This window comes from Phyllostomus discolor, chromosome 7 (genome assembly GCF_004126475.2).
Source record: "Phyllostomus discolor isolate MPI-MPIP mPhyDis1 chromosome 7, mPhyDis1.pri.v3, whole genome shotgun sequence".
NCBI classification, from domain to species: domain Eukaryota; kingdom Metazoa; phylum Chordata; class Mammalia; order Chiroptera; family Phyllostomidae; genus Phyllostomus; species Phyllostomus discolor.
In genome coordinates this window covers 88539908-88611996 of record NC_040909.2, presented here as the reverse complement: position 1 = coordinate 88611996, position 72089 = coordinate 88539908, and the positions used below count along the sequence as shown (strand labels likewise).

The 72089-nt window shown below is 39.4% G+C and overlaps 1 protein-coding gene, 2 long non-coding RNA genes and 1 pseudogene across 6 annotated transcripts; all 4 read right to left on the bottom strand.

Annotated features, from left to right (window-relative positions):
• Positions 1-12630: 12630 nt before the first annotated feature.
• On the bottom strand, positions 12631-50136 carry RIPK2 (receptor interacting serine/threonine kinase 2). Of its 4 annotated transcripts, none has more exons than XM_036031101.1 (12): positions 49758-50135; positions 41100-41253; positions 38626-38781; positions 31276-31433; positions 30488-30537; positions 29566-29727; positions 24144-24229; positions 21602-21691; positions 20521-20614; positions 18790-18939; positions 17849-18225; positions 12631-14119 (listed from the first exon to the last, which is right to left on the bottom strand). In XM_036031101.1, exons 1-11 carry the CDS (start codon positions 49928-49930, stop codon positions 17888-17890), a joined length of 1611 nt encoding a protein of 536 aa, XP_035886994.1. In that variant the 5' UTR covers positions 49931-50135; the 3' UTR covers positions 12631-14119; positions 17849-17887. The 4 variants fall into 4 exon arrangements, with proteins under 4 accessions (XP_035886994.1, XP_035886995.1, XP_035886996.1 ...); XM_036031102.1 differs by lacking the exon at positions 12631-14119 and having other exon boundaries at positions 18790-18840; positions 18922-18939; positions 49758-50136; XM_036031103.1 differs by lacking the exons at positions 12631-14119; positions 21602-21691.
• LOC118501703 lies at positions 19698-20017 on the bottom strand. The gene is made up of 2 exons (XR_004904341.1): positions 19929-20017; positions 19698-19765 (listed from the first exon to the last, which is right to left on the bottom strand). It is a non-coding gene; the product is annotated as an uncharacterized LOC118501703 (long non-coding RNA).
• On the bottom strand, positions 42790-46417 carry LOC114501795 (annotated as a pseudogene).
• Positions 50137-64352: 14216 nt separating the features above from the next.
• Positions 64353-70657, bottom strand: LOC118501702. The gene is made up of 4 exons (XR_004904340.1): positions 70647-70657; positions 69279-69282; positions 66339-66342; positions 64353-65692 (listed from the first exon to the last, which is right to left on the bottom strand). It is a non-coding gene; the product is annotated as an uncharacterized LOC118501702 (long non-coding RNA).
• Between the last annotated feature and the right edge of the window lie 1432 nt (positions 70658-72089).

Below are 72089 nucleotides of genomic sequence, written 5' to 3'. Positions count from 1 at the left end.
CAGACTTTCAACTACAGATGAATAAGGTCTGACGATCTGATGTAAAACATGGTGACTGTAGTTGACAACACTGTATATGTAATTGCACATTGCTAAGAGAGTAGAAGTTAAATGTTCACACACACATGAAAGAAAAGTATGTGAAAAAAAGAAAAATTAAGGTTTGACAGCTTATGTGACACAATTGTTCTTCCTGTGGTTGTACAGGAAAATGTACAGTGTGGTACAGTGTATGAGGTTACTCAATTTTATCTTAATAACTCATAAAAGAAGACAAGGTACATGGGATGGAGTTGAATTTCTGATTGGTAAAGGGCAGGAAAATAAATCCATATTCTACTCACTTTATTTATGTCCTTTCTGAACAATAAGAACATTTGGTCATTTAAGCCACATTTTCATTCCAAGTACCTCATAAATTAGTGAAGAACCAAGATAAAGTTTTCATGGTGCAAATACATTAGATATGCCACTTGATTTTTAGAAATTCCAGAAAGTAAAGATATAAGCACTTATACTTTTCTCTCTGTTCAAACAATTGAATAGTTATGTTGCTATGATTGGTAACTGACAGAAATATCCAAACTTCCTTCTCCTGAGAAAAATCCAGGCCTGCCCTTCCTGGCCCCTGCTCCTTCTAGTTTGAGAATGCCATTAGCAGAACCAGTTAGTTTTGTGTCAACAGGAAAGGTCTCCAATGAGCAGGAGTGGGTTTCTCTGCTGAGGTTTGACCTGAGAAAAATAGAATCTTCCCAGAACATGGGGTCCAGTTGCTCAATCCTGTCTTAATAAAACAGTAATCATGGAATCTGGACTTAGGGGGAGGGGTGGGAAAAGGAGGATTATGGTTTGGTACAGGAAATAGAAAAGGAAGGGAGGGAGAGAGGGAGAGAAAAGGTGGTTAAGATGTTCTTCATGGAACACTGTTTTGGTAAGAGAAGGATGTTAACAATTTGAAGAGCAATTGTCAAGTTCTTTCTTTAAGAATCTAAGTCTTCCCAGACCTGCAGGATGGGGCACTGACCTCATTTCCTTGCTGGAGCTTCAGCTTAGTCTCAGTCCTGCTGCCTGCACTGGGAAAAGTCAGACGCCTTTAGTGGTTGCTAAATACCGCATTTCACTCTCAAGAGGCCTAGATGCAGTCTATACTTGATTTTCCTTTGGCACAAGTGTTAAATTATCTTAATAAGGGTGTGTTCATAAATCGCCCATCACCCATGACCATGAAAAGTATTCAAAAGAGAACTGAAAAAACATCAAACTTTTCAAAACAGATTTCTCTTTTCCACTGGAAATCAACATCTCCTTCTTACTATGTAGATTTTTTTCTTATGAAGACTAAGTTGTTAAAAATGACATCATTCTACTTTCAAAATTTCTTGATAGAATTCCAGAATCATGATTAACTTAAACAATTTTAAATAACATAGATTTATCAAAAGTGTACAGGGTCCAGCACAAATAATGCCCCTTTTTATCATAAATTGTTTTATTATAAAATCTTAAGCATGTAATTCTGTAAGATAACAATATAGCATGCAAGCACACCATATGACATTTTAAGTGAAATGTTTAAATTGCTGTTCATCTTGTGCGAAGCATTCACATACCTTATCAACCACTCTCAAGCAGATGTTACTTCTGCTAGACACTGTATATGCAGGAAGAGAAGAAGTAATCTTCAGGATCTTCCATTTATTCTTCTTTGGATAGTCATCATCTATTTACTATATTTCAGTATAACTTTATTTAACCAGTTTTCTCCTTTCTTGTTCCTGGTGACCTTACCCTTTCATTATTTTAAGTGATGTCTATATGCCCTATATTCATTGATGCCTCTCAGTTTTTCTTATTTCTCTGATTACAGACTTGATTGGACTTGTCATCACAATCCTAAACTTAATGTCCCCCAAACTGAACTCTTGGTGTTTTTCATCTGCAACCTGGTTGTTCCCAGTTTCATTTATCTCAGAAAATTGATACCATCACTGAACCACATTTTAAAGCTAAAACCGTGGGGCTTATCCTGATGTCTCTTTCTACCCTACCCCTGTATTTCCGGAGCCAATATGTGGACAAGTCTTGTTCTTTCTCCAAAATATATATTGACTTGGCCACTTGTCTCCACTGCCACTGCCAAGACCCTGGTCCAAGCCACATAGCTTCCCACCTGGATGGTTATGTCAGTTATAGGATTCAAGGGATCAGACTCAGATCATGTACATTTTTTACTAAGCATAATGGAGTGTTTTAAGTGAAAGGGTGTTACATGTTTAAGCTGGCATGGTACTTGGCAAAGAGGTGCTGTATTTGAAGCATGATAGTGCAGTTGGGTAGAAAACATTGTCTTGAAAATTCACCTTTGGAGGAAGAATTGAAACACTAGTGATTTCTTGAATGGACACGAGTGGTAGAGAGGGAAGCAGGTTGTCGCTGTGTGTGGCAGTGCAGAATGGAAGGCTGGCTGGAATGGTGACTTTCCTGTGGAACTGTCGAGGGCCAGGGGTACTGTGATGAGTCAGGTCAGGAGAAATGACTGGCTCTGGAGCCACTGCTGTTTAGATGACTGAACAGGTGGGAAAGGGGGTAGCAATTCCCTCTAGTGGGGAATGTCCCAAGCCATTCTCCCAAATGGCTTTTAATGGGGATAGTATGTGTAGGTGTATACAGCGTACATACATAGTTCATCAATCAATGTCAAAAACACTATAGTCATACAAAAACAGGTATTGAAGGAATACAGATCTGTCATAAGTCAGGGTCTGTTAGTCATGCTGATGCCAGAGGGTCTTTTAAGATGTGTTTCATGAGATAAGGAGTTTTCTCCTTATGCCTTGAACTTAAACATCCAATTTATATCACCAGGGCTATACAAAATAAAGCAGAGCAAGCTTCAAAGGATAAAATGTATTTATCGGGCCTGATTTCCATGGGAACCCGCAGTGTTAGAGTTGGGTAATGTCTGCCACCAGCGTTTTTACCTGGTTTTCCAGGGAGACTTACAGGGCTTGCTCTCGCAGGGCTATAGTCTCGAAAACCACACAGAATGGTCCCCAACAGGGGAGGTTAGGGTTCATGGGGTGCTTCCATTTTGTATATTGCATGTAACGGTGATTTTTTTTATTTTCACCTTATTACCTTAGAAAGTTGGGAGGATAAAAAAAGAAATATGCTGTAATGGAAAAAGGAAGGAGAAAGAGAGAAATGGATGGAGAGGGAAGAGACTATTTAATGAAACATGAGACCTTTGAGCAAGTTTAGTGTTGCTGGACAGAGCCTGCAGAGGCCCAGGCTCTGGGGAGGCGGGCACTGGCAGGCTAGGGGTACTCAGAAACACAGGGCTATTCCTAGAGGGAGGGGCTACTTCTGCTAGCACAGGAAAAGAGCAAGAAGACAACAGCACATTGTCAATTCAGTTGCAGGAATTAGGAGTTCTCACCCAGTAAGATGGAGAATCACTTATCCTTTGTTGTGTGGTATATTTTGTTTATCAAATAACATTACAGTTTCACAGTTTATGCTGTTTTAAGTTAGCATATCTCAAAGTCTGACCCTGAGACTCCCTGTGGCCCTGTCAGGAAGTCCATGAGGTCAAACATATTTTCACTACAATTTTAAAATATTGTTGCATTTCTGACTCCCTCTCCCAGGTGAACAGCAGAGTTTTCCAGGAGCTTTCGTGACTTCTGGTTCTGCAACAGGCTGCATGTATATATGAGAACTCAGCTCACATTATATATCCCTCTTAAACATTTAATATCATTTGCAAACATGTAACTAATATCAATATTATAGATTTTATTTCACTTTAGAATATATAGTTATTTTTCATAAAGATATATTAATGTGGGTATAATTATTTTTACATGAATTAATAAGTGTTTTAAACATTTTCTCAGTTTAATTTCTACTGTGGTAGATATGGGTAGTTACTGCTCACATAAACAAAAGCTCTGTGGTACCTCTATAATTTTTAGGCATTAACAGTAAATGTCATGTGGCTTAATCTTTACACATACCTGTGATTGTTACCTTAGAGAAGATTCTTGGATATTGAATTGCTGGGTCAGAAATATGTAGAAGCCTAAGGAGACAAGATAGTGACCTGTGATGTGGTACCCTGGGGCATAAAAAGGACATTAGGTAAAAACTTAGGAAATCTGAATCAACTGTGTACTTTAATGATAATGTATCAATATTGGTTCAACAGTTACAACAAAGACACAAATTATACTAATGCAAGACTAATGTTAGTAATTCTAATGTTAGTAATAGGAGAAACTGAGTACAGGGTATATGGGAATTCTATGTGCTGGCTTCTCAGTTCTAGAAATCATCTAGAATGTTCTAAAAAAATTGTTTTTAAAAAAGGGAGTGTATTTGTGTCCTAAGGGCTAATAATATCAAACTACCATAAACTTGGTGGTTTAGGAACAGACCAGAAATTTATTCTGTCACAGTTCTGGAGGCTAGAAGTCCAAACTCTTGTTGTCCCCAGACCATGGTCCCTCCAGAGGCTCCAGGGGAAGGTCCTCTCTACCTCTCCAGCTTCTAGGAGCTCATAGCATCCCTGGGTTTATGGCTGCATCATTCCAATCACTGCCTCCATCTTCTTGTGGCTTCTCTCTGTCTGTGTCTTTTTCTGTGTCTCTTATAAGGACTCTAGTCATTGGATGTAAGACTACCCAATTAATCCAGGGTGGCTTTAGCTTGACTTCATTAATTTTTATTTATTTATTTATTTATTTATTTATTTTATTTTAATCATTGTTCAAGTACAGTTTTCTCCCTTTTACTCCCAATCCAGCCGACTTCATTAATTTAATGATATCTGCAAAGATCTTTTTTTCCAAGTAAGGTCATATTCACAGGCTCCAGAGGTTAGGATATCAGCATAACTTGTTTTAAGGCCACTATTTGACATATTTCATGGAGCAATACTACTACTACTACTTTCTACTACTAAGCATACTAGTCAAAAACTGGAGAATCATGCAAAAATAATGATTCTGTTTTTAGAAGACACAGTCTGGGTCCTTCTTTCTGACTATACTTGACCCAGCCATGCTCTCTACCTTAGGGGACCACTCGGAGATTGAGATGGCACAGCTGTGTGATCTGCATGTGAAGGACCTGGGAAGGGGGGTCAGCGGTTGAGAAAGACTGAAAAGACTCACATGTATGTCCTATTTCCTGGTGTGCCTGTGCGCCAAGTCCTTGAGCATTGCAGAGCACACAGGGCTTCAGTAACTTTTGTTTAGTGAGTCATTGATCTCTTTATGCCTATTTAGCATACACATCTCTACATCCATCTGTCATTTTTAACTGTTGATGTGTGTGTATCTTTCTCTACAACTGGAAAGAGGTGACTGGAGAGCACAGGTCCATGTTGTGATTTTCTCTGTGCTGCATTGTCTCAACACAGAGACTTCTACACAAGGGGCCCAGCAAAGATGGGTTAACCCTCTTGTCAACCCATGGCTGATTAGCCAGGAGATGTGCTCATAGTCATTTTCCCCCTTTTGGTTAGGGCCACAATTCTTTTAGTGTAAAAGAATACAATGTTAGGTTTCATTGTAGCACCTACCAAGTGTTGTCAGGGACTTGGCAAATGAAAGAGGAAGAATCTGTTCAGTAATATAAAGGGTTCAAGAGTTGACTGAGGATGTCAGGGTGATTATGGCATCATTGTTGGACTTAGCAGTGTGCTTCCTAGACTGCAAATGGTAGCTGGATAACCTATGGAAGGTCATTTATCCCCAGTAACCTCCTAACCTCAGTTTCCTCATCTGTATGGTGGGATAATGATAGTACTATTCTCAGAATTAATGACATTTGCAGAGGCATTTGGCAGGATAACAGGTAAGCATTCAGAGATGTTAGCTACTGCATTATTATTGACCAGTTACAGAAATCATCTCATTGCTCATGGCTGTCATTTAGGTTTCTGGTTTGGTGCCCTTGCATGATATCCAGATGACTCCAGATCAGTGTCCGAAAGGCTTCTGATATACATTACATCCAGAATAGGTATCTTGTTCCACTTCACCAAACCAATCATTAATTCAACCCCAACCCACCCAAACCAAACCAAACTAAAACTTCATGTCTTTCCCATCCACTAAGTTACTCAGGTCCAAACCTAGAAATACGGTAATTATTAGTCCTTCCCTTCCGTCAGATCTCATCCATTACCATATTATGTTGGTTCTAAGCCTGAAATGCATATTGAATCTGTTTGTCTGACCATCTAAACTGTACCACTCTGTCCAGGCCTCCAAGTCTCTTCCAAGTGAAGTCCCCTTCTTGCCTCTTGCCTGCTCCACAATCTACTACCAGTGTCATTAATTACTCCTTAGAACTCTTTGGCAAATTCCTTCCATGTTTAGAATAAGATCAACTGCTTCTTAGAGCTAAATGCACTTCCAGTTCTGGGCTTCACTTATCTCTTCCACCTTTTCTCACCACCTTCCCCAGGGCTTCCAGCCATAATGCCCCAGCCCTTCTTTGAGCCTGCAAATGGCTGCCCCTACCCCTCATATTCCATAATATTTAAATAAGGGTCACAAGCTGAGAGGTGTTTCCTACCATTCCAAGAAAATTTATTCTCTCTACTACACATAAATTCTCTCATGAGACCTTGTTCATTTCATTTTTAGCTCTTTCTATAATCTGCAATTATCTTCCTTTTTGTTGTTTGGTAGATAATTTACTCATCCATGAAAAGGTAATTTCCTTTAGGATAGGGTCCTTCTTGGAATGATATTATATGAAAGAAAAGTTATGTGTACATTGTGAAATGAGTAGCCCAGCTTCCAGGCTTTCAAAAATGTGCAATTTGGTGTAAGGACAAGTACAAAATGCAAATTAAAGCAAGGAGGCTTCCTTCTCCCTGTTAAAGATGTTTTACTCCCATCCATTTTTACTCAGTACATTTACTTTTGAAAAGTTTTAATGGTAAGTACCTCTAATTTATTTGGAATGTACACAAATTCTTCTGGAGACTAGGTAGGCCCTTGGTTATACTTATATCCCAGTTGTGTCTCTCTCAAGGACCTGTGGACCATCTCTTTGAAATGCAATCACCAAGAAAGAGAGCCCCCATCTCCCAGTATCCATGGAAGGTCTGAGCCTAACTTGGTGGGAAGCTGTCTGTCTCTTAAATATATGAGTTTATTTTTCCTTTGAATAAAGTCAGTTGGTCAATATGGATGGTTACTCCAATTACTAAGTGTACCTAAGATGAACTGTGTGTGACCAGTGGTGCTGTCCAGTCCTCTGATTTGAGGACTGGCTACTGTTTATCTTGAGAAGTGGAGTGCAGTGGATTGTGTTTGCTTGGCTACACACAAAAAGGCGACATTTCTGTCTTTGCAAATTGCTTGTGATGCACATCACATTGCGGTTGAACACTTATTCAGGAACTAACTTTCTTTACTACCTTTGTGGAGAGAATTTCTGGGTTAAGAAGATATTTTGTTTTTGATTATATTTCCTACAGCAGTAGAAATTGTTTAAATATTTTAATTGTTAAATTCTTAATATAGTAATGTTAATATTTGGCAAATAAAATATCTAGTTAATTGATTTTTAAAAGTTCTAATTGTCCTTAGTTGTCACATAGCATCTTGAGGGCAACTGTCTATGCTGTAATCAATTTCTTTGCTTTTGGCATTTTTTTGATGGGAAACAGTTGTGCAGCTCTAAAATGACCAACTATTTTACCTGTAATGTCATTAGCAAAAACTGTACTTGAACAGTAAAAAAAATTTAAAAATGGCTCTCTTCAAAGAGTGTGTTTACTAGTAAAGAAACTGGTAAGGCTGTGTGTTGGGAACTGCCCTGACTGGTATCAGAAGCTGAAACCCCCGCCTAGGCTAAGGCTAAGGCTAAGGCTAAGGGAACGTCCTTGGAACCGTAAGCCAGCAAGGAGACAAAAGCTTATCTTCCTGGCAGGAATGCTGCTTCTGCTGCTTTATTCATAACTGAACCCCCAAAAGCTTGGTCGGTTAGCCAAAGACGGGTAAGATTCCCCATGGGGGGAATGACCTAAGCCAGGCATGATCACTTTGGGAGGCCTCCCAAAAGAAGGACTTTGGGGGCTGCAGCAAAAGAGGGTGACGGACCCTCACTCCTAGGCTTTGACATAGCCTGAGTTCTCATTGTCTGGGAGAAAATCTCCTTATTGCCTTAGTTCCCGTGCTAAGCCTGAAACAATGACAGGGTGGTGCAGCTCTGTGCTGAAAAGGGCAGATTCCCTGGGTGATCAGGCCTAAGAAAGAACATGTAAATTACTGTGAAACCTTCTTTGTTTAGAATGCTCTCAGTTGAATGAGAGGAGTCCAAGGAGGAAGTTTGTTTCTCAAAGTCTTACAGCTCTTTGACCCCGACTCAATAGACCAGCAGAGTTCCTTGTTTTCTGTAGTTCCTTACTTCCCCCTGATAAGTACTGTACTTTACCTGAATTATTATGCAAAATGAGCCCAATAAAAGCAGGTATGGACGGTAAATCAGGGCGCCCCCCACTAGGGGGGGTGGCCATTCTGTCCCTACTTCCCCACAGAAACTAGTCTTGTCTCTGTGCATGTTTGTTTCTCGCGTGTTTTTCGGCGAGCCATCCACAGTGTTCCGTGGTCACTGCTGGCCGGTGACCCACGCGCAACAGCTGTGTGTGTATGACATGTCCACATTTGATTTTATCATAGAGATCTGTTAGATAGTGGGTTTCCTCTTTTAACTCAGTGTCATTTTCCTTCCTCAATGACTGTTGTGGGAATGATAATATGACCACTAATGGAGAAAAACAGAAGTGATCTTAAAAGTTTTATGTTGATTAGAGATTAAGAAATTGCATACTTCAGAGAGACATCAATTTAGGGATAAATTAACTGGATAATATCCTAGAACTTGGAACTCAGTGCCTTGAGGGGAGGATGGGGTTTTTCTTGATTCCCTTAGGTCCCTGGCTGAGTCTGAATATCAGACTGACAAAGACAGATGAACAAGAGTAAAGCATACCCATTTTGTTAAATTTTTACATGGACATAGGAGCCTTCACAGGAGAATGAGGACCTAAAGAAATGACCAGAGCAGGAAAAATAGACAAGATAGAGCAGAGGTGTCAAATTCATTTTCATGGGGGGGCAACATGAGCCTCGTAGTTCCCTTCAAAGGGCCAAAGTAATTTTAGGACTGTATAAATGTAACCACTCCTTAACTGTTAAGGAGCTGAAATTGCATTCTGCCCATTGAAGGCAACTGTGAGGCTGATGTGGTCCCTGGTGAAAATGAATTTGACACCCCTGAGATAGAGGGATTTTGAGTGAGGAATAGTACATGGTAGAGAAGTAACTGGGAAGATGAGGGTAAGTTTAACAGTCTTGGTACAAATTTCTTGGTGTCCAGCTCCCTATCCAGTGAGAAGTGTCTGCCTTTTTCCTGGTGCAGGGAGATCACCTTTCACCATAAGTTTTGTGACTCATTTTTGGGAAGAAGGGCCAGAGGGCCAGAAGGTCAGAGCGACTTTCCTGCTTCTCCATTTTCTGAAACTCCTTCAGGTTAAGATATTCAAGGAGCTACCATGCCTTGTGCTGCTGGAGGAGAGGCTACTTCCTGGGACAGACAGACAAGCACCTGCAACAGAGCATGTTTCCTCCCCAAGAATTCCATTTACTTCTAAAACTATGTCAGCAATTTAAGATGAAATATTTTTTCCTTAAAATTCTTTTCCCCAATAAGCCTGTGTGCATCATGAGTTATTTTGCTTACAATTCTCAGGAACAAGATACATATTTGTTTCTAAATTAAATCTGGCTCAGGCTTTTACCTGAAGGGGTTCGTGGGAAATCTGAATCTAGTGTTGCTTCTGGGTACTGAGGGCTGTGCCCATCCTGGCAGATGGGATGGGAAGAGCGCTCATGGTCCAAGGACCACACCTTAACTTGCAGTTACTCACTGCCTGTCTGGCTGTTTGCTTTTCTGCCTCAGGCAGAGCTGCCTGGCACTGATTCTTCCTGAAGGGTATTCACATCTGTCCTGTCCCTCCTCATACCTCTGGAGTGCCCTGCTTGCTAGGTCCAGTCTTTACAACTCAGGAGAACATCCCAAACCACCGACCATCCTCCTTACCAGTGGAGTCACTTCTCAATCAGGGCTGCTTTGGGACTTTTGTGGGCTCCTGCCCACACAACATAAAATAGACAATATGATGTTTTAAACTACATTCTTAAGACTATTACAGTCCTAGCTATATTTGCTGCTGTTATATTCATTTATTCCTTGTGATTTTAAAAGAAATTACGAGTTAAAATATCTTCCTGGGCCCTGTGCTTTCGGTGCTTAGATTAGTGGGCCATAAGCCCCCCGCTGTGTCCACCTCCTTCCCTCAGGGCAGGTTCAGCTTTTTGCCCACTGGAGCCTAAAATTCTAAATCTATGAATTCTCCTGGGAGTAAAAGAAATTGAGAATTTTGAGTCCTCTTAACCTTCTTGGGAGGCATAGATGAAATATCTCTCATTTGTGATAAGGCTATATCCCCCAAACTAGAGATAGTTAATTTTCAAACTTTGTTTTCTTGTCCCTTTAAACTGTTCACCATCTACCAAGGACAGAGGTGAAAATGAAGGTGGTAGTCACTCTACCAGCTGAGCCTTTTTTAGTGAGCTCATCCTCCTTCAGTTGCTGGGAGAGACTCAGAGCAGATGTGGAAGAACTCAGCACTGTTACCCAGGAAGAGGAGGGACTTAGGCTAGAAATGACAAGTACCTGCAGCCACGTCCTTTTTGGCTTCCTGTTTGGTCTCTAAATATCCTCAAAAGGAATCAACCAAAGTTTAGGAAGGTAGAGCTTTTGATTGGTTGTCTCCTGTAGCTATTGCCCTAGGTCAGGAGTCAAATGAGAAGGTATTATAAAAAAAAATTGGAGATTTGGCTGCCTGCCACCCCAAAAGCCAAACTCGTGAGGCGGGCGTTGGTACAAAAAGAAAGGGGTTTATTCAGGTGCTACACTACCTGAGAAAATGGTGGATTCCTGTCTCAAAGACCATCTCAATCTTCCAGCTCAAGCTCGAGATTTATATAGAGATAGGGAGGTGAGACTTTTAAAAAATATTATTATCTTTCTAGCTTTTGGCATACTCAGGGCCCTATCCATTCATATTTCTAGTTTTCTGCCATGTCAGTTTAAGAACCTCTCCCTGCTGCCATCTTGGTCAATAGGATGACTCCCCTGACACTCTGGAAAGACAGTCTACCAGTAACAAAGGGGGATGGTTTTTAAGAATGGACAGTTTCTGGTTTACTTTGAGAATCATAGTTCCAAATTCTTCCAGATTTATTGTTGTTTCTATTGCATAGTCACTTCTAATTTTAAAGATACACCCACTGAAATCTCTCTAAGGGTATTATTTTACCTAATTTTAAGGTTGTTTTCTGTTTAATCTTTAATTTTCTAAGGTTTTTTCTCTTCAGATGTTGAACTTGGGTATTCTTTATACAATTGGTATACTTAAATCATGAGATTTTGGTGGGCACACTGCCTTGCATCCAGATTTCATAGACAGAGCCTGAACAATACCATATTGTTTCTATGTAAGGAGAGGGGGGTCATGTCCCTTTAATATTTTAATATAATCATTGTAAAACAGAAGTGTGCTTACATTGAAATACACATTTTACATGAAAAACAAGCCAATGCTTTAAAAACTAATCCTGGAAATTGGAATTACATATTCTTTTATGATGAATATGTCCATACATTAACTTTGTCCTTGTCCCAGCACCATTCAGCATTTTAATTAGTGACCTGAATGAAATTACTATTTGCAATTTTATAATTTGTGAATGGTGAGCTGTGAGATTCCAGATTTAGGAATCATATACTGAATGACTGGAATGAATTAGGGATGAAGTTAGAAAATTTAATTTAAGAGAGCTGAAGGCAAAGTGTTATATGTGGGCCTAAAAGGCCAATTCAATTCTGAGTACAAAAAAGGAAAAAGAGAGGAGGGTCTTAAATACAAAGCCTTGTAGTTCAGATTCCATTCAATAAGCAATGAGATTTCTGCTGCTTCTTGAGCCTAGGCACAATGTGATAAATATGCTGATGGAGAGAGAGATTGTTAGAGTAGGATGCAGTGTGAAAAAAGGAAAAAATGATCCTGGAAGCTTTTTCAGTGACTAACTTAGGAGTTGATGAGCCCAGGCCTGGGATAGTGGCAGTGGGAGTGAAAACCATAAATGTTGAGACATGGATGGAATGTTATCATGATTAGTATCCTCACACCATCACTCATCTTTGCAACCTAGGAATCAGCATCATACTAGTGCTTAGGGCAAACAGCAGCCAGGATGATTTCTAGAACATGTCTGTCCTTTCCCATAATCATTCCTTCCCCTTGCCAAAGGAGAAGTACTTTTCTCATGCCAAAGATGCTGTGATTTTCATATGGTGCTTATCTGTGGGCAAAGGACAGAAAATAATTAGGAATATACAGTCTCTGCCATGTGTTTGTCTGATACTTTTAAAAATAACACATTTTAGAGATCCGACCTTGTTTCTGCCATGCTTTTAGCTTTTGTCTCTTTGGTGTTTCTGCATTAGTTTTGTCATTTGTGCACTTGGTTCTTCTGCCTTCTTGTAGAAATTTTTAAAGCAAGACAGTTCTATCAACAACACATCTGTCTCCTGTTAAATGGGTATCTAAGATGTTATTTTTCTGGCAGCTTATCTGATGGTGCTGAGATCAGAGGCCCTGTGATTTTCAGCAGTAAGAGGTTTGATTCCAATACGACATACTGTAGGGGCTCCAGCTTCAGCAGATTCTCCCCAGTGGCACAGTGCCAACAAAGCCCTCTTTGTCTGACTCCCTCAGCATCTGTTACCATCAGAAACAGTACACACACACACACATATCCTGAAAAGCAGGTTAGGAGAGTTAAACTGATCACTTGGAATCCATGGACAGAGGACATATAAAAAAAAGGAGAGAAGGCAAAAATGGTACAGTAAGAGTATTTTAGCTGACAGTGACATATCAATTCAACAATGATAGGTGATGATGATAAATGGGCTTTTAGTATATTAGTTATACAGGAGGAGATATCCTACTGTGTTGGTGAGACCTAACTAGACTGGAGCATTGTGTCAGTGACAGGTACCATTCTGTACAGGAATACAGATCAATCCTCTTTAACCACTGAAGGAAAGGGGATTATTTTGAAGCATAAAAAAGAAGTTACCAGGAACAGGATAGTTACCTGGAAATACATAAAGAGCTGTCATATACGCATGCATGAGATTTATTGTTTACTCTGTCCCAAGGTTTGGATTCAGGACTGGTGGATACAAACTATAGGAAGTCAATTTCTAAACCAGCCTAGGAAAGATTACCTGACAGAACTGTCTGGGGATGAGGGCACTCTGAATGGGCAGTAGATCCCTGTCATCAGTGGAAGTTTTTGCTTAACATCTGTAATGTAGAGGAATTTGATGCATACACAATGCATAACTGTTCCTTTCAACCTAGAGAGTCATTAATTCTATGACATCAAATTTTAAATGATTAAGAACAAAATTCGTAGTAAGAGTAGAGGCAGTTAGAATAATTTTCCAGGAAATGGATTAGAAGAGATATATAGGAGAAGTAAAGGAGTTTTGTTTTTGAAGGAAATCTTGATTGAGGAAGAAATCATCCATTGGAGAGAGAGAGAGAGAAAAATGCAAGAAATGGTTGGGGAATCAGGCTCTGTGAGGGATAGGAGGTGCAATTTTAGAGGAGAAATAAATTTCTCAAACTAATGAGATGCTTGTGAGGATGGCTAAATGTGAATGTTTACTGATTCTCCTGTTCTCCCAACTGGTCATAAAACTTTTCTGCATAAATTAGGAAACCAGGTATTTCACTGAGGGTGTAAGGGTGGGCGGAGGATGACTGACAAGGAAGGAAATGTAAAGCAGCCCCACTGCTTGGCACTCCTCCTGGACCCCAGTCTTGTTGGTAGAACCTTTAGCAGTCAGTCTTTTTGTCTTGCTGTCATCATTCAAGTGTCTGTCCCTCTGAACTTCTCCCTTAAAGAAGATTCAAGCCTACTGGCCTGATTATTGTGGTTAAGTGATCTTTCTAAAAAACAAAACATAACCAAACTTGTTTTAGGAATTTAACTTGCATGCAAAATAATGTGAAATATTTTAATCAAACCTTGGTTCTGAGCCTGTACATTCTGAAGACAACGGCGAGACATAAGGAAAACAGATTTGTGAACTAAAGAGAAATTATTTTATGCACAATTATAGTACTTTTTAAAACAAGAGGTCTGGAATTTTTGCATGCATAATGAATGGTCTGGAAGGTTTGTTACAAGAGCTTCCTGGGCCTCAAACCAGAGCCAGGTTCAGAAGGTCTGAGGTGGCACCACAGGTTTGCATTTCTAACATGCTCCAGTGCTGCCACACCATGGCAGCAGCTCTGTGGACTGCACTTCTGGAAGCACCATCCTAAAATACAGTGTGAAGAGTGCAATCCTCAGTGTTATCTAATAGTTCCTAGTTAAAACAGATCATTATAGATTATTTGGTCCCTTTCCAGAGTGAATGAACCTTAATCTGTCATTCTGTTACAGGGTGCAGCCAAGAGGGGGGATCCCAAATAGGCATTTGAAATGGGGTCCAGAACTTAAGGTGTCCAGGAGATTTTAAGGTGTCTTCACCCCTTCCCCCACAGGTGTGAGTTGGGGGAAGGGGCACACAGAGCAAGAACATGCAGGGCAGCTTTGCAGCTAATCCATGGCATGGTCATTTAGCATACCTATAGCCTTTGGCTGGTCACTTAGATATGCTAAATAGCTATGGCCATGCTCAAGGCCAGGGGGATGGAAAGGGATCTCCCCCCAAGATGTGACTGGGGGGCAGGTCTCTTGAGTTACAGTGCCTGCGTGGGAGCTGGGAGAAGATTGGCTCCATGACATGGGGGACACCTGCCTAGACCCACGATGGCGACCAGAAAAGCTGGAGAAGACAGCAGATTGAGGGCAAGTGTGCCCAAGGGTAGGAGGAGTCGGAAATGGGGCTGCAGAAGATTGGCGCGGAGGATTTAAACCCAGACACGGCAGCCACTGAGAGAGAACCACGCGGCCTGGGTAGAGTGGGGACTCTCCCTTCCCGCAGCCCTGAGAGGGAGAGAACCACACATCTTTAGCAGAGTGGAGACTCCCGCAACCCTGAGAGGGAGAACCACGCGACCTGGACAGAGTGGGGACCCCCACAGCTTTAGAAGGGGAACCACCACCTGGTTTTAGCAGAGATCCCGGTGACTCAGCTGAGGGTGCCGGGAACCCAGGGAGGTTTCCCAGTCGAGATGGAGGACTAACTGGGAAGAAGCAGAGGACTGCCTGAGCCATGGACTTCTATTTCCTTTCCTGAGATACGGTACTCTGGACTGGGCAAAGGGGGAAGGAAGGAAGGACTCTGTGGGTGTTTTAGGGACTTTAGGATTTTTGATAAAGACATTAGGTCACTACTTGAAGTCTGTATAGCATTAAATAAACATTTCCTTTCCTTTTCACAAATCTCTGGCATTGAGAGACATCTTTCCTAGGGCGGCAGACATAACAGACCTGGGGCCTTCTTTCAATAATAGTATATCGTCCCAGCCCCCGCCCTTGTTTGTTCTGTAACAATTCTCCTAGTACCACTATGATTATTATCACATTCAGGTACAACCTATATAATTTCATACTTCAAATTGTCTTTATTTGGATACTATAAAATGAAGCTTTATTAAAAATAGAAAACTAGTACTAATTGTTACATGTAGAAGGTCATTTTCAAACAAAATACAATTTAAAACAATGAAAAAATTCTTGCAAAGTTCTGAACCTGAAGTCTATTCTTTTTGTTAACAAGGGGGCCTAAAATGTGACAGCAGTTGTGACATTCTCCTTTACTTAATTAGAAGGCTTGAGCAGGAACCGAAAAAAACTTCCTTACCATAGGACCCAAATGTCATTTATCACTCTATGTGCCACCCAGTGTGGCCCACTGAACTACCACCTCTGCACCAGGCCTACTTGTTTTCTGGCCAGTTATACTCAGCATACCCTGCCACACTTTCCCTATACATCACTGTTATTGAACGTGGGCTGCAATGAAAACTGGCTGCTGGGATGGCAACAGTTCTACTAGGGATGAGGGCTGCTTGCATATTCACTTGGATCTTCAATATTTCACCATAAGTTGCTACTCATGGATGACTATTCTGTCTCCCCATATTAAATTATGGGGAAGAGTAGCTGATATGCATATATCATATGCATACAGACTGGTTGGAAGGCTGAGTTTTTAGATCTAGGCAGAATGGAAAACAAGGGGCAGTGGTCACTTTACCAATCAGATTACCACATCATCAAACCAGTATAAAGGCCTATTAGAAACCGTCAAGATTTAAAATAAATAAAATTTTAGAATATGTAAAAAAGAAAGGGGAAACTTCTCAAATTAAATTTTTATCCTAACACTTCAAAAAATAATAGTTATAATAACAGATAACCCAATACTTAATTAGTTTCCATTTTCCATATTAATTTCCATATTTCTCAGAGCCATAGTAATATGGCACTACAGGTTAAGGTCAACCTCCAAAATGGAAATTAAAATACATATTTTATAATCTGAATATGTTTAATTGCCTCAATGCCATCCAGTCATTTCTACTCTTACTCATTTTTTCATACTGTTGGTGTAGTGCTTATTGAAAGTTTGTACTTTCAAATTTGTCCTGTATCATACTTTTTGCTGACATTGCTAATATGATAAATATTTTCAGAAAAGGGCTATTATTCCTTGTACATTTTTACTTTGACATAACCAAGAAAGAACTCACATTGTATCTTAAAGAAAAGAAAAAGCTGCTTTGATATTATGCAGTTAAAAAGAATGCATCAGAGCTCTGTGTGGTACAGAGATGATGTTACTTAGCATAGAAAGCGAGCTGCAGGATAAAGCTATAACAACAATAGTATGAGGAAAGGCTCTTTTCCAAATGAGCAGGAAGGGGACAGAAGGAAACACATCATGCTGTTCACTCTGTGATTGGTTGAGGTCAGAAATGGAGGTAGAAACACATGTGGAAAGATGAACAAAAATGTATAGAAAAAGTATACATTTTTCTATATATACTTGGAATTGTTTTACTTCTGAAACAATTTTTAAAAGAATCATTCAATAAATAACACTTAAAATGTAATCTGGGGAGTTTAATACACACCCCTTGGGAGAGGATATGAACCTGGATGGCAGGGCTGTGCTCTCTCTGATGCATAAAACCAAACTGCATCTCAGATGAGTAATAAATAATCCACAGAGTGAATGTGAAGATGATTTCCATGAGAAATGACTGATAACTACAGATATCATTAGGTACAAAAAGCGTATAATTATTTTTTAAAAAATGTCATTTATTTATTTTTAGAGAAGGAAGGGAGGGAGAGAGAGAGAGAGAAACACACATCAACTTGTGGTTGCTGGGGGCTGTGGCCTGCAACCCAGGCATGTGCCCTGACTGGGAATCGAACCTGCGATGCTTTGGTTCACAGCCTGCGCTCAGTCCCCTGAGCTATGCCAGCCAGGAAAAGCATATAATTACTACATTTAAAAATAGCTTCAATTAATCAGAGATGAAAGTTGAACTATGTAGCAAAATGCAAATTTTCTACTACATTAATTAAAAAAATACTGTACTGTCATGTAGGAAACTAATATTTACCTGAAGGAGAAACTTCATTAAAGCTACCAATACTCACATGGATTTCATAACAACAGTCTGATCAGGGCAACATAAATAAATATAAAATACCTTTTAATAAACTGAATTTTCTTCTTGAAAAAGAGTCACCTATAAGCTTTTGTTTTGAAATAAATTTAAAGATGGTGCCTGAGAAGCTGGCAGTATTTCCGGGTATGGCTGAAGACCCATCTGCTTGTTGTCCTTCAGCTTTTGTACTATAACTTTGGCGAATTCCTCTCCTTGGATGTCAGTGGTGTCCAGTAACTGTCTGACTTTTGCAGTCCTTGTGGGTTTGGTGCTGATAAGTTCATAGTCCTCCTTCATGATCAGGTCCCTCGACAGAAGGGCATCCAGTGACTGGTTAAGGCAGGCTTCGGTCATCTGGCTCACAACATCCTCCCTTTTACTCTGGATCCACTGCTGGGCCACTCCAGGCTGTGACCATTCTTTACAGAGCAGGGGTAACAATTAAAAGGTAAGGACAGATATGTAGTGAGGAGTAAAATGAGATGAAAAAAGAAATGATAAGGCATAAAACCTAATTTACTATGATTGTGCTAATATGGAAAACTAGTATTTTGGGGGGATGCTGTTGTTTTAGGAAGCATTAAGATATTTGAGTTATCTCTTCCCATCCTGTCCCAGAAAAAAAGCACTGCCTTTTTATATGCTGTAAATCACAGGGGCAACACCATTTTTCAGGTTTTTTAAAAAATATATAAAAGATACCAGTATATTTGTTAAATAAATGGAAATAACTTTGCTTTTAGTAAGGTATCAGGTCACATCTCCTCTTAGCCTCCCTCCCTAGAGTGATGCTCATGGTATACCATTGAGCCTGTGGTTACATATCAGCCCTCTTGCATTCTGGGATTGGAAGCACTTTACAACTTAAGAATGTATATGTTTATCATATTAAGGAAATCAAGACAAAACACTGTATGGCACATCTACTGAGCATGTGGTTGTAAGGTGAATGGTATCGCAAGTGCCTCATAGTAGATATTTACCTGATTTTCCCTTGGCTGAGGGTGGATTTATTGCTAAAGAGCACAGGGCAGTCTTGTGGTCACAGAATGTGGCCCTTTGAGCTACACACATGTTGTCGCAGCTGTGATTTACTGGGAGGTGAGGCGGGGTAGAGAAGTCCTGGGTTTTTCCTGAAAAAACAACATCTTCATTGGGGTAGAATATTCCTTACCTATTCCCATTAGATCAAGTATCAACATTTGGTCATACAGACGAGGTCATATTTGGTCATATTTACTCAAATATCTGTAATTTTTCATTGCTGTTAAAGCTGGCTCATAAACCTAATTCTACAAGTACATATTTGTTAGAACATATAAAAAGGTTTATACTGAATGTTTCTACCGTACTTCTGTTTGTGCTTGTTGCTCCTATGTAAATTAAAAATCATGGAAATTCACTTCTTTACACCATCTCCTCTTTCTTCTTCCATGTCATCTTCCTCCTCCTGCAGTTTAAATGTGTCCTCTAATTCTGTGCATGACGTATGTCTCTACACTCTCCTTTGGTAATCCAATTCAGCCTCAGGGCCTCACCTGTCACCTCTCTTCCCAAGTCTACGTAATTAAATTTTCTGACTTCACAGAACCTCAGTCTCAGATTTTTAAGTAGCCCACTGGACATCACCCTTATATACATTGCTGAGTACCTCAGATTAAAAAAACATAAAAAAGTTAATTATCCATCTTAACTTTAAAATCTATTTCAGTTGTTAACACCAGTATTCTCCCAGTCACAGCTTTATTTCTCTCTGTTCCCTCCTACAAGTGAAAAGTTATCAAGTCCTATTAGAGTGTCCATACACCTGGCACACCTTCCTCTCTTCCTGTACTCTGATCAGGCAACCTAGTCTCAGCTGTGCTGCAGCAATAGACCAAGAGTCTACTCACTGATCTCTGCACCTTGTCTCCTTTTCCTTCCAAAATATCCTACAGACTCTGGCCAGGATGAATCTTCCTAAAACAAAAGATTTCATCATGTCATACCCTTGTTCAAAAATTTGCACTCGTTGCTCCCTACCCAAGGGAAAGCCCAGACAGTGCGGCCTGGTGTTGGATGCCACCCTACTGACCTTTGCTCCTCTCCTTCATTCCCTCTTCAGATAATCCCGACTACTCACTGTTCTGTTTTCTTGCTGCTGAGCCTCTATGCTGTTCCTGTGCCTGGAATGCCCATCCTTTAAAACTATAGGTCCAATCTTCAGTCAGAAATAGCTCTTCATGATGACCACATGGTATAGCAGAGTGACATGAAAACATTTATCAAAGACCTGGCTTCGAGTCTTGGATTTGTCAGCTACTAACCATGTGATCCAGAAGTCTTGATCTTAAAAATCTGTAAAATGAGGAAAGTCTCCCTCACAAGGTTGTTGTGAAAGTACTTATTAAAATGCTACTCTCCCACTGAAACACCAGTTTTGTGTCCACCTCCCTGTTACCTCACTTTCTATCTCACACTGTCGATACTTAGACATTGCTCCTTTTTCTTGCAAGAGATTTTTAAATTTTTTCTACAATGTCTAACATCATGTCTTTGATACTTAAGTGTATCTGTTGAACATCCCTAAAACATCTTTATTCTCTGTCCCTTTGTAAAAATGAGATAATGCAAATAAAAGACATGTGTCATACAAACCATGATGGTTTGCCAAGAATATCATCTTGAAAAAAAGGAAAATTTACAAATCATACTGACTAAAAAAAATTACATACTATATAAAAAATCATTGTCTTGAGGAGCTGACAGGGACCTTGAGGTTCCGGGGGAAGCACTATGTTTATGAAGCTGAGAGGATCCACATGATTCCTAAAGTAAATGGGATAAACAGTTTAGGTTAATGAAAAGCCATTTGAAAAGTTATACAGCTTTAATTTCTAAATAGTTCTTGTGTTTGGTTTATTATAAGCAACGAATTAAGATCATTATAGATATTCACCTTATAAAAGTAAAGACACATATCAAATAAACAAAAAACTTGATTTTATCAACTCACATAGGGGGTACAATAACTAACGCATTATAAATCATTAGTTTTTCAGTATTTGCTATTTGATCTCAGAGGCTTTGTACAGTTGATGGGAAATTTGAAAGCTGTAACTCTGGTTACCTGCTGATTCAGAGCAAATGCTCACTCTCAATGTGTCTGATTCCTTCCACATGAAGGGGTACATGGAGAAGCAGGGGAGAGCTCCACCTACTTCTAGCTCCATCATGGAGTTATGAACTCACCTTCTACAAGGTTCAGCCCTCTGGCTCTCTGGTTCTTTTTCTGTGATCTCTGTACTATCTAAAAATGTGCATGTGTGGGCTCAGAGATCCAATGAGATACTGTATGTAAAGGTGATTCAGAGACCATGTAGAGTGCTTTATGGTTCATTTTTGAAGCTATTTTCTGAATCTGTAAAGTGAATGAACACACATATTCTTAAATGAAATGACCAATATGAGGCAAGCCTGCATGAATGTGCCTGAAGAAATCTTTCTTTGTGGATAGGTATGCAAATAGCATTTTTCTTTTATTAATCACCATAACAGGAAAGGGCAGGCAGGCATAACTGTAGAAGCAGAACTGTAGTCAGTGGAGCACTACAGTCAGTGCCAAACAAGGCAGAACTGTGCTCTGTGGGGGCAACTCAAAGGAGAAGTGCTGCAGTTCCAGTGGGGACTTCCCAGACTACCTGACAGACCCTGTAACCTCCCAGGCTAGCTTCCTGAATACAAAAGAAGGAGTTAGAGTAAATGACTTTGCATATTCTTCTCACAGTTTGAGTTTATAAACAGTTTTTTTTTTACCTCTTGTGGACTATGATTTAGAGATATGTTCAGAGATGATTCTGATTTCTTCTTGTCACATAAGTGAACAGTACTTGAAGCACTCTGCAACTGGAATGAATATATATATATATGTATTTTAATTGGAGATGATTAAGAAATTGAGTAAAACACTCAAACAAAGCAACTCACACACTAAATGGTGATCTTTGTTTTCAGAAATTTCTTTATGAAAAATCTTATTAAATTTGTATTCTACTTTTGGCTCTGCTGTTTGCTAGCTATGTGTGGTATTATGTCACTCACTTTCATGTACCTCATTATCTCACCTATACAATGGAGATAATATTCTTGCCCTACCAGTTTTACCAGAACTGATATAAGGATTTTTTAAAATTAAAAAATAACTACAACCACTCCAAGTGAAAACAACACAGCAAGTTAAAAATAATGATGAAAGTAATGCTATTATTAAATGATATTTAGGTATTTGAGAATATATATTTAATACTTTAATTACTTTATTTAAAAACTCAACATTTCTTTTCTTTTAAGTTTTTATTTATTTATTTTTAGAGAGAGGGGAAGGGAAGAATAGAGAAGGAGAGAAACATCAATTTTGTGTGGTTGCCTTTTGCATGCCCCCTACTGGGGGCCTGGCCCGCAGTCCAGGGATATGCCCTGACTGGGAATCAAACCCACAACCCTTTGGTTCACAGTTCAGCACTCAATCCACTGAGCTACACCAGCCAGGGGTAAAAAGTAAAAATTTCTTTTAAAATTAACAGTTTTAAATATAGATCCTAATGTGAAAGTTGTTTGGGGACAAAAAGGAACTGGAATGGTTCTCTTCTATTTTAAAACCAAGAGAACAGACCTTTCTATTAACCTCTGCTTAGAAGAGAAAGTTATGAAGAAAGAAAAGGGAACTGAAAAGTAAAGCAAAAAGAAATGTTATTGAAAGTTTTTATCTACTGAGTAGAAAAATTGGAATGTTCTGGAAAAGACTGTACCTACTCAGAAGTAGGAAGTCAGTGGAAATTTATCAAAATAATTAACATAGTTCACCTTTAGTTCCTTAAAAAACTCAGGCACTAACTAGTACTATCACTGTCAATTTTTAGTTCAGTTAAGGGTAGCTGTTTCCTTTATGTGTGTCCCTTCCAAACCAAAAGCTATATCAATCCACCTGGCAACTTGCAAGAGGCCAACAGCAATGTCAGTTAGTGATAAGTAAACAATTTAAGAGTTTGGATCATAACTAATGATTTTTATTGTCACATTTCAAATGCAATATAATGAAACTCAGTAAGTGCTAAATTATGCTCCATCCCTAAAGGACTATAGTTGCTTTTTAAACATCTTTTGATAATGTTAATAAAACCCTGCAGTATTAGGTCTGTTCAGTTCCTCTGACTGGCAAGAGCCAGCATAAGTGAGTAAGGCACCTGTTTTAGATCCATATCAACTACTACTGTGTTCTATGCAATATCAAGTGAGGACAACTAAAAAAAAAAACAGTTTAAAAATACACATTTTGGCCTCAATTTTTAGTAAAAATCCCACAGCATAACTTAAATCTCAGAAAAGCCTGAGAATACTGGACAAAGAAAAGTGAGAGAACCCAGACATCTATTGCTTTGAATGTACTAAAACTTTAGGGAAATAAATGTAGATTTAACTAATCTCTAGTTGATTTAGGGAATTCATTGTAAACACTGGCAGTTATTATATATTGCATTTAAATTTAATATATAGGAGTTCAAACATCTTTGAAATTTGGAGGTGGCCAATTTGAATGAAATGGAGGAGCTTTTAGGTGACAGAAGAATAATATTTATAGTCTCTAATAAACTCTCCCACCCTATAGGGAACCTATTCGTGTGGCATAGCAAATTTAGCCCAGCCCCTGATTTGGAAAACCAGTGGGAGTGAGTGGGCACACAGGAGCCAATCCCATGGATTGGTTTACCCGTGGGGAATCAGGCCTGCATTGTACCTAGGCTGCTGAGGCTTGCTTTCTGCTAAAACTCCCTCATCCTGAATTGAGGCAGCACGTTTATTGCGTATCTTTAAAGTAACTTCCTAAAATCTGTGCTAAACCCCCCAAGGATGGAGTGTAACCAGTTCAACCACTTTTTCCTTTGCATTTGCAAATATTCTTTTTCTCTGAAGTAATTAGCAACTTCCTCTCCTTTGTTATTTGTAAAAGGTAAACACCTAAAGTGAACCTGTACATAGTAAATGAGGACCATCCTTGATGTAATGTACCCAGAAAAACAATAAAAGTCTGTTCAGGCAGGCGTCGGGGCTCTCTCTCACTCAGAGAGTGGCCATGCCATCCCTTTTTCTCCATAGGACTTCTGTAGTCTGTGTGAATTTGTTTCTTGCAGCCACAACACATGGACCCCACTGGCCGGGTCTGCATCACCACCCCAATACTGTAGCCCATACGTGTAAAAAGTATACAGGTAAGAACTATAAACTAAACTAAAAATTTTCATGACTAATATGTAATTGTTTAAAGTCTGAATTCCAGCACTTCATTTAGCAATGGATTTACCTTTGTTTTCTTTAGTTGCATAACAGCTTCAAGAAAACTTATCTCTTCAAATGTTCTGAGAACTGGTTCAAGTTCTATTAAACATTCTAAATAAGAAAAATAACATCAGAGTTCAGATTGTATATAAGCATTAAGTTGAATAGTACAAATACTAATATTTAATTGATAAGACCTTAAGTCAGTTTTTCCCCAAACTGATGACAATCAACTGTCTTAACAGCCTTTGTTATGGGCCTAGAGACATCATATCTACATCATACAGGAAAATAAACTCAAAGTGGATTAAAGACTTAAATATGAGACCTGAAATCACAAAACTCCTAGAAGAAAACAGGCAATAAACTCTTTGGTATCAGTCTTAGTGATATTTTCTTAGTATGTCTCCTCAAACAAGGACAACAAAAGCAGAACCAAACAGGTGGGAAAACAACAAAGTAAAAAGCTTCTGCACAGCAAAGAAAGCCATCAGCAAAACAAAAAGGCAACCTATTGAATGTGGAAAGTTATTTGTAAATGATACATCCAATCAGGGGTTAATATCCAAAAAATATCAGGAACTCATACCACAAACAATCCAATTGAAAAAATGGTCAGAATGGCTCAATAGACACTTCTCCACAGAGTATATACAGATGGCCAATAGACATATGAAAAGATGCTAGATGTCACTAATAGTAAGATGCAAATTAAAACCACAATGAGGTATCACCTCACACTGCGAGAATGGCTACCATCAATAAATCAACAAACAACAAGTGCTGGGAAGGGTGTGGAGAAAAGGGAACTTGGTGTAATGTTGGTGGGAATGCAGATTGGTATAGCCACTGTGGAAAACAGTATGAAGTTTCCACAAAAAGTTAAAGATGGAACTGCCTTATGGCCCAGCAATTCCACTTCTAAAACTGTATCTAAAGAAAACAAAAACACCAATTTGAAAAGATATGTGCACACTTATAGTCACAGCAACATTATTTACAATGGCTAAGATATGGAAGCAACCTAAGTGTCCATCAGTAGATGAATGGATAAAGATGTGGTACATATACAATGGAATATTACTCAACCACATAAAGAATGAAATCCTGCCATTACAGATAACATGGATGGATACAGAGTATATTATATTAAGTGAAATAAGTAAGACAGAGAAAAGACAAATACCATGTGACTTAATTTATATGTGGAATCTAAAAACAAAACAAAATACATTTCTGGCCAAGATGGACATGTAAGTAGATACACTGTGCTTCCTCATACAACCAAAAGGACAAGAACAAATTTTAAAACAAAAAACCAACCAGAACTGCCAGAAAATTGAACTGTATGGAAGTTCAACAACCAAGGACTTAAAGCTTCAAAATCTCTGACTCAAAAAACCTGAGGGTTGAGGGGGTGGAAGAAACAACCAGCTTCACAGGAGAGTTTGTTGGAGAGAACCACAGGGTCCTAGAACATACACAAAATCACCCTCCAAGGACTCAGCATCAGAAGGTCCCGATTTGCTTGTGGGTAGCAGCAGGAGTGACTGAAAGCCCTGGCTGAGAGCAGAGTAAGCAGCGTTGTTTCCTCTTGGATGCCTCCCACACATACAGCATCACAAAGCAGCAATGTGGGTTGCCCTTACTACATAACAGATGCACTGAGACAAAAAAATATGGCCCAAATGAAAGAACAGATCAAAGCTCCAAAAAAATATAAATAAGTGACAAAGAGATAGCCAACCTACCAGATACAGAGTTTAGAACACTGGTAATCAGGATACTCACAGAATTGGTTGAGTATGGTCAAAAAATAGAGAAAAAAGTGAAGGTTATGAAAAGTGAAATAAAGGAAAATGTACAGGGACCCAACAGAGAAAGGAAGGAAACTGGGACTCAAATCAATGGTTTGGACCAGAAAGAAGAAATAGACATGCAACCAGAACAAAATGAAGAAGCAAGAATTAAAAAAATAAAAATGAGGAGAGGCTTAGGAACCTCCGGAACAACTTTAAATGTTCCAACATCCAAATCTTAGGGGTGCCAGAAGGAGAAAAGGAAGAGCAAGAAATTGAAAACTTATTTGAAAACATAATGAAGGAGAACTGTCCTAATCTGGCAAAGGAAATAGACTTCCAGGAAGTCCAGGAAGCTCAGAGAGTCCCAAAGAAGTTGGACCCAAGGAAGCACACACCAAGGCATATCATAATTACATTACCCAAGATTAAAGATAAGGAAAGAATCTTAAAAGCAACAAGAGAAAAGGAAGCAGTTACCTATAAGGAGTTCCCAGAAGACTACCAGCTGATTTCTCAAAAGAGACCTTATAGGCAAGAAGGGGCTGGAAAGAAGCATTCAAAGTCATGAAAACCAAGGACCTATATCCAATATTACTCTATCCAGCAAAGCTATCATTTAGAATGATAGGGCAGATAAAGTGATTCCCAGGTAAGGGCAAGTTAAAAGAGTTCATCATTGCCAAGCCCTTATTATATGAAATGTTAAAGGGACTTATCTAAGAAAAAGAAAATAAAAAATATAAACAGTGAAATGACAAAAAAGTCAGAAATATTAGTAACTGAACCTAAAAAAACAAACTAAGCAAGCTAAAACAGAAGTAGAACCATACAAATGGAGATCACATGGAGGTTTATCAGCAGGGGAGTGGGAGGGGGGAAAAAGGTACAGGGAATAAGCAGTGTAAATGGTAGATAGAAAATAGAGGGAGGTTAAGAATAGTCTAGGAGATGTAGCAGCCAAAGAACTTATATGTATGACCCATGGACATGAACTAAAGGGGACAGATGTGGGTGGGAAGTGGTACGCAGGGCAGAGGGGAATAAAGGGGGAAAATGGGACAACTATAATAGCATAATCAAGTAAATATATTTTCAAAAAATAAAAACTGAAAACAGAAACAGACCCATAGACATGGAGGACAAACTGATGGTTATGAAAGGGGAAGGGAGTAGGGGGATGTAAAAAGAAGATAGACATATGGATCAATGGAACAGAAACAGAATAGAGAGTTTAAAATTAAACCCTTACATTTATGGTCAACTGCTTTTTAGGACAAAATTACAAAGGCAATTTAATGGGGAAAAGTAGAGTCATTTCAACAAATGGTGCTAGGACAGTTGGATAGACACAGGGGAACAGATAAATTTAGAATCTTAACCCTCATACCGTATGTAGAATTAACCTGAAATGGATCATGCAGGTAAATGTTAACATAGGAGAAAATCTTCATGACCTTGTTAGGCAAATAATTCTTATATATGACATAAAAAAAACAGGATTCATAAAAACCTGATCATTGAACTTTAAAATATTGAAAACTTTTACACTTCAAAAGACACTATTAAGAAAAATGAGACTTCTGGCCAAGATGGAGGCATAGGTAGATACACTGTGCCTCCTTACACAACCAAAAGAAGGACAACAACAATTTAAAAATAAAAAACAACCAGAACTGAGGGAAAATCGAACTGTATGGAAGTCTGACAACCAAAGAGTTAAAGAAGACACAGTCATCCAAGTAGGAGGGGCAGAGATGGGCAGCTGGGTGGAGAGGACTCGCGGCAAGAAGGTGGCTGGCGCCCTCTGCCCCACCTCTGGAGTCCCTCACCATACCTTAAGAACAGCTGGTATGTCAGAATGGAACAGCATATATATTTAAGAAGCAGTGTTTAGGGCCCAGTTTGAGCCATTGATTTAAAGAGAAACCAGGAAGTTCCACTGTGGTCAAGATGGAGTAATAGGGGCAAATTTACTCCCTTGCCTGAAGAAATCCAAAAAGCCAGAGAAATATACAAAACAGTGAGTGGTTTTTAAGACAGTGGCCATCAGGCAACAAAGGACAGTGATCTGAGAAATAAGAAACATGCAGTGAGCCCTAGGATTGCCAGGCTTCCTGCCTTGAGAGAAGGATGTGCATGAGGATGTGCCTGGGGACACTGAGTTCAGGAGACTGTCAACCAAGGCAGACTGTGTTAACAGGACAAAGTATAGGAGAGAAGTACTCTGGAGTTGTAGAGTGTAGAGGATTCTCAAGTACTCAGAGTCCTGACTAATGCAGGTGGAGAAGTCAGGAGGCCAGATGCTCCAGTCTTCAGGCAATAGCAGGGAAAACCCAGGAGTTGTGCAGAGGAAGTAGTATTGTCTAATGCATGATCAGCAGAAGAGCTAGAACTTTAAGGAAATGGAGAAGAAACTATTTGGAAGTGGCACTGGGGACAAAGGAGGTAGTAACCTCCCACACAGTTCTGGGAAATAAGAGATAAAATGTGAACCCATTATTTTAGCAAATTTTGATTTTTTTAATATAACACTGATGAGTCCTGAATATAAGTTTTGAGTGGAAAATATATTTCATTTTTTAGTTGGAATGAATATTCCCAGTCTGTGGCTTGTCTTTTCATTTTTAATACATCTTTGGAATGCAAACAATTTCAGTTTCTGTGAAGTCCAAATATCAATTCTTTTATGGATTTTGTATTGGATGTCATATTCTAGAACTCTTCTAATCCAAGGACATGAAATTTTCCCCTATGTCTTCATTTAGGTGATGATCTATTTTTCCCCCTGAAGTAAATCTTAATTTTGTCTAATTTTTCTGCCTCCAGGATTACCCTGCCAATTAGGAAAGTCTCCTGGCTAGTCTCTGCCTTCATTCCACACAGCAGCAAGAGTGACTTCTAAACTCACATTAGATCAGCTCATTTTCTATGAGACATGCTTCCATGGTGTCCCACTGTACTGGGAACAAATATCTAGCCTTTTCATGATAGTAGCAGCCTCTCCTTCTCTCTGCGCATCATTCCCTTTCCAGCTCACTGTATTCCAGCCACTCAGGCCTCTTTTGTTTTTCTCAAATACAAACTTTCCTCTTCCAGCTGAATGCTTGCCCTGGCTGTTTTCTCTGTCTGAAATACCTGCCTTTAGCTGTAGAAGGCTGCCTTCTTTCAAGCTGTGAATTTCACTTTAAACATTTGTTCCTAAGTAAAAGGGTTTCCTTCCCCTTCCATTGTTACCTTGCTTATTTCCTTATAGGACTCCTGTAATTTACAGCTTGTTTATTTATTTGTTTTTTTCTCTGCTTTCTCAACTAGGATGTGAGATACAGGAATTTAGCAACTTAGACTGTCTTGGTCACTACTCTGCTCCCAGTGCTCACCTCATAGGCATGGCACAGGGGAAGGGTTCGGTAGATATCTGTTGCATACAAGAATGGAATTATTACCCCTATTAGATTTCTTTTCTATTAGGAATCTCAATTCTGCTCTAGAAGCGGTTACCTTTTTATTAATACTATGAATAACAGGAGTAAAGAGAATAAAAACAACTTTGAGCTTGTCATCTAATTTGTGTTTCAAGGAGTATTTTATTCAGAGTATATTCACTATTTTTTAATTTGGAAGGTCCAGAGGAAAGTATTTACTCACTTAGGAAGGATGGCCTTTCATCTGGGTTTTGTGCCCATCCACTTTCTATGAGCGAAATCATCAGTGTTCGATGAGGTATATCAAATGGCAGGCTTTCTTCACTAGTGTCGGGTCGATGTCCTTGTGACACACTATACATTATCTGCAAAGGATTGGTGACTTCTGTCAACAAATAAATGTCATTCATTAGAAATATTTTATGATCCAATTATGTTAAATGCACTCCACACCCAACCAAGTGAAAATGAGGAAATCTTGAAATCTTGGGACTAATTCACTGCCCCTGTTCTGTAAAGGAAATATGTATACCCAGCCATCACAAGGCTTGTCTGCCTCCATGGGTGGAGTTTACATCGTCACCTCATTGGCACTGGGCTCTACCATGTGATTGGATTTGGGCAAGCTGAGCTGAACTTACTAGACCCAGGAAGGGCCACAGCAACTAATATCCAATGTAATTGAGAAATAAATGTTTGTTTTGTAAGCTACTGAGATTCTGAGGTGTCTGCTACACAGCAAGCTGACTTATACAAACATCAAAATAAAGAAATATTTTCAGAAAATTTAAACATTCTTTAATATTTGCTGGTCTTTGTACTGGGACCACTAATTAAATTTTCATATGAAGAGTTTGATAGTTGGAATGCATCTTAGAAATAGGAATTCAAAATTCTCATTTCACAGAGAAAAATGAAGACAAGAAAGTAGCTTGATGACAGAACTAATTACTGTCAAAACAAGAATTAGAATCTAATTTTTCTGATTTGAATCTAGTACATTTTTCGGTGCACAGTGGATTCGTGGTAAGTTATGTTTTATAGTGTATTTTCTACAAAATGAATGGTAGGCAGACTTAAAATAAAATGAGCTTTAGAGAATTCTACATGTGGCCCACCAACATGATGTTTCCCAGAACACTTACCCTCAAAAGGCTGTTTTCTGGATAAGACTTCCCATGTGATAACTGCATAGCTGTTTTAAGATAAAAATATATAGGCAGTATATTATAAACTAGCTATGCATAGTAAACTATAATACTAAATTTAAAAGCTGACTATGGAGATATCCTTTTCTGAAAATGACAAAGTAGTGAATTGTATTGAGAATTAAGTGTTTAGAACCAAGATGATGAATAATCAGTTTGTTTTAAAAGGGAATTAATCTTAAATTGAAAAATTTGGCAATTACTGTAATAAAAATGAAGTTACATGCAAAAATAACTTGTGGATAATTCAGTAATCATTCTTAAACACCTACATAAGCTATACCCTCTAATTATATGATTTCATTATTCACACAAAATAGAGAGCAGTAAGAAAACTGTCCTATGTAGCCCTATTTATTGACTTTGTTCTGGTCTAAGTACTGTCTTCTTCAGTAGTGTTAAGTGATAACCAGACTGTCCCTATCTGTGTCCCTCTCCCCACCCCACTGCCCACATCAAAGTTACACATGAATAAACCCTGAAGTATTATATTATAAATTGACAGGACAAAAAGATGTGTTTTAAAATGTTTTTAAGGACATAAAAGTGGCTTAAAGCAAAGCATGTTTAATTTCAGAAATACCAGCCACTGTGGGCTTGATTTTATTTTCCCCATACTTAGGAGAGAAGAAGAAAAATCACACTTTAAAATGTACTTTCAAAATTCTGATGGATTAATCTTGTTTTTAGACAAGTTAACTCAGAGCATAACTAATGCACTATACCTATATATGTCATGCTTGACACTGGCCCTTGATTTTTGTCCAGGCTCATAGTTTTCAGGTGGCATATAGATAATGGTCCCTCCTTCTGGTGCAGATTTGCTATTTCGTGATTGTGACAAGGACATCATGCGCCATTTTGACAAACCAAAGTCTGCAATCTGTGAGGGAAAAGAGTGACTGAATTTAAAGATTTTCTCTTCAAACAAATCCAAGAATCAATTGCCTTTCTTCACATGTATTCAATATGAGACCAGAGGAAATATTATAGATGTTAATATTTTATTTCTACATATTCCATAAGTTTCTTGGATTACATAGTACTGAGCCCAATAACTCTAGAAGCAGTACATACTGGCTTGAAGTTTAGCAAACTATTACAAATTTCAAAAGGGAGACTTTTGAAAAAGGAAAGAGGATTATTTTTTCCTTATAATCTAGATAAGTGTATACACTAAACACTTTACTGTTTGTGATAAATAGCTTCATAGCATGTGATTTTCAAATTCACCTATAACTCACAGATCTGCTAAACTAATATGTCATTTGATTGTCACTGGCATTTTTACAACTCATTTATATAAGTTGTAAACAGGCTTACATGCTGTTACATATATATATATATTTAACACAACAGGTTTATATGCTGTTATTTATAATGTTCTAAAAATAGCATCCTTAAATTCTGAAGTAAGCACGATGCAAATATCATATAGTTCATTATTATATGATTTATGACTACTCTTAAAAGTATCATCTGTTGGCAACAGTAGAGTTAGCATGTAAAGCATATTTATGTCCATGACAATGACTACCTAAAGAATTATCAATGACAAACACTCCATGCTTTTTATATGTCCTTTATAATTTTATATTGCTTGTAAATCTTGTCTATATGTTATACAATATCTTATAACTAAATATTTAAAAGGTACCTTATTTTTCTAAATGGAAGAAAAAATGTAAGAACAGAAATAATATTCAGTTGACAAAAGAGTATGGGAAAACTTTGAAGGTACTTAATTTAAATTACTTACATCTCTACACTGCAGAATTTCAGAGTCAACATAGTGGATTGAGTGTCATCCAGGACACTGCTTGTGTTTCAGCTATTTAATGCTTATATTTTTACTAGTTTTAAGAGAATAAATTGTTTAATGTGTAGATGAATATGAGGTAAAAATATGGCCCCACTCTAAAAAGGAAGGGGGTAGATTGTATGAATCTTTCATAAGTTATTATAACAAAAGGGTTAGTCTAAGGAAAAATATTAGAAAAGGTGGAGAGAAAACATGGTGCCAAGCTGGATAGAATTAAAAGGCACATGCTGAGAACATGGGTTCTGGAGCTGAGACTGTTTAGATTTGTAATCTATTCTAATTGTACCCCTAATTAGGTGTGTGACCCTGAGAAAGTTTTAAAGTTTCTCTGTTATTGGGAGCCATATTGCCTGGTTTCAGGGACAGTAGCCTCATTAATGGACAATAAGGGTCCCCATGGCTAGTGCCGAGTGAAAAGGCCTTGGGAACATGAGCCACTAAGAAGACAGAACATTTCCTCCTGGCAGGAGCTCAGCCCCTGCCTTCCTCACTTCTGCCTGCTTGGCCCTGGGCAGATGCCTGGTTAGCCAATGATGGGTAAGAGCCCTCAAAGGAGGGGTGACCTAAGACAGGCACAGTTGTGACAGGCCATCAGGGAAGGACTTAGGGGTCTTCAGAGAAGGGACATAAAGACCCTCACCCCTTGGCTTTGTCATAGCCTGAGTCCTCAGTCTGTAAAAGTCTCCTAGTCTCTTGGCTGCTTGGCTCTCCCCACCTGACTCAGCCTGGGAAGTATGCCAGAGGCAGCTTCAACCTTGTATTGGAACTTATATTGGAACAGATGGCTCCCGCTGGCAGATCTGGCTAGAGAAATAATATACATTGTTTCCTTTGAGGTTTGCTTTGCCCTGTTGCTATGAAACAGACATTTGAGCTAAAGCCAACCCTGACCACAGACAATCCCTGTGTTTCTTCAACTATTATCTGTCAAAGATGTCAGTTTTTCATGACTGCAGCTTTTTGGACACTGGTTGATGAGCTTTATGTGCATACTATGTATCTCTGTGTGAGCTGAACTCAATAAATATACAGGAAAGAAGGTGTTCAGGACCTTTCTCCTTTGAGGGACTGGTCACCTTTCCTCCTCAAGCAGATTACCTGTTGGGCATTTTTATTCTCATACTCGATGACTCAGGGGACCTCTGCTGGTGGAGCACCCCATCACTCTGTGCCTCAGATTACCTATCTGCAAACTGAGAGTAATAACAGTTTCTATAGTGTAGGGTTGTACTGCGAAAATTAAATGAGCTGAATTAGTATTGCTAATGTTTTGGTTACAGGAATACGTGTCTCCCTAAAGGTTGACCTTATTCATACAATACTGTCAAGCGCAGAACCAAGTTTTAGGCTCTGAGTCGCTCTGAGTGGTATTAAGGTTCCAAGGAGCATATATCCCACTTAATTCCATTTGGCTTTGCAGAGTCTACTCTTCCCTCACCCTCTGAAGGCAAAACCGGTATTCCAGGAATACACCTACCAGGACTGTAAACATTACCATGGCAACTAATTTTATTTTTGTCCCAGAGTGAAAAACTTAAAAAAAAAAAAATAGGGATGTGGTCTCATTTATACTCAATCCCTTATTTACAAACTATTGGGATCAGTATTGATTTGGGTACAATGTTGGAGAAAACAGCCTGAGTTTGCTTCCTATGTGCTCCTTTTACTTCAGGTAAGAGCCTCATCTTTGAGTTTTCCAACCTGGCCTAGAACCCTTAGTCAGGATTCCCTCTTATCAGCTAATTTAGTTTGTCTTCCACATGGAGCCACACATCTCCCCTTCCTCTGTCCCAAACAGTATCATACATGAAATACATAGTTCATTACACCTGGGTTTTCAACAGAAGGAAGACAGGATGAATGTGATGAAAATAATAAGAACTCCACAATTTCTTGAGGGTCTTGATAAATCAGTCATTCACCAATGCAGACAGAATAGGAACTTTCCCTTTCTATACAAGACCTTTAAATATATTTCAAAGCTAAAAGTTTTCTTTTTAATTAAAAAGATGACAAAAATTAGAGGAAATTAAAATACTCTATTCAAAAATTTATCCATAATCCTACCACTCCATTAGAATAGCTGCATACTTTCATTTATATATACTGTTCATCGTGAAAGTATAAACAAGCCAGGAAGAACCACTTGTAAGTATTCTGGTTTCCACACAGGACTGACATAATAGCAGAGAAATATAAATACTTTCTTTTAAATTCTATTCATATCAAATAAAGACCAAGGATACCCTACTGATTAATGAAGAAGAGAAAGGATGATTGCCCATTACTTTGCTTCTATTTTCTCTGGACTAAGACTCAGAAAGTAAAGCCCAAGGAGGTTGAAAGGTTTATAAAGTGCAAGTCTTAGGTTATTTTATATATGTTTCAGGTTACTGAACACTTGCAAATACCTCCTGGGTGCTCTCAGTGTTCTTTGTGGCATAGCAGATGAGAAAAGTGAATGTCATTCTGATTTTTAAAAGTGAAAAATATTATTGATTTCACAAATCTACATACTAGCAAGAGACTATCCTTAATTTCTGGTTTAAAAATTTAGAAAATTTTTATAATTAATGAAAAAGCCAGCAAGAATTATATTGAAAAAATTTATATTAGACCAGTTGTCAATTTCATGAAAAAAAAATTATATTAGACCAGTTGTCAATTTCAGACCTCATATACTATGTCAGAAGCACTGGACACAGTGCCTGGTAGATCACAGTTACTCTACAAATATTCACTGAGTATAAGAATGACTGACTTCATTTCCTTTTTTGACCATATCACTACAGTTGAGTAAGTGTAAGAACAGTGTGTATATTACAAAACATTTTGAGGTACTTTAATAATAACATACTTGACTACAAAGCTAGTAGGCCTATCTGGTACATATAGAAGATCAACAGATTATTGAATAGCATGAATATGGCACATGCTGAGTATATGGCAGTTAATAAAATAGACTAAATTTCTGTTTTCTTGGAGCTTACATTCTAATTGGGGGAGATGGTCAATAAACATATTAATAAAAATGTTATGTCAGATGGTGAAAATAGTAGGGAGAAGCATAAATTGAGGCATAATGTTAGAGAGGAACTGGCTGGGTGGTCTAGGGACAGTCATCTAGAAACGAGGATTGAAGATATAGAAGGAGTGAGTCATGAGGATGTCTGGGAAAACAGCCAAGCAAGGACTTTCATAATATTCTTATGGACAAAATAAGGACATCTGGGCTTTTTAAAAAATTCTTTTAGGAGTACTCCAAACAAACAATGATTATCTTCCAACAGTGCTGATGACACGGACTTGAGGGAAGTGTTTAGTATCATGTAGTGCAGCTCTGACCTGAGCTCTGCATGGTTAATAATTGAGTCATGACTCAAATACATGAAAAAATGCCTAATTAAATTTTAGGATGATACAAAGCTGGGAAAGAACTTACAACCCATGGAATACAGAAATAACATTCAAAAAAGTCTTAAAGGGTGAAGTGAATTGCTCTAGACTAACAAGATAAAACTGCCAATGTCCAAAAAGTTTTCTGCAAAGCACATGATAAGATGATGAGGCTTAAGCAACAATACATAAAAAAAAGAACATCTCAGGACTTTTTCTTGACACTAAGCCCAATCTGAGTGTTGTCGTGTGGCTGTTCCCCAAAAGGTGATGAATTATTAAGAAACTATTAAGAAAAGTATTTAGGATTAGAGGGTAAATGACAGTTCCATTCAATTCTACAGTGGTCAGACCACATGGAGAACATTTTGTTCAGTTCTGAGGATCAAAATTTAAGAGAGATTGAAACAAAGATTCATATACATAGTATCTGGGATTAAAACCCATGTCATAAGGAAACTGGTTGGCAAGGAGAAGGCTGTTACACAAGAATGTGAGGGGCAGGCTGTAGCCATTCTCAAATATCGAAAGAGCTGTCCTGTAGAAGCAGAATTGAACTGACTCAATTTATTACACAGAGAAGGTGTTTTGGGTGATCACATCAGAAAATGTCATGGTTATTCAAATATGGATGTTGAGACTCCCCTGTCATAGGATAACTGCCTTGGGAGGCTGGAGATTGTTGTAATGCGGACCCAGGGGACTAAGTGATTGCTAAGGAACTTCCACCTGTAGGGTTCCCTAAACTGATATCCTATATTAGTTTCTCTTTCTAGCAATACTGAAGCAGCAGCTTGCTTCCCTTTCCTCTCCCATTTTATTTTAGGAAGAGGAAGTGCCTTCAGTAAAGGTTTATTTTTTTCACTTAATTTTTCTCAAAATTTTTTGTATTACTTTTTCTATTGTTCTAACTTCCCTACTAATTATTTCTTAGAACATTTTTGATATTTATAATAATCTTCAATTATGTACTTTATTGTGAAAATATAGCAAAATAATATGTAGAAATAAAGTGAGTTACACTTAGTGTTAATTACTCAGCAACTACCTCTTATTTGCTGTCATTAGTTAGATGCAGGGTAATTGAAATCACTCCTATCTACTGCCTTAAGATACTTAAATCTTTTACTTTACACAATATTAATTCAAAATAAAAAAATTAGTTCAAAAGCATAAAATTACAAAACTTTTTGAAGATAACATAACATAGAAAAAAACCCTTCAATACCTATGGCTTAATGAAGAGTCCTTAGACATGACAGCAAAAGCATCATCATAAGAGAAAAAATGGTTAAGTTGGATTTCATCAAAATCAACAGTTTTGCTTTGTGAAAGACCCTGTTCAAAGGATGAAAAGAACAAGCTATGGATCAGGAGAAAAATATTTGCAAACTACATATCTGATGGAGGACTTGTATCAAGAAAATATATAAACTCTCAAAATTCAACAGTAACCCCCCAAAATTCAATGTGGAAACAGCTTAAGACATAATGAATACTGAAAGGATATATAGATGATACATCTATAACCATTCATCATTAGCCATTAGGAAGATGCAAATTAAGACCATGATGACATACTTGCATACATTTACTAGAAGAACTAAAATAAAAACTGTGGTAATACCAAATGCTGGTGAGGATGTGAAAAAGCGGGGTCTATGACACATTGCTGGTGGAATATAAAATGGTACAGACTCTCTGGAACACAGTTGGATAGTTCCTTAAAAACGAAGAATGCCCTTACAGCTGGGCATTTATCCCAGAAGAATTAAAACTGATATTCATTCAGAAAGTTGCACAGGATTGTTCACAGGAGCTCTATAATAATTGCCCAAGACTGGAAATAACCAAAGTGTCTCTCAATAGGTGAATGGTTAAATAAGTGGGGTACACTCATACTGTGGAATATTATTCAGCAATAAAAAGAATAATGACTGGTGTAACAATTTGGATGGATCTCAAAGGCATTATGCTAAATAAACAAAGGCAATCTCAAAATACTACGCACTATATGATTCTATTTATAAAGCATTCTCAAAATGACAAAATTATAGAGATGGAAAACAGATAAGTGGTTTCCAGGGGCCAGGGGCCATGGTAAAGGGCAGTAAGCAAGTGTGACTGAAAGGAGTAGCCTGAGTGCTGTTTGCGGTGTGGGATAGTGCTGTATCTTGATTGATTGATTATACAGATTTACACAGGTGACAAAGAGATACAGAACTATATATATGCATTGTATTAATGTCAAATTCTTGGTCTTGAATTGTGCTATCATTATGTGTGATGTAACTATTGGTGGAAACCGGGTGAAGGGTACATGGAACCTCTTTGTATTATCTTTGCAGCTTCCTGTGAATCTATAATAATTTCAAAATAAAAGTAAAAAAAGCCATATTCCCCAATTTCAGTTAAAACATAATGACTTTGTATTTTGTACTATAATTATGTCTATCTCTGTGGTCTAGGAATAACTAAAGCCATTAGGGCAGGAAGAAGGGACAATGAGGATAAGAATTAGGAACAAACTGACAGTAACCAGAGAGGTGGGGGAGAGGGATAATAGGGGAAGGACTATCAAGGAATATGTATAAAGGACACATGGACAAAGCCAAAGGGGGTAGGTTCGAAGGTGGGAGGTGGGGATGGGTAGGGCGGGGGAGGGTGTGGTATCGTGAAAATGGAGACAACTGTACTTCGACAACAAAAATAATAAAACAAAATAAAATATTAAAAGAAAAAAGAACTAGGGGCTATGGAAAAGGGAGAGATATTTTGTTGGCTAGGTGGAAAAATAACTAAGGCCTTCTTAAAGCTATTAATCACAAGGCTACACATAGTTTTAAAAAGTAATCACCTTAACATGAAATTCATCATCCAATAAGATATTCTGAGTCTTTAAGTCATGATGAAGTAGAGGAGGATTCATATTGTGCAGGTAATTTACGCCCAGTGCAATTTCATGCAGGATGCGAAATCTTAATGGCCAAGCAACATCAGGATATTCTGTTTTCTTCATATATACAAGAAAGAAACAAAACTAAAATCACTGGGCAAATTTCATTACATTCCCATTTAGAAAATTAAACATTCCATGATGAAATACAGTATAAACTAAAGTCAAAACATATGCTCATTTTTATTACATAGTATCAGTTTGACATTAACATACTTGTATCTTATTTTCCTTACTTTTTAGGGAAAATAATAATCATATAGCATTAATATTCCCTTTTAGTTTATATTAGTAATATAAACTACATGATATCAAGTCTTTTTCTTCTGTTGACACAGCTTCAATTATTTTTTAATCTGTATAATATCTACACACATAAACCTATACCCACATCCATCTCCCCATTCTGTGGCTTATATTAAGTACTTTGTGCATGCACCATGCACACACAAAATTCATTTCTAGTACATACCAAACCATTTATTCAAATTAATGTTTTAATTTTCCTATTAATATAAAATATAACTTAAGGTATTATAATCATTGCATAAATTAAAAAATATAACCATATTATGTTTATTGACTAAGCATTAATATCCCATACTTTTAATTATATAGTTAATTTATTTGCATTCCAACTTGAAAAATTAGCCTTAGGTTTTATTTTTATGGAGACAAAGATCATCTTCATTTATAAAGCATATATAATACAGACACATTACAAATGTTTTATATTTTTGGTGCTTATAAGTGATATCCATCTGAACTTTCATAAAATGTTTCTGAACATAAAAACTAATGCAGCATCTCAGGAGAATGAGTATACTCAGAAAAATTAGATATTCTGGGGAGATCTTCCAATGAATCCTCAGGCACCAGCCACTGGGTACATATTTCTAAATGATGTGAAAAAGCACACTTCTACTGAAAGCTCCAAACTGTTATTGAGAATTTTTTCTGTAAGTGGATCAGCTTATAATGCAGTGATCAACTTGGCAGGGAAGTGGGTCAAAATACTTTGTGTTTGCATTGTAGTTTGATTTATTTCAATAATCTTTTGTGTGGGTAGAGGAGGGTACTTCAAGATAAATCCCACCCTAATAGTGCAATACAGAAAAACAAAAGAAACACACATATTCATGTTGAACATTACTTCTTGAATAACTGAATCTTGAGTAACTGCATTTATTAATCTAATAAATTTATTAGATTATTTATTAATGTAAAAAGGTAACTTTTCTGAAAATTACGTAGTTTTAAAGCCAGAAGAAGTCCTCTTTATACTATAGTGTTAAATAAGGGCTTCTGGTCATGATTCCTTCCAGGAGTTGGTGGTCCTCCTATAGGAGGCTCTAGAAGTCCTAGTGGGCTCCAAATTTAGGTGTCTGAATATCTACTAGAGTGCTGGGAATAAAACATTAATATTTCTACTCATTTTTTAAAAAGAAAAAAATATGCTTAATTAATATTTGCAACTTGATTGCTGTGGTGGTTACACAAATCTCATACACTGACACCAGCTACTAGGCCCCATCCTGTTTTAGATGGTCACATCATAAACAAAGGGAGTCACTCCACCAGGGGCTGACTGTGGCACCCACTCTTTCTTTTCACTTACAGAATACTGACCTATCAGGATTTAGGAGCACCCCAAAATTGGATTTTACACTTTATATTATCCAGTTTTAACTAAACCAACTTTCACTAAATGGACTGAGTGGTATAAAAAGACTTATTGAGAGAAACTGCAGGTTGGAGATAATATCAGCTTAAGCAAACAATAGATGAATACTCATATTTTGAGAATGAAGAGCCCTTAATTTGTTTACTGATGGGATTCACAGTCAAAGCCAGAGTAACTGGTACCTTGAGAAAAAAAGTAAATGGCTCATGCCATTGTTGATTGTGGAAAAGCTATCACATTTGGTATTCAGAGATAGACTTATTCTGCCTATTAATTTAGAGCTTTATGAACTGGTATTATCAACATTTAGCTTGAACCCTAAATTGTCTTTAACATTGAGTAAAATCCAGCCTAACTAACAGTGGACTGCACAGAGAGCAGAGTTTATCTTTTCTCTCTGTTACGCCTACCTGTGTAAATATACACGTGGATAAGGCAATTCAGTGTAAAATTCAGGAACAGTAACTTAAGCAAAAAATCTAGGTCCCTTAGAATACAAGGCCTGACTCCACATAATTTTTAACAATACAAAAGAAGCTGTAAATGGTGAAACTTTACAATTCTAATTCTTTTTCATTATTCTTATTTTGGTTCATCTATATATCCCCAAATAAGATGATCATTTGTAAAACTAAAACCCTACATAGCTTGATTCACAGAATTATAGCCACTGAAAGTGTACAATACTTACCCTATGTAGGAGTTCATTTAATGATCCATTTGGCATGTATTCAGTAACTATTCCCAAAAATTCAGGCTCATTGCAAATTCCCAAAATAGGAAGAATGTAACTAAATCTAGCTTTGTGTAAAATTTCAGCTTCTCTTAAGACATCATTTCTTTCACTAAAGGAAAAAAAAAACATAATTATTTTAAAGTAATGAAAAACACAGTTATTATGTACATGATATTAAGTTAGTCTAGATTTTTTCAGTAATTAGCTTTTAACTTCTTGTGAATTATACAACTTCTCTGTCCTTTAGTTTCATCATAGATGAAGTAGGGAAAACACCTGCCTTATGTATTGTAAGGTTTGTTTAGAGACCAAAGTAACTTTTATAAGCCACTGACCAAAAAAAAGCTGTACCTAGGTTATCATTATAGTACTTTTCTAGGAAAGGGAAAGAACACAATAGATAAGTTTATAAAGTCTATATTAGAATGATTAGTGTATGAACTAATTAAATGATTAAGTTTATGTTGTATTAAAATGACATTTGATTAGGATATTATATTAAAGTTTTTGGTTATATACTATCTAAAAACTTAACCAAATATCCTGAATATTAAAACATCTAAATATTGTAGATTTAAATGACTATGTGACAGTTGCATGAGGGTCAGTAATATTTAGAAATTATATTCTGGAACCCAGGGAAAGAACACTGAGAACAGGTGAGTGCTCCTAACAGATGCCTGGGATAACTCTGGGTCCCAGGTGCATTTGCTTATTTATATACAAAACAAATAAATATCAAACTATTATTAAGAATAAATTGTGCTCAGCAGTATGGAGAATATAAAGATGAAAAAACAGTGTGTGCTTTCAAGCTGCCCAGAAATCTTTTAAGAAAAATATGTATAAGCACTGGGAATATAGGCAGTAATAATGTAATAACTATGTATGATGTCATGGGGGTACTAGATTTATTAGGGCGATCACTTTAAAGTTATATAATGTCTAATCACTGGGTTGCACATCTGTAACTAATATATTTTATGTCAACTCTAATTGAAAAATAAAAAAATTAAGAAAAAAAAGAAAAATACCCATTGTGGTTTTGATTTGCATTTTTTCTGATGGTAAGTGATGTTCAAATACCTGTTGGCTTTTGTATGTCTTCTTTGGATGTGTTAATTATCTTGATTTGGTAATCATTCCACAAGTATGTATATCAAATCATCATGAAACACATTTTATATTTTCTTTTATTTTATTGATTATGCTATTACAGTTGCCCCATTCGCCCCCCTTTATTCCCCTCCACCCTACACCCCCTCCCACCCTCATTCCTGCTCCCTTAGCTCCTGTCCATGGGTCATACATATAAGTTCTTTGGCTTCCCCATTTCCCATACTATTCCTAACCTCCCCATGTCTATTTTGTACCTACCATTTGTATTTCTTTTTTTGTTTATATTTAGAATTTTATTAAAAAAAACAACAAGACATCACAACTATAAACATTGTTACAACTAGTTAGAGGCCCTCTTGGTTCTTCACAATGATACTGAGCATGCTCACAAGGGGTTCCCATTGTTTAGTCTTAAACAACCATCTTTAGAAGGAAAAAAAAAAACAACTCAGCACACTATCATTTAACTTGTTTTAATGTTTCTTCACCAATGGTGAAATAGAATAATCATAATGTTGTAACCAACATTATAAATATGGAATTATAAATTTTAAACATTTTCTGGTTTAAAAAATAAATCTTGTAGTCAATGCAGCTCTGTGGAATCTTTGCATCTAGTAGGGTTGGTCTCTTCGCTCCTGATGGTGTTCACCTTTATCCATTTTTCCAGGGCCTCCACGCCCTCCTCTTCTTCCTCCCATCTGTTCCATCAAAGGTCCAGGAGGACCTCCAGGGCCACCTCATTTTCATCCATCAAAGCTACCTCAGTCCAATAACCAGCCACCCTGGAAGCCACCTCTGTCTCCACCATGGCCACCTCCGAACATGCCACCAGGACTACCGCAGTCCCCGCATCCCACCAGGGGCACCTCTGTCACGGTCATCACCCGGAGGTGGAAAGGGTGGTGGGAGGAAGCCTTCAGGCTTCAGGGCCTTACGCTGGCTGCATTCTGTTCTCCAGGCAAAGTTCTGGTTTCCACACCCTGGATTGGGGCACTGCCAGTCTCCCACTTGGTGCTGAACATTTCCTCCTCCAGATGGGTTTCCTCCGAAATCCCAGGGTCTTCTTGGGGGAAAGCCTCCTCCATCTCTGTCATGGCCTCCCATGTGGTCCATAGGAGCCCAGGACCTCCTGGGCCCCCTGGACCTCCACAGAGCAGTGGCAGCATCCCCCTGCCCTCTCAGGGTGTCAAACCCACCCCGCTCCAAGCTGTTCATTGGAGGCTTTTTCTAAGCAAGATGAACTTTAAGTTTGCTACCTTGAAAATCTTTCCCATCAAACCACTCCACGGCGGCTTTGGCAGGTGACGGATCTTCATACCACACTGTAGCATCACCTTTGGGCTTTCCCATTTCATCGTCTAAGTATATATGGATCATGGGTTGCCCGGTTCTCTTGTTCATCTTAACAACTCTGCACTGCTTGAAGAAGTCTGTCAGATCATCTAGAGTCGCATTGTCATTTAATCCTTGTACATAAATTGCACCATTGTCAAAATGTTCATCTGGATCAACAAGTGGGCCTAGATCAAGATCTGGTCCCTCATCCAGAGGTCCATTAGGCTTATTGAAGCCACCTCGCTCTCCAGCACTGCCCATTCCAGTGCAACCTCCTCCCCACCCACCTCTGGTCAGGCCTCCATAATCAAATCCCCCTCTTCCCCTGACCCAGTTATCAGGGCCACTCATGCTTCGCTTCTCTCCTGGTCCAGAAAATCCTCCAGAGTCCTGCCCATAAACACCCATGCTACTGGGGTGGTCCTGTCGGAATGAACTCTGCTGCCCATAGCTGCTGCTCTGTTGGCTATACTGACTTGGAGCCTAGCTATAGGATCCAGTTTGGGAGTGGGTAACTAGTGGGTGGATGCTGCCCATAGCTGCTTTGTTGACCATACCTACTCTACTGTCCAAAGCTGCTCGGCTGCCCATAGGTGCTCTGCTGAGTAACTGCTCTGATCATAACTAGTTGGCTGTGTACAGGTAGGAGGATGGGATGGCAGTGCTATGACTGGCTGCACTGGGTAGCTCCCAGGTACCTGGGGATAACTGTAGTTACTCTGTCCGAATTCCAGGTTGAGCTGGTTGTAGCTCCCTGTGCTAGGTTGAGGCTGATTAATCTCAGCGGTCTGTTACCATCCTGTGGTCTTGCAGGTGCCATGTCTGCCAGCTGTTGCCTGTAGGCTGGGTAAGCAGGCTGAGTGCCATATGCAGACTGAGTTGCATAGGAGGCCTGGGTGGTAGTGACCATAGCAGTGGTGGTATCATAAACACCAGTGCCATGCCCTTGGACAGGCTGACTGTATGCTTGGGGGTCAGTTGGGGCAGTATAACCTGCATAAAAAAGTTGCCTAGGCTGTCTGCCCATAGATAGCAGTGGCTGCCTATTTCCGGCCCTCCTACCAGTCTGGATGAATATTTCTTCTTTAACTCCTTAGTTGTTGGACTCCCCACAGTTTGATTTTTCTGGCAGTTCTGGTTGTTTTCTGTTTTAAAACTTGTTGTTGTCCTTCTTTTGGTTGTGCGAGGAGGTACAGTGTATCTACCTACACCTCCATCTTGGCCAGAAGATCATGAAGCACACTTTAAAATGCCAGTCATATATGCAGTCCATGGACCATAAAGAAAGGTGAACCCGTAAGATTGTAATGGAGCTGAAAAATTTCTATGACTTAGTGACGTTGTACCCATTGTGATGCCTTAACCTGGTGTTATTTTGTACAGTAACATGCTATACAGCTTGTAGCCCAGGAGTAATAAGCTGTGCCATGTAGCCCAGTGTGCAGTAGGCTACACCATCCATGTCTGTGCAAGTGCCTTCATGATGTTTGCACAATGACAAAGTCATTTAACAATGCAGTTGTTAGAATGTAAGCCTGTTATTAAGTAGTACATGACTGTATACAATTGTATTTGTCAGTTATTCTTTAATAAAGTTAAAAAATAAGAAAAAAATAAACACTTAAAATATAAGGCAGAATGTGATTAGTTCTCCCCACAAACTACCTAAATGAATAAATAGAGAACTGTGAGAACCCAAAGAAAAAAGAGTAAACTTTGGGCTTGGGGTGTCACTACAGTCATCAGAGAGGTGGGATTTCAACTACACTTTAAGGATGGATAGAATCTCAATGTTTGGAGAAAGGACATCCAAGATAGATGTGGCCTCCAAGATGAGAGGGACCTTGCCTGTTTCATCTGTGTGTCCCTAGGACCTGGAACAGTGCCTGGCACATAGTAGATAGTAGATAATAGATATGTACCAAATATATTCAAGGAAGTTAAAGTGAGGGCTATGTTTAGAAAATGGCAAGTCATCTAATATGAGTCAGGGTATATAGCAGTTGTAAAAGAAGTGAAGGTTATTGCTGCAGGTAGGACTACAATACATCTCAAAACCTTAAAACCAGACAAGGGTGTTTACACTTTATTAGTCTTGAGCTGTGACTGCAGGTTTCTAAGCAAACGAATGACAAGAGCAGAACAAACTTTTAGGATTCACCTGGCGGAAGGTTGGAGGATCAGCAGAAAGGTAGAGTTTGAAAGTCAGGTGTTAGCTATAATACTAGTTAAGATGTGAAGCAATGAAAGCCTGAAACTATAAAGGTCACAGTGGAAATGGAAAGAAAAACATCAGCTAACTAGCATGCCTAGGCTGTGGTAACTGACTGACTCACTACGGGCATTACAAAAAAAGGATTTAAAGATGTCATCAGTTTTCACTCTATGAATGGGTGTTGGTAGCAGCAGTAATAGAAATAGAACAGTCTCCAGGAGAAGCCTGCTAGGTAAATGATGGTAATTAGTTGGGTCTTAAACCACCCAACCTCTGGGTAAATGGCGGTTGCAAGAAGAAAAGCAATAGACATTCCAGACCAGACGATGAGGGAGGCCTGCTTTAAAAGTAAACAAAAACAAAATATAGCAAAATATCTTAGTTATTTATGTTTTGACTAAATGATCATATATGTTTATAATTGAAGAGTTACACGAGGGTACACACACTGTTCTTCACCCATTTATTAAGCTCCCAGGTGAGAGACATGTTTTAATCAAACTTCTTTCCCTAAGTTGGAACGGTTCTGTATTTGCATAAAGAGATGTAGGTCAACAAGAGAGGTATTGGGTAGCACACTGGCAGGGAGGCAGAGGTACTACACTCTTTCCTCCTCCCAGTAGGAGGGGTATGAGGCATTCTTCCTTCTATTTTGATCTATTACGTGTCAGCCACTTTATATACCCTGTCATTCTAGTATCAATCCCTAAAGTTTGGTTCATTACCCCACTTTATATCTGAGGACACTGAGGCTCCAGTCAGTTCATAATTCTCTAATGGTCACGCCAATAATAAGTGGCAAGGTTGGAATCAGATTTGAATCGCAATTGTGAGACTCTAAGCTTGTGCTTTTTCCATTCTAGTGCATGATCGGAGAAGACAGCGGGTTCTTCAAATCAGGTTTTGAGAAGATTTAGTGAGTGGAAAAAACAGAAAAAGCCAAAACAGTTTAAAAACAGTTTTTTTATATATTTAAAAATAAAATGTGTTTTGGAGATCAAACCCTTGTCCAAGGTATCACTGGCAAATGCTTTCCCAAATGGTTGGTTTCCTTTTCTTTTCAATGATGGTTTCTTTAGCAGTGCAGAAGCTTTTTAATTTGATGTAGTCGCTTTTATTTATTTTCCCTTAATATCCCTTGCCCTAGGGGGCATATAGGTGAAAATACTGCTCCATGTGATATCTGAAATTTTCCTGCCTATGTTCTCCTTTAGGACTTTTATGGTGTCATGATTTACATTTAAGTCTTTTATCCATGTTGAGTTTTATTTTGGTGTATGGTATAAGTTGGTGGCCTAGTTTTGTTTTTTTGCACATGCAACTGTCCAGATCTCCCAATAGCATTTATTGAAGAGGCTATTTTTACTCCACTTTATGTTAATGTCCCCTTTGTTGAATATTAATTGACCATAGAAACTTGGGTTTATTCCTGGGCGCTCTGTTCTGTTCCATTGGTCTATGTGTCTGTTCTCATGCAGTCAGTACCTGACTGTTTTGATTGTAGTGGCCTTTAATATGGTTTGATAACTGGTACTGTGATCCCTCCTACTTTGATCTTCTTTCTCAAAATTACTGAAGCTCTTTAGGGTCATTTATAGTTCCACATAAACTTTTGAATTATTTGCAAAGATTTGATCTTGTAAGTATATAAAAAAACTCATGACTCCACACCAGGAAGACAAGACAATTCATTTAAAAAAATGGGCCAAGGCCCTGAACAGGCACTTCTCCAAGGAAAACATACAGAGGGCACAGAGGTAGAGGAAAGGATGTTCAATATCACTAGCTATCAGAGAGAGGCAAATTAAAAACCACAATGAGATACCACTTCACACCGGTCACAATGGCCATCATAAACAAAGCAATAAACAACAAATGCTGGAAAGGAATGGAGAGAAGGGAACCTTAGTACACTGTTGGTTGGAATGCAGACTGGTGCAGCCACTGTGGAAAACAGTATGGAATTTCCTCAGGAAACTAAAAATAGAACTGCCTTTTGACCTGGCAATTCCACTGCTGGGATTATACCTTAAGAATCCCAAAACACCGATTCAAAAGAACCTATAAACCCCAATGTTCACAGCAGCATTACTTACAATAGCCAAGGGCTGGAAACAACCTAGGTGCTCATCAATAAATGAGTGGATCAAAAAATTGTGGTACATTTACACATGGAATACTACACATCAGAAAGAATGAAGGAACTCCTACCCGTTGCAACAGCATGGATGGAACTGGAGAGCATTATGATAAATGAAATAAGCCAAGCAGTAAAAGACAAATACCGTATGATCTCACTTGTAAGTAGAAGCTAATCAACAAAGTACACAAATAAGCAAAAAAAGAAAGAGACACTGAAATAAAGAACAAACTGACAGTGACCAGAGGGGAGGGTGGCAGGGGTTAAAGGGGGAAAGAATGGGAAGGGTTAAGTCAAGGAACATGTATAAAAGGACCCATCGACAAGGACAATGGTGGGATTGTCTTTGGGAGCAAACAGTTGAACAGGGAAAGCAATGGAGGTAGAATTGAGATGACTGTAATTGAACAACAATAAAAAAATAAAAATGTAAAATACAGCTTCTGTAGACTTATCACCAAAAAATTATCAACAAAAAAACACTTACGGTATCTACAGGGTGTTTGAACGACCTGTTAGTACCATTAGACTCATAAGGAGTTGGGAAATTGTTGGGGAATGCCCACTCAGGAGCTGAAATCAGGTTATGGAGGAGGACTGACCAATTGCTAAAATAAGAACAAGAACCATCATATAAACTTATTTTTCTTTCAGGTTATCCCAAAGAACAAAGCAAACATTATCCACACCAGAGCCCAAGAAGTCCATGTATTTATTATTCCCATTTTATAAGTGAGGAAATAGCCTGTGAGCCAACAGCACACAGCTCAGCCCTGTGCTCAGTCTATGCAAATACTGCTGATGTTCACATGCCAGGAATCAAGTGGTAGAAAAGCATGTGATGCAGAGATGCTGGAGTATTTCACTAGTCTTATGGCTTTTTTGAAGACAGAATTAATTTCCTACCCATTTAGTGAAGAATTTTAGATTATGAAAATTATTAAGGAGTAAGCAAAGGGAACTCCCTCTCCATTCCTTGCCCCCACAAGGCAAAATTCAATTAGCTTTAGAAAAGGCCCCTCAGCACTGACTTCAGTGTATTTGCACAGTAGATTCCCCCGCCACCCCACAGATCAGCTGCGTACTGTCCAACTTGTCCTGCACTTGCGCAAAATTAAAGGCCCAGGGTAAAGAGGCCACACCCTGCGTTGATGAGGCTAGGGTTGGGGGTGTGCATGAGGAAGGCCCGCCTTAGGGGCGTCGCCAGTCTGCTGAGTTCTGGGCCAGACAGGCCAGATACCAGAGCAGCTACAAAACGCGGGGGCCAAAGCTGAGGAAGGGCTTTGATAAGGGCCACTTCGACTCGGAAGTGAGCTCAGTAGAACGGACAAGAAGAGCAAAGGGAGGTCACGGCCGGCCGTGCGTGGTTGAAGTGCTTCCTGGAAACAGAAAGTAGAGCTCCCACTAAGTCGTGCAGGATGTGCCAGGCTGTCCGAGTTTCTGACCCTATATAAGTTCTGATTCAGGTCACTGTTAGCAGAAAGCACAGTATTTCCTCTGCGACAGGCTCTCCTGTGAGAATAAGCCTCAGTGACCAAGCGTTCAGCCACAGAGTAAGTACAAGGGCCCAAAGCCCAGACGTCCCAGACCCAGAGCCTAAAGGGACACCCACGACGCCCCGTGGTGGGTGCCCGGTCCGGCCACACTGGATGCTCAAGGCTCAGTGGGCAGCGTGGCCGGGAACGCGAGACGGGGACCCAGTGAAATGCCCGCCACGGGGACAGTGCGTGGGGACCAGATACACGGAGGGAGCCGGGCTTCCCGGCTGTCGCAGTCTTCGCGGTGGTGCGGAAGGACCTACCTGTCTAGCAGAGGGGTGTGGATGTTCAGGTGCTTCACAGCCACCTGCACGCGCCAGTCCGAGTGGCGCGCAGACGACACGGTGCCAGACGCGCCGCGGCTGAGGAAGCGCAGGTCGGCCAGCTTGTGCGAGGGTACGGCAGGCAGCGCGCTGCAGATGGGCTCCACGCTCATGATTCCGGACTGCGCTGCCGCACCCGGCTGCCCGCTTCTGGTTTCTGTACCGTCCTGCTGCCGGCCGGAACCCCTGCTGCCGGATGGCACTAAGTCGCCGGGACGCCCATACCCACGTCGCGCGCCGCCCAACGCTTTCCGGGAGAACAGCGAAGTGCGGTCAGGAAGGACACTGGTGGCTCCGCAGGGGCTGCAGGGAGGAGTCTCCGGCTCGTCACCCCGCCCGGCCGGCAGCCACCGGCTCCTCCTCTTACCCCTCCCACGCCACGCCCCCTCCCCGCCCCACCCCTCCCCCAACACCGCAAGCTCCCGCCGGCTCCTCCCCAGCCTAGCGCCCCCGCCCACGTCCTCCGGCTCCTCCCCTCACTCTGCCCACCTCCCAGCCTCACCCGACCGATCCCACCCCCAACTCCTCTACACTCGGTAGGCTCCAGCCAATGCCGTCGCCACCCGGCCCCGGCCCCGGCCCCGCCCCCGCTCGTTGGCTCTTCGCCGCACACCTCTACATAGCAGAGTTAAGGCCCGAGTCCGCTGACTCAGCGACTCCTGAGGGCGGTGGACACCCTTTTGGCCCCCTGGCTCGGGTTTGGGGACGCGCTGTCGGCCGCCCTCGGGTTTGTCAGCCCTCTTGCCCTGGGCACAGTCTCCTCAGCTCCGCTTCTTGACCAGGACGGGAGGTCGGCTCCCGCACTGACAGCCTCACACCTGAGGAAGCGCAGCGAGCCAAGTAAGGCTTCGGGCGCCAAGTTTGCAGAGTCGGGTAAGGCTACTAGTCTCAGACACACGCTCCAAAGCCCTCAGCCTGCGGACCTAGCTAAGACCCGGACCAACAGACCTACGGCGCCTCAGCGACAGAAGGCTAGGCGGCCGTTGGCGCCCTTGTATGTTCTTGTGACCGCGGTGTACGAGGGCAGCGGCGTCCTAAGAGCTCGCGTCACTCTCAGTGAGAAGGTCTGTTTCACACATGGGAAACACTCCTTGCTTTGTCTTCAGTGAGCGCTTGGCTAGAGTGTTGTACAAACTCAATCATTCCCTCTGTCACTTACTCATCCTTCACTTATTCATTCATTCAGGCATTCACTCATTCATTCAGCCACTCATTCTCTCACTTAACTTCAGTCATTTATTTACTAATTCTCTCATTCACCCACTCACCCCCCTCACTCATTCACTTTCCCACTTACTCACTCCCCACTCATTCACTCACTCTCCCACTTATACACTCATTCACCCACTCATTCATGTACTTGCTCATATATTCATTCACTCATTCACTAACTCATATTTACTCACACATTCATTGATTCATTCACTTATTCACTCATTCCTTCACTTACTCGTGCATTTATGCATTTATTCATTCGCTCACTTGTTCTCTCATTTATTTTCTCTCATATGCTCTTTTATTATTCACTCATTCACTCACTCATTCACCTCATGAGGTAACAAAGAGTTCCAGAACAGGAGAACAGAAAACAAGGGACAGGAAATGACCCCAAAATAATTGAAGCACTTTTCCTGGCCTAAAGCACAGGGGTCTCCACACTGAGAGGAACCATGTGAGGCTTGTCATTAGGAAGCTCAGGACACTAGGAATGCAGAAGATTTCAAGAGTTTTCAGGTGGGAATTGGAAGGCCACTGAATTTCTCAGCATTAACACTTTTATGCTAAAGCACAATGGACTGAAGTGTCTTTAAAATTCTGGAAGAGAGTAACTTTAACCTAGAAATCTGTAGTCAGTCAAACCAACCATCAAGTACAAGGGCAAGATAAAAACATTTTCACATACACAAAAAGGCAAATTGATGCAGACACAGGCCTGCACTGTCCACCTCATTATGGATGAAATGAGACATTCACACAGACTACTGAATCTGGTGGAGGAAAAGGGACAGCATGGCTTTTCTTTCAAAGGGAGCAAAAGCCTTGGCCCTTGCCATGACTGGCCTTTATTGGGTTTCTAGGCACATTACATGATGGTCCGCATTTACTATGCACGGGTTTGCTTTAGGTGGTTACCTTTTACAGAAAACAAAGGAACCAATGTTTGCAAATGAAAAGGCAAAAGTGGTTGAAACGGTTATACTCATCCTTGGAAGGTTAAGCATGGATTTTAGGAAGTTACTTTGCAGTAAATGTCCTCAATTCAGGGTGAGGGAGTATTTTAGCAAGAGCAAGACTCAAAGTGGCCTAAGCACATTGCAGGCCTGATTCCCCATGGGAGAACCTATCCGTGGGTGTGGGTCCTGTGCATCTCTGAGTGGGAGCTGGCCCCACGCCACGCAGAACGGTCTCCTACAGCAAATATTTACTTTCTACCCATCCACCTTTTTAGAAGAAACTCTGTTAGAGGATGTGCTCCAACAAACATGGAAATAGTCAGGAAAGAGAAAGACTTGGTATCCAAAAAATAAGACATGGACAATGTGAGGGTAAACGGAAGGATGGAAGAACTGTCTTCAATTTATCTACCACAACCTCAGATCCTTACCTTTCATAATAGTTTTCACCATATACAGTTTTTGAAAATACAGCCCTAGCTGGTGTAGCTCAGGAGATTGAGCATGGGCCTGTGAACCAAAGGGTTGCTGGTTTGATTCCCAGTCAGGGAACATGCCTGGGTTGTAGGCCAGGTCCTCAGTAGAGGGCCTGCAAGAGGCAATCACACATTGATGTTTCTCTCCCTGTCTTTCTTCTTCCCTTCCCCTCTCTCTAAAAATTAATAAATAAAATATTTATAAAATATGTTATTAATCATATATAGTTTAATTAATTCCTATAATTAATTGATTGATAAGAAAAAGCTTAAGGAATACTTACACTGAAGTACATCAACTAAGTGAGGAAAAAGTAATTATGCAAATCAAGCTAAAATCAATTCACCAGTTACAAATCCTCTAAAATCAAGATTTGTTTTCCCATGTGCTATTTTAGGAAATAATAGCTTGGAATCTCTTATCTCTTTAAATAGAAACAAGACAGGAAAATTGAAGAATGAACTGCATAAAAAGTAGAAGTCCAAGAATTTAAAATATTTCGTATTCTAGTTTTTTAAAATTTTTAGTTGAAAAGCATCTATTAAGTTTTAAAAACAAATTCTTGAGAAGTCTCTATAATTACATAATAATGAAAGTTTTGCATGAGAAAACAAATATTTGGGGTATATTTGGTGTCTTTTCCCTAAAAAGCAATCTTAAAAATACTTGGTATGCTTGATGACATGGAGTCTACTGTTATAAAGAGTCAGAAAAATACACATTTTTGTGGTTAATGAACACAATAATGTTTTTCACTTAATTATGTTCAGTTCTAGATTAAATATGATGTCATTTTAAAATTGATAAATGTATTTCTGATAACTAAACTACATTCTCCACATGTCAATTAGAAAAAGTAAATAGTTGCAGTAGAACTATTAGTAAAGATAATATTAAATCAAGCTTTTAATATAAAGAAGATAATATTAATATCAAGATAGGGAATACTTTTCTCAAACATTTTTCAATTTAAAGTTACATTTTTGTCCTTTAACCTGGAAGACAGTATTTACTTTTTAAGCGGATTTTAAAAAAATTTTCTATATTTGATTTATTATTTTTTGCATGTTTTAATTTTGTGTTTTTATTATTTTTTAGCATGTTTTAAAATTGTTGTTCAAGTATAGTTGTCTCCATTTTCCTGACACCACTATCCACCAATCCACTCTAAATTCTCACCTTTGGCTTTGTCCATGGGTCCTTTATACATGTTCCTTGACAACCTTTCCCCTTCTTCTCTTGTTATCTCCCTCTGCCCTCCCCGCTGGTTACTGTCAGGTTGTTCTTTACTTCAATATCTTTGGGTATATTTTGCTTGCTTGTTTGTTTTGTTGATTAGATGCCACTTACAGGTGTGGTATTTGTCTTTTTCGGCCTGGCCTATTTTACTTAGCATAATGCTCTGCAGTTCCGTCTGTGCTGTTGTGAAGGGTAGGAGTTCCTTCATTCTTTCTGCTGTGTGTATTCCATTGTGTAAATGTAACACAACTTTTTGATCCACTCATTTGCTGATGGGCACTTAAGTTGCTTCCAACACTTGGCTATTACACATTGTGCTTCTGTGTACACTGGAGTGCCTAGGATCTTTTGAATTGGTGTTTCAGGATTCTTAGGTTATAATCCCAGCAGTGGAATTGCCAGGTCAAAAGGCAGTTCCATTTTTAATTTCTTGAGAGAATTCCATACTGTTTTCCACAGTGGCTGCACGAGTCTGCATTCTCACCAACAGTGTACTAGAGTGCCCTTTTCTCCACAACCTTGCCAGCACTTGTTTGTTGCTTTGTTTATGATGGCCATTGTGACCGGTGTGAAGTGGTATCTCATTGTGGTTTTAATTTGCCTCTCTCTGGTGGTTAGTGATGCTGAGCATCTTTTCATATGCCTCTGGCCCTCTATGTCCTCTTTGAAAAAATCTCTGTTCAGGTCCTTTGCCCATGTTTTAATTGGATTGATTGTCTTTCTGGTGTGGAGTCATGTCAGTTCTTTATATATTTTGGAGATCAAACTCTTGTCCAAGGTATCATTGGAAAACATATTTTCCCATAAAGTTGGTCCCCTTTTCATTTTGCTGATTTTCTTTTATCCGTGCAGAAGCTTTTTAGTTTGATGAAGTCCCATTTTTGTATTATTTCCTTTATGTCCCTTGCTCTAGGGGACATATCAGTGAAAATATTGCTGCATGGAGTATCTGAGATTTTCCTGCCTATGTTCTCCTCTAGGACTTTGGTGGTATCACAACTTATATTATTTAAGTCTTTGTCCATCTCGAGTTTATTCTGGTGTGTGATGTATGTTGGTGCTCGAGTTTCATTTTCTTTTTTTTGCATGTAGCTGTTCAAATCTCCCAACACCATTTGTTGAAGAGGCTATTTTTACTCCATTTTATGCTTCTGCCCCCTTTGTCAAATATTAATCAACTATGGAGACTTGTGTTTATTTCTGGGCTCTCTATTCTGGTCCATTGGTCTATGTGTATGTTCTTATGCCAGTACCAGGCTTTCTCGATTACAGTGGCCTTGTAATACAGTTTGATATCAGGTATTGTGATCCCTTCTACTATGTTCTTCTTTTTCAAAATTTCTGAGGCTCTTTGAGGTCATTTATGTTTCCACATAAAGTTTTGAAATGTTTGTTTTATATTTGTGGAATATGTCATTGGTATTTTAATTGGGATTGCATTGATCTATAAATTGCTTTGGGTAGTATGAATGTTTTGATGATGTTAATTCTTCCAATCCTTGAACATGGTATGGGCTTCAATTTATTTGTGTCTTCCTTAATTTCTTTCTTCAGTGTTGCGGAGTTTTCTGAGCCCAGATCTTTTACCTCCTTGCTTAGGTTCATTCTTTGATACTTTATTTTTCTTGTTGCTATATCAAATGAGATTTTTTCCTGATTTCTGTTTCTGATATTTCATTGTTGGTGTACAAAAATGCCTTGATTTCTGAATATTCTGAATATTGACTGTGTATTCTGCTCTTTTGCCAAATTCACTTATTAGGTTGAGTAGTTTTTTGGTGGAGTCTATAAGATTTTCTGTTTACACTATCATGTTATCTGCTAACAATGACAGATTTTGTCCTTCCTTTCCAATTTGGATGACTTTTGTTTCTTTTTCTTGTCTGATCACTGTGGCTAGATCTTCCAAAGCCTTTTTGAATAGAAGTGGTAAAAGTGGACACCATTGTCTTGTGCCTGATCTTAGAGGGAAAGTTTTTAGTTTTCCCCATTGAGAATGATGTTGGCTGTACGTTTCTTGTATGTGGCCTTTATTATGTTGAAGTATCTCCCTCTGTTCCAACTTTGCTGAGTGTTTTTACCACAAATGGGTGCTGTACCTTATCAAAAGTTTCTTCCTCAGCTGTTGATATGATCATGTGATTTTTGTCTTTTCTTATTATATTTATTGATTTGTGAATATTGCACCATCCTTTCATCCCTGTGATAAATCCTACTTGATTATGGTGAATGATCTATTTAATGTATTGCTGGGTGTAGTTTGCCAGTGTTTTGTTGAGGATTTTAGCATCTATTTTCATCAGTGATATTGGTCTGTATATTTCTTTCTTTGTTGTATCTTTGTCTGGTTTTGGGATTAGGATGATGCTGGGCTCCTAAAAAGAATTTGGTAGTTTTCTCCTTTCTTGTATTTGTTGGACTAGTCTGAGAAGGATAGGGGTTAGCTCTTCCTTAAATATTTTGTAAAGTTTTTCTGTGATATCGTTTGGTCCAGGGCTTTTGTGTGCAAGGAGATTTGCTTATTACACCTGGAATTTCACCAGCTGTTTTCGGTCTGTTTTGGCTTTCTGCTTCTTGATTCAGTTTAGGAAGATTATATTTTTCTACAAATTTGTCCATTTCAACTATCTTTTCAAATTTTTTGGCTTATAGTTCTTCATAGTAATTTATTACAGTCCTCTCCATTCACATGGTATCCATGGTAATTTCTCCTCTTTCATTTCTTTTTTTAAAAAGATATCGATATTTCCTTTTCTTTTTAAAGATGTTATTTATTTTTAGACAGCAGGGAAGGGAGAGAGTAAGAGGGAGAGAAACATCAATGTTTGTTGCCTGTTGCACACCTCCTACTGGGGATATGGCCTACAACCCAGGCATGTACCCTGACTGTGAATCGAACCAGCGACCCTTTTGTTCACAGGCCTGTACTCAACCCACTCAGCCACAACAGCCAGGGCTCATTTCTGATTTTATTTGGGTCCTCTCCTTTTTTTTTTTTCTTGATGTGTCTGGTTAAAGGCTTGACAATTTTGTTTATCTTTTCAAAGAAACTGTTCCTGGATATATTGATCCTTTGAATTCTTCTTTTAGTCTCTATGTCATTTGCTACTACTTTGATCTTGGTTATTTCTTTTTTTTTTTTTTTTCTCTGGGAAGGGAGAGAGAGAGAGAGAGAGAAACATCAATGTGCAGTTGCTGGGGGTTCTGGCCTGCAACCCAGGAATGTACCCTGGCTGGGAATCGAACCTGGGACACTTTGGTTCCCAGCCCGCGCTCAATCCACAGAGCTACGCCAGCCAGGGCGTGATCTTGGTTATTTCTTTTCTTCTGCTTGCTCTGTGCTTTTTTGTCATTGTTCCTCCAGTTCTGTTAGATGTAGGGTTATGTTGTTTATTTGAAATGTTTCTATCTTGTTTAAGTAGGTCTGTATTACTATGAACTTCCTTCTCAGGACTGCCTTTGCTGTGTCCCAGAGATTTTGGGCTGTTCTTATGTGTTCATTTACATTTGTTTCCAGAAGCTTTTTGATTTATCCCTTGATCTCATTCTTGACCCATTCATTGTTTAATAGCATGCTGTTCAATATCCATGAATTTGAGTGTTTTTGAGTGTTTTCCTTGAGGTTGGTTTTTAGTTTCAGATCCTGTGGTCCAAGAAAATGCTTGATGTGATTTCAATTTTCTTGAATTTGTTGAGGCTTGTTTTGTGTCCTATCATGTGGTCTATCTTTGAAAATGTTTCATGTGCATTTGAAAAGAATGTGTATTTTGCTTGTTTGGGATGAAAGGTTCTATATATATCAGTTAAGTCCATTTCATCTAGGGCATTGTTCAATGCCTCAATATCCTTGTTAATATTTTGTTTGGAAGATCTATCCGTTTTTGACACTGGGTTGTTAAAATCCCCTGTTAAGTGTGTTGCTGTCAATATCTTTTTTGAAGTGCTCCAAGATTTTCCTTATATGTTTGGTTGTTCTTATTTTGGGTGCATATATGTTTATGATGTTTATGTCTTCTTGGTGCATTCTTCCCTTGAGTTTTCTTCCCTTGAGTATTGAAGTGTCCTTCTGGGTCTCTTTTCATGGCCTTTTTTTTTTAAGTCTATTTTGTCTGATATAAATTTTTTTTTCCTGTCCATTGCTTGGAATATTTTCCCAACTCTTCACTTTCAGTCAGTATAGGTCTTTTGTTCTGAGGTGGCTCTCTTCTAGGCAGCATATGTGGGGGTCATGTTTCCTTATCCATTCAGGTACCCTATGTCTTTGGACTGGAGCATTTAATCCATTTACATTCAAGGTTATTTTTGATAGGTGCTTATTCATTGACATTTTACTCCCTTTGGACCTGTGTTTCTCTCTCTCACTCTTTTTTTTTCCTCTCCGTAAAGCAGTTCCTTTAGCTTATGTTGCAATGCTGCTTTGGTGGAGGTGTATTCTTTTAGCCTTCTTTTGTCTGAGAAACTCATTATTTTGCCTTACATTTTAATTGAGAGCCTTGCTGGGTAGAACAGTCTTGTTTGAAGTCCTTTGCTTTTTATTACTTAGAATATTTCTTGCCATTCCCTTCTGACTTGTAGGGTTTCTATTCCGAAGTCAGCTGCTAGCCTTATTGGGGCTCCCTAGTATATTACTTCCCCCTTTTACCTTGCTGCCTGTAAGAGTCTCTCTTTGTCCTTGAGTTTTGCCATTGTAATTATGTGTTTTGTAGTGGGCCTCCTTGGGGTCCTCTTGATTGAGACCCTCTCCACTTTCTGACTCCTCTCATCAAATTAGGGAAGTTTTCCATCATTACTTTTTCAAACAGGTTTTCTATCCCTTTATCCTCTTTTTCTTCTTCTGATATCCTTATTATATGGGTATTATTATGTTTCATGTTGTCCTGAATTTCCCTTAAGCCCTCTTCATTCTTTTTGAGTCTTTTTCCTTTTCTTTCTGGGAGTTTTTTTCTTCCTTGTCTTCCAGCTTGCTAATTCAATCCTCTGCTTCATCTAGCCTGCTTTTGATTCCTTCTTTGTGTTCTTCAATTCAGAAAATGTGTTCTTCATTTCCTCTTCGCTCTTGTTGATAGTTTCTATGTCATGTTTCATGCTGATATAGTTTGCAGTAAGTTCCTCATAGCTTCCTTGTAGCCTTTGGTAATTCTTAGTGAGCTCTTTGAGCTTTCTTGTAACCATTGCTTTGAATTCAATATCTGGTAGTTGATTTGCCTCTATTTCATTTAGTACTCTTTCTGAGGATTCCTCCTTTCCTTTTAATTGGGGGTTGTTTCTTTGTCTTCCCAATATTTGTGAGACTCTTCTTGTTTGCTTGCTTCTTAAACTGATCTGTTTTGACTCCCTGAGTTTGTGTTATGAACTTTTATGGTAGGAGACCTATGAGATTCAGTGGTGCAGTCTCCTTGATCTCCCAAACTTGATGTTCTTGGGATGCCCTTTATGTTGTTCATCTTGGTTCTCTGTATGTCTTTGGGTTTTGATTGTTGTTGGGTTATTCTTTGGTGGGTCCTTCCCTCCAGCTAGTTGACTGAGAGTCAGTCTGCCCACTGCTTCTTGTATGCTATTGTGCAGATGCTGCCAGAAAAAAACCACAATCCCAGAATACAAACCCACATCCTCAAAAATAAGTCCCACCCAATAATCCCACTATCAACAGCAAATGAACCAGTATTAATAAAGGTGTAAGGAGATTAAGACTATTATAAGAAAGGAGAGAAATAAATATAAAATCTAGTGACTTAATATGCATAAACTTGATGGATAAGAAACAAATGTTTAAAAAGTATATAGGAAAGAAAATATTACAAATCATGGAGAAGACTACAGTGTATTTCATCTAGGTAGCCTGTAGTATTTACCACTGATTTTTCTTTCTGGATCTGCCTCTGGTGATATCAGATGTTGGCCCCGTCTGACCTTAGGCAGCCAGTTCCAGATTTTCAGAGACCTACTGTCTGTGACTGTCTCCTTCAGTTGTTAATTTAGTCACTCTGCACTCAGCAGTCAGATTTTATCACTATAGGGCAGAGAGAATCCCTCCTGGTATCTGGGCTATTGTTTTCCCTCAAGCTGCTGCTGCTCAGAGGGAAGTGGTCTGCCTTAGCAGGATGGCTGCTGCTGTATGGGGGACGACTTAGCACTGGGATTCTAGCAGCTACTCTCTCAGTTCTGTCACCAAAGCTTCTGTCCCAGTCATCCTAATGTGTCTTTAGCCCACTGTGTCCTCATCTTTGCTGGATCCTAGGGTATGTTGCTGCAAATGAAAAGTTGTGTGTTGGCCCTTTAAATGGCTCTTTGTGTCTCCAGCTGACATTTGTGGAGGAGCACAATCCTGCTGGTTCTTATGTGTATGTTTCAGTTTGTGGTGCTCTAGTCTGGAGATCCCAGCTTAAGGTTTAGACCCCACTCTTCTCAGGGGAATCTAACCAGTTGCTTAATTATCCCTCTGCCGCTACCACCTGTGGGTACCAAACTACCCTTCCCAAGTCTCCACTACACTGTAGTTTTGTTAAACTATTAATTTAGGTTGAGCCTGTGATCAACTAAAACTAGAGATTTTTGTTTGTTACCTTCTTTCTTTTTTAAGAAAAATATGTATTTATTTTTAGAGAGGGGGAAGGGTGGGAGAAAGAGAGGGAGAGATAACCTCTATGTGAGATAGAAACACTGATCATACGTGCTGTGATGAGGCTATAGACCCATAACCCAGGCATGTGCCCTGACTAGGAATCCAACTGGTGACCTTTTGCTTTGTAGGATGATGCTCGACTAATGGAGCTACAGTGGTCAGGGCTCGTTTCCCTCCCCCTCCCTCCCTCCCTCCCTCCCTTCCTTCCTTCCTTCCCTCCCTCCCTCCCTCCCTCTCTCCCTCCTTCTTTCATTCTTTTTTCTTTTTAAATGTAAACTGCCCTTAAATGAAGTTTTCTCTCATGTATTCATGCAGTCAATTCTTTTAGACCCAGTATTATGGGTTGAATTGTGTACCCCACTGCTGCCCAAAGAGGTTGAAGTTCTAACCCCTAGTGCCTATGAATGTGACCATACTTAGAAACAGGGTCTTTGCAACGGGTCAAGTTAAGATAAGATCATTAGGATCACCAATCCAATATGACTGGTGTTCTTATAAGAAAGGAAAATTTAGACATAGAGACAGACATGTGTAAAGGGATGATATTGTAAAGATGGGGAGAAACCATCTACAAGCCAAGGAATGCCTGAGGCTACCAGAACCTAGGAGAGAGGAATGGAAGAGGTTCTCTCTTACCACCCTGTGAAGGAACCAACTCTGTTAACATTTTGATTTTGAACTTCTAGCCTCCAGAAATGGTAGATAATACATTTCTGTGGCTTGGGCTACCAAGTTTATGGTTCTTTGTTATGGCAGCCTCAGAAAACTAAAATACCCAAGGTACAATTTAAAGAATTTTTTCATTTGGAGATAATAATAGATAATACCAGGAAGTCACAAAGATAACATAGAGGTATCTCATGTATCCTTTATTTAGTTTCTCCAATGGTTAAATCTTATATAATCATAGTACAATATCAAAACCAGCAATCTTGCATTCATCCAATGTGTGTATGTTGCATTGTGTCATTTTATCACAATCATAGATTCTTGAAATTCAGTCAAGATATGAAACTAGTCTGTCACCAGAGAGATTTACCCCATCTCATCCCTTAACAGTTATTCCTACATACCTAACCCTCCCCCCAATCCCTGACCCTTGGTCTATTTTCCATTTCTGTAATTTTGTCAGTTCAAGAATGTTACATTACTGAAGATGTGTAATTTTTTTTGAGGTTGGCTTTGTTCATTCAGCAGAATGTCCTTGAGATCTACCCAGGTTCTTCCTTGTATCAATAGTTCTTTTTTATTGCTGAATAGTATTCCAGGGTATGGGTACACCAAGGCTGTTTAATTGTTCACTGATTGAAGGGCATTTTAATTGTTTTCAAGTTTTAGCTATTACTGATAAGGCCTCTATGAACAATTGTTTACAGGTTTTTTTGAGGACATACATTTTCATTTCTCTGAGACAAATGCCCAGGAGTGTAATTGCTGGGTCAAATGGTAAGAGCATGTTTAGCATTTTAAGAGACTGCCACACTGTTTTCCAGAATGACTGTGTCATTTTACATTCTAAGAACCAATATATGAGAGGCTCTGTCTCTCTGAATCCTAATCAGCATTTAGCATTGCCACTATTTAGCTCTCTAGTAAGTGTGTACTAATATGTCACCTGTAGACCTAGTTCAATTATTGAACTTAATCATAGTGTTGTATTTCACATCTATATAAGTGCATTTTTCTAGCCTTTCATGAATGTCTTACATCTGTATTTTGCTATATTGGCTCTCTTTTCCAGTAAGCATGATATTTGGAAGAATACAGATCTGACTTCAGCTATCTACTTCATCATCTATGATCTGTGTATCTTTGAGCAGCCTGCTTAACCTCTTTGAGCTTTGTTTTCTCCTTCTGTAAAAGTATTGCTCTAATACTGTAAATATGAAATAAGATAATGTATGTATAGTGTTTAGTAGATGGCATGCCCCCAGTAGATGCTACTTTTTTTCCCTTCTGTGTTTTCAACTCACTAAAAACGTAGACCAGGACTTCCGGCCAAGATGGAGGCATAGATAGACACACTGTGCCTCCTTGCACAAGCAAAATAAGGTCAGCAACAATTTAAAAACAGGATAACAACCAGATCTGACAGAAAACTGAACTGCATAGAAGTCGGACAACCAAGGAGTTAAAATATACACATTCATCTGGACTGGTAGGAAGGGTGGAATCGGGCAGCCTGGCAGAGAGGGGTCCTGGCACAAAAAGCAGTGGCACTGGGTGCATAAGTCTTCCTGGGCACGTAAGGCATCCCAGGCACAAGATCACAATGGGTGGACCCTGGGCACGCAGGTGTCTGGCAGACCCAGCGAGGCAGTGACTGTGAAGCGAGGCACTGCGTACAAGGCTGTGGTCCCACATTCGCACACAGGTAAACCAGGTGAAATTGGGGAGCAAGACAGACCTTGAAACACAGGTTCCCAGCACCTGGAAATAGAGCCTTGGGGCACTGAATGAAAACACCTGTGGGGGTTGAGGTGCCGAGAGAGACTCCCAGCCTCACAGGAGAATTTGTTGAAGAGACCCACAGGGTCCTAGAATGTACACAAGCCCACCCAAATGGGAATTAGCACCAGAAAGTCCCAGTTTGCTTGGGCGAAGCGGCAGAAGGAACTGAAATCTGACATAGAGAGGAGCATGTACCATTGTTCCCTCTCAGGCTCCACCCCCATATACAGCGCCACAACCCAGGGACTGGGTTTTCCCATCCTGGTGGACACCTAAGGCTCCTTCCCTCACTACGTAAAAGGTGCAACTAGACCAAAAAAAAAAAAAAAAATGGCCTGAATGGAAGAACAGATCAAAGCTCCATAGCAAATACAACTAAGCAACCAAGAGATAGCTAATCTACCAAATGCACAGTTCAAAGCACTGGTGGTCAGGATGCTCACAGAATTGGTTGATTTTGGTCGCAAATTAGATGAAAAAATGAAGGCTTTGTGAAGTGACATGAAGGAAAATGCACAGGGAACCAATAGTGATGGGAAGGAAACTGGGACTCAAATCAATGGAGTGGACCAGAAGGAAGAAAGAAGCAATCACACAGAAAAGAATGGAGAAATAAGAATTCATAAAAATGAGGAGAGGCTTAGGAACCTCCAGGACATCTTGAAATGGTCCAACACCCAAATTATGGGGGTACCAGAAGGGGAAGAGGAAGAGCAACAAGTGGAAAACTTCTTTGAACAAATAATAAAGGAGAACTTCCCCAATCTGGCAAGGGAAATAGATTTCCTGGAAGTCCAGGAAGCTCAGAGAGTTCCAAAGAAGTTGGACCCAAGGAAGAACACACCAAGACACATCATAATTACATCACCCAGGATAAAAATGAAGGAGAGAATTCTAGAAGCAACAAGAGATAAGGGGACAGTTACCTACAAAGGAGTTCCCATCAGACTGTCAGCTGGTTTCTCAAAAGAGACCTTTCAGTCAAGAAGGGGCTGGAAAGAAGTATTCCAAGTCATGAAAGGCAAGAACCTACATCCAAGACTGCTCTATCCAGTAAACCTTTCATTTGGAATGGGAGGGAAGATAAAGTGCCTCTCAGATAAGATCAAGTTGAAGGAGTTCATCATCTCCAAGCCCTTATTTTATGAAATGTTAAAGGGACTTATCTAAGAAAAAGAAGATAAAAAAATGTATAGTAAAATGACAGCAAACTCACAATTGTTAACAACTACAGCTAAAACAAAAACAAAAAACAAACTAAGCAATCAACTAGAACAGGAACAGAACCACAGAAATGGAGATGACATGGAGGGTTAGCAACAGGGGAGTGGGAGGTGGAGTGAAGGGAAAAGGTACAGAGAATAAGTAGCATAGATGGTAGGTAGAAAATAGACAGGGGGAGGGCAAGAATCGTATGGGAAATATAGAAGCTAAAAAACTTATGACACATGGACATGAACTAAAGGAGGGGAATGTGGGAGGGAGAGGGTGTGCAGGGTGGAGGGGAATGAAAGGGGAGGGTGGGACAACTGTAATAGCATAATCAATTAAATATATTTAAAAAAATAAAATGAATTCTATATCACCTCTAATTTGCTTACTTTAGAGTTATTTTGCTACTTATTAAAGTTTTGCTGGAAAAAATGTGTTTCTAGACTTTATTATTTGGCAAGAGTGTGAACCTAGCCTCCCTACTAGCATGTGGCAAGGTGTTCTGAACCAACAGGGGAAGGAAGGATATACATTCAGTACCTTGCCCATCACAACACACCAATTTCCTCATCTCAGCACTAGGAATCTTTCATTTGTTATTTTAGTTTGACTTGTTTGTGGTGTGTGGCCCTGCTGACTTAGAGCCCCCTGTAGAAGAGAAAATAAATGCTGCAAACAACTCCATGACAGAGAAGCACCTCCCTTTCTGTTTCTCTTGAAAAATATGTTTTTTGTTTCACTATTTACTTATTTATTTATACTTGAATTTTTTTTAGAGTAGGTTGAGATTTACAGCAAAATTGAACCAAAGGTACAGTGATTTCCCATATACCATTTGCCCTTATACATATAAACAGCTTCCTCCATCAGCATCATCCCCCACCAGAGTGGTACATTTGTAACAATGGATGAACCTACATTATCACCTGGAGTCCACAGTTTGTTACAGTTTACATTACATTACAGGTCACTCTTGGTGCTATATATCCTAATTGGTTTGGGCAAATGTATAATGACATAGGTCCATTATTATAGTATCCTACAGAATATTTTCAGTGCCCTAAAAATCCTCAATGCTCCCCCTACCCCTGGATCTCCAACTCTTGACAAACACTAATCTCTTACTGTCTCCATAGCTTTGTCTTTTCCAGGATGTTATATGGTTGGAGTCCTACAGTACGTACACCTTTCAGATTGGCTCCTATCACTTTAGAAATATGCTCTTAATGTTTCTTCTTATCTTTTCATGGCTTGATAGCTCATTTCATTTTAGTACTGAATAATATTCCATTGTCTGGGTGGTCCACTGCTTATTTGTCCATTCACCTACTTAAGAGCATCTTGGTTTCTTCCAAGTTTTAGAAATTAATGAATGAACTGCTGTAAATATTCATGTGCTGGGTTTTGTGTGGACATACGTTTTTAGCTCCTTTGGGTAAATACCAAGGAGTGTGATTGTTCGATGCTGTGGTAAGAGCATATTTAGTTTTATAGGTAGCCATGAGACCTTCTTCTAAAGTGACTGTACTCTCTTTCTTTTTAAGTGTATGAACAACCCTTGAAGTCAGCAGTGGCCTAAATGAATCAGTATATGCATGTGGTCACTTAGTGGGGTAGTTCTGCAGGACATCCTGTGGAGTGGGTCATTAATCTCTAGGCACAAGTGTCCAGCAGATGTCCCCAAGCTTCTACAATCCCACCTCTGAGGTATTTGTAAAAGGCATAAAGGAGATGAATACGGGTCTCCTTGGTCTCCAGTGTCAGGTAATGGACACAACAGCAAGAACGGGGGAAATGGCCTCACCAGGGTACATGTGGAGGACTCTGATCTTCTGAAATATGCAGATGTCTTTGTGAAGACAAAGAAAAACCAGAAGTGTGTTGGTCTTTTAGGGGGAGCTCAGTGTTCCTTTCTGCCAAACACATACCTTGCAGATATGCCTTTTTGGGGCAAGGACATTTAATTGGACCACAGATACACTGACAGGAAAGGAGTGTAAAGTCACAGCCCATTTTGGGTGGTCATTGGGGACAACTCTCCTGGACAGGTGAGTGGGAAGGTGGCAGGGCCCTCCTTCCCCATGGGCCCCTTCCATGGTGCATGCAGTGCTGGGCACCTCTGCTTGTTGAAGACACTTTACTCCTGTGTTTTAGAGTGGTAGAACATGACCCAGCTGACCCTAATAAAATAAGTCCACTTAAAATTAAAACCTTTAATAACAAAAATGTTAAGATTTAAAGCTATCAAATAAATAGCATCTTTCTTCTTCTGTTGAACTTGGAACCAAGTGATAGCTGAACTCAGTGGTCAGCATAGCCAAGCAGCACTGTGCTAAGCACATGCACAGGGCTTGAGTGGAGCCACCATGACCATGAATTAAATCAATGACTTGGTCTCTAGCAGAGCTCAACAACTTCCAGACTCTCTGGGTAGTGGAGGTGGAGGGCAGGCCCCTCATCACAGGTAGAGAGCCAGGAAATATATTAACTTACTGAAAATGGATTTATTCATTGAGCACTCAGTGAGTGCTAGCATCGTTCTAGGTGCTGTAGGCAACAGCAGTGAAGAGAAGACAAAGTTGTGTCTCTGCTGTATAGTTTTATTAGTGTGTGTTTGTGGAACTTGAGGATGGAGGTGGAGGGGGTGTCATATAGATCATAGAGATAATAAAGAAATGTATGTGCCTGGTTGGTTGACATTCCTTTCCTGGCATCTCGTTTGGACGTCCCACTAATTAGCTGGTTCTTCTCCTGAAGGTGGTTTAAGCTCCCAGAGCAGGCCTCATGCCCTTTCTCCTGTACTTCATATTCTGGGGTCTCTCTTCTTTGAGACAAAGGATGGAGAGAAAATGCCACTTTCATCTTTCTCTCACTGGATTAGGAAGGAGTTATACTTTGGGATTGTGGTGCTGACTCACTTTTTAAAGTTGAATTGCTTAAATGAGGTGAAAGGTTATTTTGTAGAGAACAAATAAAAATTACCCTTTAACTAAATTTCAAAATATCCAACTTCCGACATAAACTGCTTTGCAAAGGGTAAATATGATGACTTTTTTCCCCTAGTAGATTAAAATAAGATGCACCAAAATCTTGTTCTTTTCTTTATGATACCAAATATGGGCTTTGTTTTTAGAAGAGAACTCAAATTTCCTTGTGGAAAATTAGGGAATCACTCTAAGGAGTGATATACCAGAAAGTATTTCCTTATGGGGGGGTGGTTGTGATGAGTAGGCTGGGTGTTCTTTACAAACACTAGACTGGAGGGTGGGTGACAATTTGGCAGTGTTATAGGTACTGTCACACATCAGGGACTGAGTGATATTCTTCAGCTTCTTAGAACTCTTGGCGGGGGAAGAGCAGGGCAGCAATAGGGGCCAGAAGAAATTCCCAGCATGAGGGATTTGCTTAGGTAAAGCCTCTGGATGGGGATTCATTATACTTTCTCTTGCCCCCTCCTCTTCTCCTGCCATTTCTACTTTCATTTGCTGATTTTCTAGTCCTGCTCCTGGCCAATTTTGCCACCTCACATCTTTGAACCTCAGATATTTGTCTTTAATTTTTTATTCCAACTCATTTCTTATATGTCTTTCATTCTTTTCCTTTATTTTGGTACCTCCTCTTCAGTAAGTTTTTTCCTAATTCAATAAAGATTACTCTAAATACATCTAAAACAGTAAAATAAATATTACCTTATTTATGTTAGCATTTACTGGAAATTATATATATATAATAATGTATATAATATAATACATATTACATAATAATATAATGTATATTACATATTATATATATATATATATATATCTTTAAAAGGACAAGATATTTAATTACTTGTGTTTTAGTTAAATACGTCCAGAGCTGTATGTAACAGGTGCCCATGGAAAACATCAGTGAGAACAATTTTACCTGAACCACAGTTTCTCCTGTGACTTCTCAGAGCTTCTTTTTGGTGACCCTGTCATAGAGGTGCATGTGCCAGCAGCACTGGAGACCTGGGGCCTCTCAGATGTTCATTCAGAGTCTCAGGCCATGCCCATTCTTACTGGAGCAGAGAGTTCCCAGGTGATTCATACCCACAAGAAAGCCTGAGAAGCACGGTGTCAGAGGATACACAGAGACCTGTGACTTCTCTGTTAGAAGATCATCAGTTGCCAGAATTTCATAATTAAATGCCATGATTTAATATATCAGAGAACAGAACTGAAGTCCACCTTGGTGGCTTCAAAGGGCTAATGTCATGTAGTACAAAGTGCAATCCAAGCCCGTGACTTAGACACAAAGGAGAGTAGGAGGTATAAATGGAATAGGATCATGAACGCTTTGATATTGTTCTCAGTAGGGTGCCTGTTGCACCCGGTGCAGTGCCTAAACAATAGTGTTTCCTTTGTCTTCATTTGTATGCCTGACTAGCAGGAGAGGCTAGACATGCATAACCAGTTGAGTCTTAAAGATCTAGTTCAGAAAAGACTACGTAGATGGCTACCTAGTTCTTCTTTTACATAGTTGGCAGGAGTCCCACATTCTCCAGGTGCCTTTGTGAGTCACTCTACTGAATTGTTTGTGAACCATCATGCACTGGCTATTAACACTGAGCATATTTGTAGGTGAAAAGACTAGTTACCTGAGCCCATTCAATTGTAGGTATTGTATTTTATGAGGATTTGCTTTCCTGGTACAGTGTGTTATCATCACTGCTTTTTATATTATTTTTGGCTTGCATTTTGAGCCCTCTACTGCAAAGTCAAATGAAGCCATTCTTTAGCACTTCCTTCTGTAGTTAGAAGTACAGCAAATGTTGTTACTATTCTCCATGTACCTCCTCCTCGTGACTGGTGGAGTTCAGGCCATGGGTCAGGTGATCAGACATTATTTTCAACTAACTTGACTGGTGCTTTTGGATCTTTAGGGAAATGCTGTTTTTATTTTGGTAGGAGAATTGGTAAGAAAAATATTACCTCATGGAAGACACAGAGGTCATTAAGAATGCAGAGAGTTTTTAAAGATTTTATTTATTTTCAGAGAAAGGAAGGGAGAAAGAGAGGGAGAGAAACATCAATGTGTGGTTGCCTCTCACGTCCTTGCAAATGGGGACCTGGCTCACAATCCAGGCATGTGCCCTGACTGGGAGTTGAACCAGTGACCCTTTGGTTCACAGGCCAGTGCTCAGTCCACTGAGCCACATCAGCCAGGGCAGAATGCAGAGTTTTTAGTCAACCTTAGAAAATTTTGTGAAGAGCCAGAACTGTGATGCTCCTTACAAGGGGCACTACATGAATCCTTGTTCACTATTCTTTGATCCTCTGTGGTTGGTAATGGGATGAGGACCTGTGGGACAACTAGACTCCTGTCCTCAGCCCTGAGTTACTAATCCCTGTTGCCTCCACCCTGGCCCCTAGGGAACATGTTAACATGCCATTCCATGGTTAGCGCTCAGGCCTAGCTTAGGGCATACAGCTGTCCTGAATTCACCACAGCACAGACTCTGGAGTCACAGCAGAGATTAACAACAGGATGAGTGACAATCACTCACCAGATGAAGCTGCTATGCAGGGTAGACAGTATCTGTTCTCTCTCATAGGACACTGGGAACAGGGGCAGGTAGGAGGTTTCTTTCTCTTAGTCCTCCCAGGCTGCAGCCCCTTTGTCCATTTGTGCCTTGTCCTCTTTTCTCACTGGTGAGGAGGAGGGTCTCTGATGATTGAATACTCACTTCTTCATTCCTATGACCTCAGAGGCTTATCTGGTGTTCAGGGAGGGGTCTCATAAAGATCGTGTTTTGTGACTTGAAATAAAATACCCGAGAGTTTAGTCTCCCATCACGGCTGTTTTAAATGGAAAACTTAGGAGGCTACAAATATTTAAAAAGCAAGCAAACAACCAAACATCAAAAAAAAAAAAAGTCCAGAATAACATATAAGCCAATATTTCAATCCTAGGATTTCATAATGAGAAAGGTTTCTCAGGATGGGTTATTCCGTGATGTATATGTGTTCGTGGTCAGATGGTGATGGTGGTTGAGTCTATGCAGCCTTTCTCCCATCCATTTTCTCAAACCTTCATTTGTCTTCTATGCTGTCTCCACTGGGAAGTGTTGAATATATAACTCCTGAATTCATATGGGCACAGGTGGGCTCATCTGGACCCATTTTTAGAATTAGTGTTATGCATGCCATCTTCTGGCCATTATTAAGAAAGCACCTAAAATGAAAACAAAAGAGAGGACTCAGCTTGGAGCAGTGCTTTCTGAATGAAACCCAATTTTCCAACCACCCCACTGGAACTGTCTGTGGTGCTGCTCAGTACAGACCCTGGGCTCAGCCACACTTGCAAATGGATCTGGAGGTGGAGACAGGACCTGGGCCTGGAGATTCCTGATGATTCTGATGATCCCTTTGTGGCTAACAATGCAGAACCATCAGCTTAGACTAGACTTTGAGACCAGAATTTTCCTGCCCCTAATTAATTATGGAACTGAACTGTCTTCTTTTCCTCCCACATTGCTGTCCCCTCACCTCTGTATGTAGCTTTTCTGTCCTCTCAGGGGCATCATGGTGAACCCTGCTCCCTGACCTACTTTTAGTATCATATTAAAGCTGCAAAAAATGTATTTTACATTTCTTTTTAACTTTATTCCCTTTAAAGTTTACAAAGCACTTACACATACCTTATTTCATTAGTGTTCTAAATTTACTTTTTATAGATTTCCTTCAAAGACCACAGAACAGAATTTTCTTTGATTTTAATATGCATCTCTCCCATCCATTTTTGGAGAGATGAGTGATAAAATAGAAGAAAATTAAATTGCATGTAATTCAGAGTGTATGAATACATATATTTGACCTCCTCCTCTAAATGACCAAATGTCCTAACATGTACTCTTTCTAGAGGTTCCTTGATTGCACAATTCCTATTTGTACAAGTTTCAGATTTGCAGTATATTTCTCAAAGATGTTCTTCCTTACTAATTAATGCTCCATAAGGTTTTTCAAATACTTCCCTGGGATTCCTGAACTTTTCATCAGTCTGTATTTGAAGGATAGATGTCAACTGAAAGTCAGACTTGTCTTCATCAGCTGATGGTGCCACCTGTTGAGAAAATTTATTTATAATGATGGACCTCTTGTTTGTACTAGCTTATTGTTAATTCACCAGTAAGTATTTACTGAGTGTCTGTTGTGCAACCTACTATTTCAGGGGATACAGAAGTGAGTAATACATATAAAAATCACCTGTTCTACCCCACCCCCACCTTGGAGTTCACATTTTAGTGGGTGGAGACAGACAATAAAATAAAGTGTAATAAGTTTCATGAATAATAATAATGCAGATGGTGGGGGTATTGGAGGGTTTGAAGTGATAAACAGGGCACTCTGGGCAGAGTCACTAAGAAGGTTATGATTGAACTAAGATCGGACATCTCAGAGCATGTTCAGGTGGAAGGCGTGACAGGTGCAGAGGCTCTGAGAAAGAAATCAGCAGGGCCTGTTCCAGGTTAGTAAGGAGGCCTGGTTATTAGGCCTGAGAGAGAAGGAGATGATAGTGGGAAATGATATTGGAAGTGTAGGTGGGTGCTGGATTGGTTAAGGCATGGTAGGCCATCACATGGACTCTGAGTATAATTTGTAGGTATTGATGGTCCTCACATGTTTTAGAAGGTCCATTGTGAATACCACATGCTCCATGTCACTTATACTCTTGGGATCATTTTTCATATAAACTGCAGCCAAGCACTTATTTTAGGACCTAATTTGGGAAAATCAAATTAAGCAACCCAGAAACCAGGTTATTCAAAGTATCATTCACAAGGACATTTAAAAGACAATAGTAATGTTAGAGCAAATAGTCATCCAGGAATTATAGCCTACCAGGGCAGGGGGCATTACTTAGCCTTTGCCTGACACTTAGTAAGGATTTGGAGCATGTTTATTGAACAAATAATGCATGGACACACAGATCCTTCATGCCCCATTGTTGTGAATTTCAGTTTCCTACCTTAGGGACTCCTTAAGGAGTCATTCTGAAGCCTACTGTGTGATATTCATACCACACTGGCCTGTCTAGTAAGAATGCTGACAGAGATCTATTGGTAGGTTAAGG

What these genes read in the sequence shown, in the direction of transcription:
- RIPK2 (XM_036031101.1), bottom strand. Translation starts at nt 49,930, where the DNA reads ATGAGCGTGGAGCCCATCTGCAGCGCGCTGCCTGCCGTACCCTCGCAC. An exon ending in TGCAACTAAAGAAAACAAAG is followed by an intron (nt 21,692 to 24,143) that starts GTAAATCCATTG and finishes TATTCATTCCAG; the next exon opens with TTGCAGAGTGCTTCAAGTAC. An exon ending in CTCAGCCAAGGGAAAATCAG is followed by an intron (nt 18,226 to 18,789) that starts GTAAATATCTAC and finishes TGCTCTGTAAAG; the next exon opens with AATGGTCACAGCCTGGAGTG.